This window comes from Salvelinus fontinalis, unplaced genomic scaffold, assembly GCF_029448725.1.
Source record: "Salvelinus fontinalis isolate EN_2023a unplaced genomic scaffold, ASM2944872v1 scaffold_1207, whole genome shotgun sequence".
NCBI lineage: Eukaryota > Metazoa > Chordata > Actinopteri > Salmoniformes > Salmonidae > Salvelinus > Salvelinus fontinalis.
Window position 1 is genome coordinate 1 of NW_026601416.1, and position 52696 is coordinate 52696.

General features: G+C 40.2%; 2 protein-coding genes and 1 long non-coding RNA gene across 5 annotated transcripts; 2 read left to right on the plus strand and 1 right to left on the minus strand.

Annotated features, from left to right (window-relative positions):
• Nucleotides 1-13: 13 nt before the first annotated feature.
• LOC129848823 (zinc finger protein OZF-like) lies at nucleotides 14-14381 on the minus strand. The gene is made up of 2 exons (XM_055915914.1): nucleotides 13667-14381; nucleotides 14-2679 (listed from the first exon to the last, which is right to left on the minus strand). Exons 1-2 carry the CDS (start codon nucleotides 14043-14045, stop codon nucleotides 1469-1471), a joined length of 1590 nt encoding a protein of 529 aa, XP_055771889.1. The 5' UTR covers nucleotides 14046-14381; the 3' UTR covers nucleotides 14-1468.
• An 8220-nt stretch (nucleotides 14382-22601) lies between these two features.
• LOC129848822 (uncharacterized) lies at nucleotides 22602-26409 on the plus strand. 2 transcript variants are annotated; one of them, XR_008758571.1, is made up of 4 exons: nucleotides 22602-23199; nucleotides 24327-24491; nucleotides 24692-25688; nucleotides 26081-26409. It is a non-coding gene; the product is annotated as an uncharacterized LOC129848822 (long non-coding RNA). The 2 variants fall into 2 exon arrangements; XR_008758570.1 differs by lacking the exon at nucleotides 22602-23199 and having other exon boundaries at nucleotides 23211-24491.
• A 4932-nt stretch (nucleotides 26410-31341) lies between these two features.
• LOC129848824 (zinc finger protein OZF-like) lies at nucleotides 31342-43834 on the plus strand. 2 transcript variants are annotated; one of them, XR_008758572.1, is made up of 3 exons: nucleotides 31342-31929; nucleotides 39587-42057; nucleotides 43472-43834. XR_008758572.1 is itself a non-coding variant. In XM_055915915.1 (2 exons), exons 1-2 carry the CDS (start codon nucleotides 31584-31586, stop codon nucleotides 40792-40794), a joined length of 1554 nt encoding a protein of 517 aa, XP_055771890.1. In that variant the 5' UTR covers nucleotides 31342-31583; the 3' UTR covers nucleotides 40795-43834. The 2 variants fall into 2 exon arrangements, 1 of the variants encoding a protein (XP_055771890.1); XM_055915915.1 differs by having other exon boundaries at nucleotides 39587-43834.
• Nucleotides 43835-52696: the final 8862 nt, after the last annotated feature.

Here is a 52696-nt window from a genome sequence, read left to right on the forward strand (position 1 = left end):
GCATTGCAAAGGAAATGCCATTGATTCAAATATTAACAATATGATGCTACATCCAACCCAAAACATAACTTGTTTTTTAGGAGGGGTTCTGAAAGACACTACGGGGGCATCGATTGAAAATTGACTGGTAACAACTGGGACCTAAAAGACACCCACTATGACACCCACTAAATCTGCCCAAGAAGAGGCAAACAAAAGAAAAACCCACAACAAACTTTAAGACAGGAAGCAAACCAAAAAGGTGGAGCAACTAAAGGTGTTGACTCTCCACATCTATCAAGACAACTGGCGCACTGGGCCAGACACTCTTAAATAGAACCTGGACCAGCTCAGGTGAAACACCTTCCCACAAACGAGATGGACAAGCCAGCACAGGTGTAAAACATACTGACTAACGAGGTGACACCAATCAGTGCGTCCTACGTGCTAACGAGCTATACGCGCTAAAGTCCAACCTCAAAACATAAATGGAAAAACCAAATACTGTAACACCTTAAGAGAATGCTCACCACCAACAGAAAACAACTTCCATTTCACAATATAATCAACTACAATTCTTCACCAATATAAACATGGTGTCTACTGGCTATCAACAATTAAAAACAAGAAAAAGTGTATTTTTCCCCCACTAGCTTCTAGGACTCTCCTCCCCTTGGAACGAGCCCAAACATAACTCATCTCTAATACGGAAATTCAAAATAATTTGTGATCCATGGAACGCACTGGCTAAACACAAAACACAAATATTTTTGACTGCCCAACCTTGAGACAATCAGAAACCAAGTTGTCGTCACCATGGACACAAGCACCAAAAACCCTGTTGTTTTGACAAGTAGCAATAAATCACTGATATCGATTAGGGGGGAGATCAGGTTGTTCGTGCTGTTGAAACTAACATCTAAAAAACACATGGAAATGGGAGATATCTTTTACCTCACTGGTTAGAGGACAACCTGCAGAAGACAGTCAGCTACATTTTGGAGTGATGCATGTAAATGTAGGGGTCGCTAAACAAAGGAACGCAACACTTATTTGTCATCACTCATCGATATGTTGAAATCAATTGTGCGAGAGGAGGGAGATGAGGTTGCACGTCCTGTTAAAACTAACAGCTCAAAAAACACAAGGAATCTGGGAATAATGTGTACATCACTGGTGAGAGGACAATTTGTAGAAAACAGATCGCTACATTCTGAAGTGCTGCATTTTGATTCAAGTGGGTCACCAATGTGGTAAGTGTAACACAACTCTTTTGTGTTAGTCACTTTTTGTTAAATCACATAAATAGTACTCTTTCAATTCAGAGCCTGTATTTTTCCCAAGTATAATATCCATATCACGCTGAAATCAATTGAATGGGGCAAAGGTTTAGGGTTCAACATTGTGAAATTCCTTAAAATACTCCTACTACAATGTTAAAACATTCTACATTGTGACATTAATTCATTGATATCACGAAATAACTCCTTCATGTATGTATTGTCTGATGTTTGATCAGAGATCTTTTATCAGAGTATCTCTTGTCACACTGATCACAGCTATAAGGTTTCTCTCCTGTGTGCGTTCTCTTATGTAGAGACAGAGAACCAGATGTAGTAAAACTCATCCCACATTGATCACAGCTATAAGGTTTCTCTCCTGTATGTATTCTCTGGTGTTGAGTCAGCTGTCCAGATTGACTAAAACTCTTCCCACATTGAACACAGCTATAAGGTTTCTCTCCTGTGTGTGTTCTCTGGTGTAAAGACAGATGGCCAGATGTAGTAAAACTCTTCCCACATTGACCACAGATATAAGGTTTCTCTCCTGTGTGTGTTCTCTGGTGCACTGTTAGTTCTCCAGATCGACCAAAACCCTTGCCACATTGATCACAGCTATAAGATTTCTCTCCTGAGTGTATTCTCTGGTGTAGAGTCAGATGGCCAGATCGACCAAAACTCTTCCCACATTGACCACAGCTATAAGGTTTCTCTCCTGTGTGTATTCTCTGGTGTAGAGTCAGATGGCCAGATGTAGTAAAACTCTTCCCACATTGACCACAGCTATAAGGTTTCTCTCCTGTGTGTATTCTCTGGTGTTTTGTCAGATGGCCAGATGTAGTAAAACTCTTCCCACATCGACCACAGCTGTAAGGTTTCTCTCCTGTGTGTGTTCTCTGGTGCACTGTCAGCGCTCCAGATTGACCAAAACTCTTCCCACATTGATCACAGCTATAAGGTTTCTCTCCTGTGTGTATTCTCTGGTGCAGAGTCAGATGGCCAGACTTAGTAAAACTCTTCCCACATTGACCACAGCTAAAAGATTTCTCTCCTGTGTGTCTTCTCTGGTGCACTGTCAGCTCTCCAGATTGACCAAAACTCTTCCCACATTGATCACAGCTATAAGGTTTCTCTCCTGTGTGTGTTCTCTGGTGTTTAGTCAGATTGCTAGATGCAGTAAAACTCTTCCCACATTGATCACAGCTAAAAGGTTTCTCTCCTGTGTGTGTTCTCTGATGAATTTTAATGTCTGATGAGGTGAATCTCTTCCCACAGTCAGAGCAGCAGTGAGTTCTCTTCCCTGTGGATCTCTGCAGGTGTTTATTGATGTGTTCTGATCTGGAGAGACTCTTCTCTGCCTCGTCAGCATCATGAGGTTGTTGAGGCTCCCCAGAGGACCCACGGTAGTCCCGTCTCTCTCCTGTGTGAACAACAAAGTCAGATGATTAAAGGCCAACAACAGTGGAAATCCACTGTAAAAGGTGATGCCAACAGTGTAGCCATGATGTTGTACTACAATTGACGTCTGTAATGAATGTTAAAATTATTTGACAATTGTCTTAAATTGAGCAAGAATAGTCATATAATGTCTTGTTTTCACATTAGTAGTAACATCGATTATTGTAGGCTAGAAATAAGTTATTCATGTTGTTGAAACTCTAAGCAGTGTGCCTGACAACTTTTGGTCTCCAATATAGGGCCCTTTCTGTGTTTCCTAAAACTGAGGAACGAGGGCGATGAACATACAATTTGATTGTAGAAACTCCTCCCCGCTAATGAGGAAACCGATAGTTATGGATGTAGTATATCTGGTAATGAGGAAACCACTAGTTATGGATGTAGTATATCTGGTAATGAGGAAACCACTAGTTATGGATGTAGTATATCTGGTAATGAGGAAACCGATAGTTATGGATGTACTATATCTGATTAGAGCAAAAATGTTGAGCAAAGATTTTAGTTTTTCAGTTTTTTCTGAATGTGAATGGGGGAAAACTCAGGGGAGTAACCTCCATTTACAGGTTGCTTATGAGTGCATTTCACACTACTTTGGATTATAATTGTAAGGCTCGTTTGAATGTCCTGTGTAATATAATGTTTGCTACAGTATTAAGAAATATGTTTAATTATTGAAGAATCGCATTAATGACAGTATCTATTTGGGTGTTGTCAATAAAGTTATGATTTTTTAAATGTATTTTTAATTACATTTTTCCCCCACCTTTATTTAACCAGGTGTCCAGATGAGAACAAGTTCTCATTCACAACTGCCACCTGACCAAGATAAAGCAAAGCAGTGCGACAAAAAAACAAGCACAGAGTTACACATGGGATAAACAAAAGTACAGTCAATAACACAATATAAAAATCTATATACAGTGTGATGGAGTAAGGAGGTAAGGCAATAAACAGGCCATGCTATGGGTGGGTGTTGCTATGGTGACCAGTGAGCTGAGTTAAGGCGGAGCGTTACCTAGCAAAGACTTATAGATGACCTGGAGCCAGTGGGTTTAGCGATGAATATGTAGCGAGGACCAGCCAACGAGAGCATACAGGTCACAGTGGTGGGTGGTATATGGGGCTTTGGTGACAAAATGGATGACACTGTGATGGACTGCATCCAGTTCGCTGAGTAGAGTGTTGGAGGCTATTTTGTAAATGACATCACCGAAGTCAAGGATCGGTAGGATAGTCAGTTTTACAAGGGTATGTTTGGCAGCGTGAGTGTAGGAGGTTTTGTTGTGAAATAGGAAGCATATTCTAGATTTAATTTGGGATTGGAGATGTTTAATGTGAGTCTGGAAGGAGAGTTTACAGTCTAACCAGACACCTAGGTATTTGTAGTTGTCCACATATTCTAAGTCAGAACCGTCCAGAGTAGTGATGCTAGTCGGGCGGATGAGGGCAGCGATAGGTTGAAGAGCATTTAGTTTTACTAGCATATAAGAGCAGTTGGAGGCCACGGAAGGAGAGTTGTATGACATTGAAGCTCATTTGGAGGTTTGTTAACACAGTGTCCAAAGAAGGGCCAGGTGTATACAGAATGGTGTCGTCTGCGTAGAGGTGGATCAGAGAATCACCCGCAGCAAGAGCGACATCATTGATATATACAGAGAAAAGAGTCGGCCAGAGAATTGAACCCTGCGGTACCCCATAGAGACTGCCAGAGGTCTGGACAACAGGCCCTCCGATTTGACACACTGAACTCTGTCTGCAAAGTAGTTGGTGAAGCTGGGGAGGCAGTCATTTGAGAAACAAAGGTTGTTGAGTCTGCCGATAAGAATGTGGAGATTGACAGAGTCGAAAGCCTTGCCTTAACCTTTATCACTAGACACCTCATAGTGAGTTACAGGTAGGAATCAGCAATGAATCCCAATAATGAGACACCTCTGGGGAGGGGTGTCAACAACATTTAAAAAAAAATATATATACAGTGGGGAGAACAAGTATTTGATACACTGCCGATATTGCAGGTTTTCCTACTTATAAAGCATGTAGAGGTCTGTAATTTTTTATCATAGGTACACTTCAACTGTGAGTGAAGGAATCTGAAACAAAAATCCAGAAAATCACGTTGTATGATTTTTAAGTAATTAATTTGCATTTTATTGCATGACATAAGTATTCGATCACCTACCAACCAGTAAGAATTCTGGCTCTCACAGACCTGTTAGTTTTTCTTTAAGAAGCACTCCTGTTCTCCACTCATTACCTGTATTAACTGCACCTGTTTGAACTCGTTACCTGTACAAAAAGACACCTGTCCACACACACAATCAAACAGACTCCAACCTCTCCACAATGGCCAGGACCAGAGAGCTGTGTAAGGACATCAGTGATAAAATTGTAGACCTGCACAAGGCTGGGATGGGCTACAGGACAATAGGCAAGCAGCTTGGTGAGAAGGCAACAACTGTTGACGCAGAAGTTCAAGATGATGGTCAATCACCCTCTGTCTGGGGCTCCATGCAAGATCTCACCTCGTGGGGCATCAATGATCATGAGGAAGGTGAGGGATCAGCCCAGAACTACAAGGCAGGACCTGGTCAATGACCTGAAGAGAGCTGGGACCACAGTCTCAATGAAAACCATTAGTAACACACTATGCAGTCATGGATTAAAATCCTGCAGCGCACGCAAGGTCCCCCTGCTCAAGCCAGCGCATGTCCAGGCCCGTCTGAAGTTTGCCAATGACCATCTGGATGATCCAGAGGAGGAATGGGAGAAGGTCATGTGGTCTGATGAGACAAAAATAAAGCTTTTTGGTCTAAACTCCACTCGCCGTGTTTGGAGGAAGAAGAAGGATGAGTACAACCCCAAGAACACCATCCCAACCGTGAAGCACGGAGGTGGAAACATCATTTTTGGGGATGCTTTTCTGCAAAGGGGACATGACGACTGCACCGTATTGACGGGAGGATGGATGAGCCCATGTATTGCGAGATCTTGGCCGACAACCTCCTTCCCTCAGTAAGAGCATTGAAGATGGGTCATGGCTGGGTCTTCCAGCATGACAACGTCCCGAAACACACAGCCAGGGCAACTAAGGAGTGGCTCCGTAAGAAGCATCTCAAGGTCCTGGAGTGGCCTAGCCAGTCCCTAGACCTGAACCCAATAGAAAATCTTTGGATGGAGCGGAAAGTCCGTATTGCCCAGCGACAGCCCCAAAACCTGACAGATCTGGAGAAGGTCTATATGGGCCAAAATCCCTGCTGCAGTGTGTGCAAACCTGGTCAAGAACTACAGGAAACGTATCTCTGTAATTGCAAACAAAGGTTTCTGTACCAAATATTAAGTTCTGCTTTTCTGATGTTTCAAATACTTATGTCATGCAATAAAATGCAAATTAATTACTTAAAAATCATACAATGTGATTTTCTGGATTTTTGTTTTAGATTCCGTCTCTCACAGTTGAAGTGTACCTATGATACAAATTACAGACCTCTACATGCTTTATAAGTAGGAAAACCTGCAAAATCGTCAGTGTATCAAATACTTCTTCTCCCCACTGTATAGTGTTTTATGATAAACCGTTTTTTTACAAATCCGTCAAGACACCAACTTAGACTTTACAGTGAAATGCTTTACTTACAAGCCCTTAACCAACAGTGCAGTTCAAGAAGAAGAAAACGTTTACCAAGTAGACTAAAATAAAAAGTAATAATAAAAAGTAACACAATGAGAATAACGAGGCTATATACAGGGGGCACTGGTACCGAGTCAGTGTGGAGGCTATATACAGGGGGCACCGGTACTGAGTCAGTGTGCGGGGGTACAGGCTAGTTGAGGTAATCTGTACATGGTGGGGGCGTAGTGACTATGCATAGGTAACAAACAACCAGCGAGTAGCAGCAGTGCACAAAATGGAGGGGGGTGGGGGGGGGGGGGGTCAATGTAAATTGTCTGGTGGCGATTTCATGAATTGTTCAGCAGTCTTATGTCTTGGGGGAAGAAGCTGTTGAGGAGGCTTTTGGTCCTAGACTTGGTGCTCCGGTACCACTTGCCGTGCAGTAGCAGAGAAAACAGTTTATAACTTGAGTGACTGGAGTCTCTGACAATGTTGTGGGCTTTCCTCTGACACCGCCTATTATATAGGTCCTGGATGGCAGGAAGCTTGGCCACAGTGATGTACTGGGCCGTTCGCACTACCCTCTGTAGCGCCGAGCAGTTGCCATACCAGGTGGTGATGCAACCGGTCAGGATGCTCTCGATGGTGCAGCTGTATTACCTTTTGAGGATCTGGGGACCCATGCCAAATCTTTTCAGTCTCCTGAGGGGGAAAAGGTTTTGTTGTGCTCTCTTCATGACTGTCTTGGTATATTCCCACCTGGGTGATTGAAAGATGAACTGAGGTCCACACTCCAGTCCAGATGATGGTGGTAATGCACCTTAAAGTTGGTTTCCAACCGCCATATTTAGTCCAAAGAAAAAGAAGCCGAAAGGAAGGTGAAATTACGAGAAACGAATTTGGTTTACCGTTTGGGGTATTGCAACTGGTTACTTATTTTGATGTGATATGAAAGTATTGTGTGAAATTATTCTCAATTGATATGAAAGTGCAGCGATTTATGTTTCTAGAAATGTATCGCAATTGAGAATGGATTCACATTTAGATGGAATATGTGACTATTTTAGCTGCAGAGCCAGTCTACCTCTGAAAATAACATACAGTCCTTGGACCTTGAGGAGTAACGGGGGCAGCAATCAGCAGTAGAAACAATAACAAAGCGTACTCCCTGCCTGTTTCGGTAAAAAGCATATTGGGCTAAGCTAATAGGAGATATTGAGGACTACAGTATTTCAGGCATTGTCATTGGATGCATTTGATCAATTGTTAACGTTTTGTTGATGGTCCACTCTTGATGTTCTACACGTTACAGTGTAGCTTCAGCCATTCCTACAGAACAACATTAAAGTGTAGAACCCCTTTACTGCATATTGGTTCAACGACTGCAGAGACGGTACTTACTGGTGTTAAACAGATCTCCAACCTCCTCTTCTTTCACACCAAAAACTGCATCCTCCTCTTTCTCATCCTCCTCTTCTTTCACTGTAACATCCTCCTCCTCTTTCACTCTGAACGCATCTTCCTCTTCCTTCACTGAAACGTCTTTCTCTTCTTCTTTCACTGTAACAGCCTCACCCTCTACTTCTTGTTTTACTGTGACCTCCTCCTCTTTCACAAGAGCTTCTTTCTCCGTCCAGCAGACCGCCTCTTCTTTAACAGGAGGTGGGATGTTTAGGGAGCTCATGGTCGGGGATGTTAGCTAGCTAGCTATCTAGCTATCATTAGCGACTAGGCTAGTGCTAACTAAACCAGCCAGCTACTATAGCTGACTAATACAAAATAACGTAATATTAAATTAAATAGGTTAACAAGTTGATACGACAGAAGTGTGTCGAAAACACAGTAGCTAATATACACCGAAAGCGTATAAATTGCTTGAATCTTTCGGCTGTGTTGGCTAGCAAGCTACCGAGGTGGTTGACGAGCTGTTTATGAAGAACCGTCCACTAGATTATACGTCACGCTGGCAGCATCGCCTGAAAGACGCACATCGCCGTCTGCTGACTGGAGGGGAAATGCAGTTGAGGATCATATTTTATTTTTCGACAAAAGATTATTTTAAATGGATTTAATTAAATAATACTATTATATTGAGACATACAAAGACAGGAATGTGTTGATTGATTAGTGAGAATAAAAAATGTTTACCACAGCATATTTAAGGCAGTTTCATTAAGTTATACTACATCTAAATAAGTAGCTAGCTACTGTAGGTCTATACTGCTCCTACACGGTGTAACAATACATCATGTAGATGTATATAATGAACAGACTAGGTCTATACTGCTCCTACATGGTGTAACAATACATCATGTAGATGTATATAATGAACAGACTAGGTCTATACTGCTCCTACATGGTGTAACAATACATCATGTAGATGTATATAATGAACAGACTAGGTCTATACTGCTCCTACATGGTGTAACAATACATCATGTAGATGTATATAATGAACAGACTAGGTCTATACTAGTCTGGTCTAGGTCTATACTGCTCCTACATGGTGTAACAATACATCATGTATATAATGAACAGACTAGGTCTATACTAGTCTGGTCTAGGTCTATACTGCTCCTACATGGTGTAACAATACATCATGTATGTAATGAACAGACTAGGTCTATACTGCTGCTACATTTTTAGTATTATAATTTTATATTTACTTAACCTTTATTTAACCAGGTCGGCCAGTTGAGAACAAGTTCTCATTTACAACTTAATTTGGGAACGAAAGTTTTACAAAGTGAAAACAGCACCCCCTATTGAGAAAAAGTTAATGAACAGTCCAGCAGGCATCAGCTATGTAGCCCAGTGATCATAGGGTCCAGTGAACAGCAATATATGAACCAGGGAAGCCGTTAGGTAGTCGTTACTATGCTAGCCGGGAGCCGCGCCTGGGTCGAGGCTAACTAGTGCTAGCTTCGCGACAAGGGTGTCACCGACGTCTGGCAAAGGCCGGTTGAGGGCACATCTGACGGAATTGCGTTGGCAGACCAGTCGTGATGGATCGGCGGTGCTCCGTGTCGACAAAGGGTCCAGGCCAACTGGCAAAAGAGATATTGTAGCTGGAGTAATTTTGTTTGCTAGCCGGGAGATGCACCTGGCTCGAGGCTAACTGGTGCTAGCTTCGGGACAAGGGTGTTAGCCACTGTAGCCAATCCGGTGCAAAGGTCCAGAACTTACGGCAGGAATCCGGTGATGTAGAGGCTTCTAGTCGTCTTAGTGAAGAGTCTGGGAGGCATCAGCTGTGTAGCCGAGTGATCATAGGGTCCACTAAGCAGGCCGGGAGATGGGCCTGGCTCAAGGCTAGCTTCGGGGCTGGGCCATTCGGTAGCAGCTAGCCAGCTGCGATTATCCGGTGTAATGGTCCAGAGCTTACGGCAGGAATACGGTGATGTAGTGGAGAAAAACAGTCCGATATGCTCAGGGTTGATATCGCGCTGTGCAGACTGGCAGGTGTTATCCAGGCTAAAAGCGGCTGGTGTCTGAGCTAAAAAGGTAAAGGCCGCTAGCAGTGGCTAACAATGACTAAATAGCTAGTAGCTAATTAGCTGGTTAGCTTCTGATGGCTAGCTGCTGATGGAGGTTCTAGCTATAAGGTCAAAAAAAAAAAAAAATGCTGATCCGTATCATAATGGGTGAGGCGGGTTGCCGGAAGGTATATTTAATTTAAAAATGGAAAAAGATTTAAATATATTGCAATATATACAAAAAAAGACGAAAAATACATACCATTTACAACAAACAGGTCTTAATGCTACACCACCTTGGATTACAAGATGACTCAGTTAAAAACCATTGGATTTAGCAAACTCTGAAATGATTTAGTATTTCTGTGCCCATGAAAACTGTTGCATTTCAGAATACAAAAAAACTGTCCCACAGCAAGATCCAGTATTTAAGTTGAAGTTCATCATATGACAAGTGTAACGTTATGACTATAACTACTGTTCCCTGAAGGAGGGAAACTAGGTACAACATACTATTAAATCCACGCCTCGCTGGAAGCACCACCGTCCACAGGTGATGAGAGTGAGGCTTGGATTTATTCCTTAAAATGTAATGCCGCTCTTCACCAGCCCAGGAAAGGGCAGGGCCAAACAGGTGTTGAACCACGATTCCCTCCTTAAGGGAAGAGTAATTATAATCAAAGTTACACTCCCTTTCAGTTGGTCAACTTCGGAACAACATACTATGGGGAAATACAATCATTCCCCATGCCGACCCAAACGGATACTAAATGAAACGTCCCCTGGCAGACCACCCAGACCTGACCCCGCAAGATGCGTCAGTTGTCAATTTATTCATTGTCTTTTGTTTGAAACACTCCTGTCAATGTTGAGTAAGGATGCACACCTGATTACCCATATAGTAGTAGGACTAGTCTACCTGGTTACACATATAGGAAGTAGGACTAGTCTACCTTGTTACACATATAGGAAGTAGGACTAGTCTACCTGGTTACACATATAGAAGTAGGACTAGTCTACCTGGTTACACATATAGGAAGTAGGACTAGTCTACCTGGTGACACATATAGAAGTAGGACTAGTCTACCTGGTTACCCATATAGTAGTAGGACTAGTCTACCTGGTTACACATATAGAAGTAGGACTAGTCTACCTGGCCGGCACACAAATGTAGGCCTATAAATGTGCCCATTTGGGGATGTCTGATAGTATTTCTGATTGTCTTAACGCTGAACCACTAATGAGTTGTGGAGCTTCTCAAAGGAATTTCTTCTTCACATCCAAACAGCAAGTAAACAAAGTCTAATCACAATCAATTGCGAATGACAATAGTTCCTTAAAGTATTTTTGTAAAATATTTCCAGCTCTCGCCATTTCGATAAACACACGGCATAAAAGGGAAAATGTAATGCTCTGATCCAGTGGAAATGTCATAAAATACCTGATTACTGTCAAGAACTGTCAAGAACTCACTGGAGCATGAACCTGAGGGCCTAGAATATTTTATACAATGTTGCAAGCTTGCTATCCGAGTTTCCTGACCCAGTTGATAGTTGATACAATGTTTCAAGTTTGTAGTAGACAGGCCATTTGCAGCCAATGTGATTTCTAGGATATTTATTTTTATCAGGATATTTTCTACCTGCAGAATGCAATGTTTTCATTTGTTGGCTTTATGTAGGCTATTTTTTTACATAGTTGGCAATGGCAATAAAAGTTATTTAGATTTGTATAATTTTCATTTAGATAGATTGTAGATTAATCACAGACAATAATTTTGAGATACTATTATAAATTAAATGAAACTGTTCCAGTAAAATGTGCATATGAAAATCATAACTGGCACGCAGATTGGTAGAAATGGTCAGATAAATTGGCACTCCAACTGGAAAAGGTTGCAGACTGATGGTGTAGTCAATTACTAGTCTATTAGTCTATCTATCTGTAGTCTATTAGTCTATTACTGAAAACTTCAGGAGCAAAACGGCAGAATTTACGAAGTCCAGCAACGGAGGGGGGACTCCCTCTGGTCGGGTTGTGTTGACGACCGGCTCCCTCTGGTCGGGTTGTGTTGACGACCGGCTCCCTCTGGTCGGGTTGTGTTGACGACCGGCTCCCTCTGGTCGGGTTGTGTTGACGACCGGCTCCCTCTGGTCGGGTTGTGTTGACGACCGGCTCCCTCTGGTCGGGTTGTGTTGACGACCGGCTCCCTCTGGTCGGGTTGTGTTGACGACCGGCTCCCTCTGGTCGGGTTGTGTTGACGACCGGCTCCCTCTGGTCGGGTTGTGTTGACGACCGGCTCCCTCTGGTCGGGTTGTGTTGACGAGCGGCTCCCTCTGGTTATGACTTCGAGTCATTTGTGTGTCTTAATTATTTGATCCAACAGAATGCTTAAAGCATCAGACAAGTTCAGTACGTATATTTGATTTTATAAAAACACATGGGGCGATTGGTAGAAAGAACAGATGACTCTTGGTTGACCAAGATGTATTTTAGTTGGGGACAGCACTAGAACATGATTTTGGGGCTCCCGAGTGGCGCAGCGGACACTGCATCTCAGTGCTTGAGGCGCCACTACAGACACCCTGGATCAAATCCAGGCTGTATCACAACCGGCCGTGATTGGGAGTCCCATAGGGCGGCGCACAATTGGCCCAGCATCGTCCGGTGTAGGCAGTCATTGTAAATAAGAATTTGTTCTTAACTGACTTAACTGACTTAACTGAAATAAGGGTTACATTTAAATAAATTTAAAAAACAGTGTTTCATGATAAACCATTTTTTACAAATCCGTCAAGGCACCAACTTTGAGAAGGATTTAAAACAAAGGTTTCAAACCAATTCATGAAGGTAATTGCTTCTAGGTATGTCTTGCCTTTAATGTAAAGGCATGACAAAAAATTGGCTGAATATTATACAATGACTTATCAACAGCTCTAATAATTTGCCTTCACAGGAATTCTTCACTGGCAATTCTAGAATATACTATATAGCCTAGAAACCTGGTTAAACTATCACTATGACATAATGGATGAATTCTAGAATATACTATATATCCTAGAAACCTGGTTAAACTATCACTATGACATCATGGATGAATTCTAGAATATACTATATATCCTAGAAATCTGGTTAAACTATCATTATGACATCATGGATGGCCAGTCCTTGTATTCATAGTGTAGTGAATTCAGGGGGTTGCCCTGAGCTGGACTCAAACCTGGGTCCAGCGACTGTCAAGCCAACACCTTATAACTGTTACACCAAGATGTCTGAACTTCTTGACGTGTTCGCTAGGTGTTGAGTTAGGGTTGCTACAATAGCTTTCTCTATGAATTTGAGAGTGGTTACATTTCTCCAGCCCCATCCCTCAGCTGTTTACCAAACCAAGACTCTTGGCAGCCATTTTGTTGCTGTTTAAATACTAGGTTGTCCCTTTAAAAAAGCCACACATCAATCAACCAATCTGAAGTTGAAACAATAACAAAGCAGTCATTCCACAACTGTTTTGGTAATAAGATGATGATGGGCCTGGAGACATTTAACTACTCTCAAATTCATAGACAGACCTATGGATGAAAGGACTGACCATCCATGATATCAACATTATAGTTAACCATGTTGAGGCTGTTGATTTACATTGTTTCTAAACATTGGAGTAAAAAAAGCTTATTTGGGGTTCTGATGGGGTACAACAGTTTAACTAAGCTCATGAGGCATGTGTTATATTCATCAAAAATCAATGGCTATAAATAATCATTTAAAAGTCAAAATATGGATGTAGCAATTGCCGATTTCCCCTTTAACACCAAAAATCAGTTCAACAACTGCAGAGTTTGTACCTCTGTTTTTAAGACAGTACTTACCAGTGGTAATCACGGCCCGGTTTCTCAAAACCATCTTATGGCTAAGTTCATCTTTAGAACCACTGGATGCCTTAAATTGCGTTTGGGAAATCGGGCCCAGATATCCAGTTTCCTCCTCCTCTTCTTCCGATGAGACCGTAATCTCCCCATCCTCCGCTTTCACTTCAAAAACTGAATCCTCCTCATCTTTTACTGTCACACCCTCCTCCTCTTTCACTGTAACGTCTTCCTCTTCTTCTTTCCCTGTAACAGCCTCACCCTCTACTTGTTTTTGTATTGTAACATCCTTCTCTTCCTCCTCCTCTTTGATGAGAGCTTCTTTCTCCGTCCAACAGACCGTCTCTTCTTCAGCAGGAAGAGAGTCATTTAGTGAACTCATGGTCGGAGATGTTAGCTAGCTAGGCTAATGCTAACTTAACCAGTCCGCTAGCTGAATAATAACAACAGCACCGTAAATATGAAATTAAATAGGATAACTAACTAACTAGACGACAGACAAGGGTTTAAAATACAGTGGCTAATATACACTAAAGCGTCTAAAGAGCTTTATGGGTTCGGCTATTTTGGCTAGCAAGCTACCGAGGTGGCGGACTAACTGTTGCTGCTGCTGAAAGAAGCGTTCCGTCCACTAGATTATACGTCACACTAACAGCATTGCGTTCCGTCCACTAGATTATACGTCACACTAACAGCATTGCCTTAAAATCGCCCACCGCCATCAGCTGACTGCAGTGGGTAACGCTCAGTCTGAACCTCTGACTGCGATGGAGATGTGCGACTTTAAGACAATGACGCTAGTGTGACGTAAAATATATATTATAATGTTCAGACAAAAAGTTAGTGTAGGAAGCATGAGTTTTTACTCACCAGTGTAACAATACAGTGTGGTTAAAGACTTAGTAACTTAGTTATGTTCACGATCTGGTTCCCTATAAGCACAACCAGTTGTGTTTTTGAATGATCACATATGTATTAATTTATTTCGGGAATCTGGGTAATCCTCAGCAGATTTATGGAGAATTGCTGTGGGTGAGTTCAAAATGGAATAGTCCCGGGATAGAAATATAAAAAGTTGACATTACATCATAAAATCCACGTTTTAAATCATACATTAGCAATTTATGTTTTAGTAACTACTGTTGTTGGTTTGGTGTCAAGTAAGCCTCTCTTTATATGTTATTTGCCAAATCTCAGTTTTCCATGTGGGTTTTATGCTAAAGTTCCCTCTTTCAAATTGGTATCTAACTGGAAAATGCATCTTCTTTAGGAGTGCTATTTATATCCTGTCGACTACTGATCATTCATCCACACTGTGTGTCTCATCAATGCAGGTCATTTATGACAAATGTATAGAGTATATGTTTTATAAATTCATGAACACCAGCCAGTTCATCAGCCCGGTTTTGTTAGTTTAGGTGTGTTATACTTCTTAACCACCAGAGGGGGACATTTAGTCATTTTCCAGGTTAATTTGATATATTTTGATACTAAAATGGATGACAGTTTATTCTGATGTAGTGAATATGAGACACATGGAAACAATTGATTCATTTATAATAGTAAATTATGAATTAGTAGGAATTGTTAAATCCACTATACGATCACAATGACTTTGATAGACATTTCAATTGTTTTTTTGTTAGTATATTATAGGGCAGATTAATGGAGAATTGCTGTGGGAGTGCTATTTATATCCCGTCACTACTGATCATTCATCCATACTGTGTGTGTCCCATCATTGCAGCTTTGGAAATAAATGAACTATCCATCCATTGCTCCTTCCTGTGTTGACTCACTGACTTGAGAGACCAGGAAGGTCACACTAGCTCGATAGGTTGATATCTAGCTCAAGCGTCACCTCATGCTTTTCATTAACTGTGTGGTTGTGTTATCTAGTGGGAACCTGTTAGCACGGTGGGCTCTGGTGCATTCTTGCCGTGGGCTCAAGACGACAGAGGAAATCAACCTGCTTGCTCCTTTTTGTTTTGTCAACTTTTCGATATGGATGTTAATCAGCTCACTGGTCAAGATAACAACACAACAACGGTAGCACGCGCTGTAACGTGTTACATTTGATACCGGAGCTACGAGGCATGCGCTGAAATCGCTTAGCAGTAAACTTCAAAGCAGTGTGTCACTTTATCAGCAGTGATCAATGAAGTTTGAAGCTTCATTTCGTCCCTAATCTTTTGATATGCAAACACGTTCAACACACATCATGTTTTAGTTGGGTTCTAACTGGTCTCCGGTAGTTGGGCTCCAGCTCACTGACCATAGTCACTACTTTTCAGCATGTTTTCTGTGAATTAGACTACGGGAGTTTTGTAACATTTTCCACCTTGGCTTATTGCTAGCACGCTGACTGACTTCTGGAATCTATCTATTTTGGATGTGGGGGATTTTCCCTCATTCTGTATGTTGCTGCTCTTTTGACCTGCAGTTAATGTTAGCTGGCTGGCTAAGATAACTGCATATAGCTAATGTTAGCTGGCTAAGATAACTGCATATAGCTAATGTTAGCTGGCTGGCTAAGATAACTGCATATAGCTAACGTTAGCTGGCTGGCTAAGATAACTGCATATAGCTAATGTTAGCTGGCTGGCTAAGATAACTGCATATAGCTAATGTTAGCTGGCTAAGATAACTGCATATAGCTAATGTTAGCTGGCTGGCTAAGATAACTGCATATAGCTAACGTTAGCTGGTTGGCGTGCATATAGCTAATGTTAGCTGGCTGGCTAAGATAACTGCATATAGTTAACATTCTTTGATTGGTTAGATGGCGTTATGTATTTCCAAAACTGTGGTTTACTTTAATCACTCAAATCATGAGTTCAAATTATTGGTTTAATTTAAAGTTATACATTTTAAGTTATTTCTGTTGTAGTTTACATCATAGGGAATAGGCTGGTCCTCCATATTACATCACACCTTACTTTGGCATTCTTCTGATTTCTGATTGGTTTAAGACAGACAGACAGACAGACAGACAGACAGACAGTGTGTTATAACAGAGTGATCTCACTAGGTGACAAGGTGAGTCTCTTCTCCCTGACCTGGTGGTTATAATGACCTGGTGGTAATAATGACCTGGTGGTAATAATGACCTGGTGGTTATAATGACCTGGTGGTTATAATGACCTGGTGGTAATAATGACCTGGTGGTTATAATGACCTGGTGGTTATAATGACCTGGTGGTAATAAAGACCTGGTGGGACTAATGACCTGGTGGTTATAATGACCTGGTGGTTATAATGACCTGGTGGTAATCATGACTTGGTGGTTATAATGACCTGGTGGTTCTAATGACCTGGTGGTTATAATGACCTGGTGGTAATAATGACTTGGTGGTTATAATGACCTGGTGGTTATAATGACCTGGTGCTTATAATGACCTGGTGCTTATAATGACCTGGTGGTTATAATTGTTACGCACGCCTCTATAAAGAAGGAACGCAACTCCCTGCTGCAACTCAACTCTCCGTGAAGCGAAAGAGGTATGGACATGAGCAATTGATAATGTGGGAAAAAAGCTGACACTTGTACATTATCAATTGCAATTTGTTCAAAGGAATAAGAAATTGCTTTAATGATGTGCACAAGTGACTAGATGATTTGGAATTTGTACAAGTAGTATCAAGAATTACACTTTTGATCTAAGAAATGCACCAAAGCGACTGAGGAAAACTGTAATCCCTTTCCCAGTGGAATACAACCTAACAGACAAGAAGCCATTCTTCACAAAACAGTATGAATACAAACAATGGCAGGGCTGATTTGTGATGAAGAGGGTATGGGCCATTAAAAAAGCCATCACCTACAGAGAGATGAACCTGGAGAAGAGTCCCCTAAGCAAGGTGGTCATTGTGCTCTGTTCACAAACATAAACACACCCCACAGAGCCCCTGGACAACAGCACAATTAGACCCAACCAAATCATGAGAAAACAAAAAGATAATTACTTGACACATTGGAAAGAATTAACAAAAAAACAGAGAAAACTAGAATGCTATTTGGCCCTAAACAGAGAGTACACAGTGGCAGAATACCTGACCACTGTGACTGACCCAAACTTAAGGAAAGCTTTGACTATGTACAGACTCAGTGAGCATAAATGTCAAATGTGTGATTTCATGAACTGGTACATACAAGAAAACCAGGTTTTAAAGTTCTGTTCAATAGCCATCCCATTATTACAAAACATTTGAAAGGCTAAGTCTATCATCTCCTGAGAAGTGGTAACTATTCACATGAACTTTTCAAAGAGGTTTGGTGCCCCCTGGTGGCTGAACCCGAGATCAATGAGAGATCTTGTCAGAAACAATGACAGAGTCCCACTTCTCTGTCATTGCACAAACTAGAGAGGGGGAAAAATGTGTGAAAATCAATACAGATAATCCTTTAAAATATGGGACATTTAGCCCACCGGGAAGTATTTTTAATCATCATTTGAATATTTCGGCAATTGGTCGAAAAAGTGACAGAGTGCCACCTCCGTGCACCTGGTATTATTTTGGGTTACCAGGCACGATTTTCAAAAGTGTCTTAAATGCTTTTTAGGGGGCATACAGACCTGCCCGCTATGGGAACACCATACTACGGCCCCAAGTCAATGGGGGCCGGCCTGAGGGATTTATGGAGGTTTTAAAAAGATTCTGGCCTGATCCATCCATGCACCTGGTATTATTTTGGGTTACCAGGCACAATTTTTTTAAATTAGCAAAACACTGTATTTAACCCACTGTAGCACTGTCCCCCTTAGCAAGCAATGGACCCCAGCAACCCAATGAAGCCATTAAGAACCATATTCAAAAATACACCTGGTAACCTGTTCAATCACCAGGCGCACGGCTCAACAAAGTTGAGTGTGAACTTCTGTGTGGACTTAGAAATTTTTTGTCTGGGAAAAAAATATATATAAATAAAATAAAATTGCAGCTGTCTTTGATATGCTCAAAACGAACTAACTGCTATCTTGAAATGTTGAAAAAGTGTTTTTAAATAATTATCCTATCATTTGAAAATTAGTTGAAAGGCTAAGGGAATCATCTCCTGAGAGGAGGTTGGAGATGATTCTCTTAGCCTTTCAACTAATTTGCAAATGCCTATTTTAAAAGGATGGCTATTTAAAAACACTTTTTCAACATTTCAAGATAGCAGTTAGTTCAGTTTGATGTAAATAAAGACAGCTGCAACTTTATTTTATTCATTTTCAGTTTTTGGTAAAAAAAATACTTTTGAAAATGAGTAAAATAAAGATGCAGCTATCATATTTTAGTCAGAATGTGGTACACCTGTGCTGGCTTGTCCATCTCGTTAGTCAGAATGTGTTACACCTGTGCTGGCTTGTCCATCTCGTTAGTCAGAATGTGTTACACCTGTGCTGGCTTGTCCATCTCGTTAGTCAGTATGTGTTACACCTGTGCTGGCTTGTCCATCTCGTTAGGGTTGGATGTTGCATCCAATTGTTAATATTTTAATCAATGGCATTTCCATAGGATGCTCATTAGTCGTTCAGTTGTTAGTCTTCTGTTTTTTATCCTCTTATGTTTGTGTACTAAATATATCTGTTTATTTTCATTGTTTTTTCCTGTGAAGCCATTGTGTTGCATCCATGTCTGAAATGTGCTGTATAAATAAAGCTTGATTTGATTTGAACATATTGAAAAACAAATGAACCCAATGACTGACCAATCAGACTCTTGCAAAACCAATTAACAAAATATGTGCAAAAGCAACACATATCTTGGTCCATCTTAGTATGAAAAACAGTATGAATTCAGTATATCTTCCACTATGTCAAAATAGTGCATGGTATGTACGTTTACTATCACTTTTCAACCAACCTAGTTAATTTGTTAAAAAATGCATTTAAAAAAAAATCAACAATACTTCAAAGGATTCAACTACTGAAAACTATAATGTGAAATGGAAGTTGTTTTCTGTTGTTAGTGAGCATTCTCTTAAGGTGTTAGTTAGTCTTTGGTTTTTCCATTTATGTTTTGAGGTTGGACTTTAGCACGTATAGCTAGTTAGTACGTAGGACGCACTGATTGGTGTCACCTCGTTAGTCAGTATGTGTTACACCTGTGTTGGCTTGTCCATCTCGTTTGTGGGAAGGTGTTTCACCTGAGCTGGTCCAGGTTCTATTTAAGAGTGTCTGGCCCAGTGCTCCAGTTGTCTTGATAGATGTGGAGAGTCAACACCTTTAGTTGCTCCACCTTTTTGGTTTGCTTCCTGTCTTTAAGTTTGCTGTGGGTTTTTCTTTTGTTTGCCTCTTCTTGGGCAGATTTAGTGGGTCTCATGGTTGGTGTCTTTTTGGTCCCAGTTGTTGTTACTAGTCAACTTTCAGTCGACACCCCCATAGTGTCTTTGAGAACCCCTCCTAAAAAACAAGCTTATATTTTGGGTTGGATATTGCATCCAATTAGTGTTTTAATCAATGGCATTTCCTTAGAATGCTCATTGGTCTTTCAGTTGTTAATCTTCTGTTTTTTTTATCCTGTTATTTTTGTGTAATAAGTATTTCTGTTTATTTTCATTGTTTTCTCCTGTGAAGCCATTGTGTTGCATCCATGTCTGAAATGTGCTGTATAAATAAAGCTTGATTTGATTTCAACAAATGAACCCAATGACTGACCAATCAACAGACCCTCCATCTTAGTATGAAACACAGTATCAATCCCACTTTTCCAGCCTGCTGAAGGCATGGTGGAGTGGTAAACACCACCCCCGGCTGTACCAGGGGCTTGAGGTGGTCTCCCACAGCTCTGCTTATGTCATGTTCTGTGGCCTTGCAGTTCCATTTCTTGACTGCCCCTGCAACACAGAAAGAAACATATTTAGTCATATTATATAAAACACTCAAAGTAATGGATATGGAGCATCTATGGCCTCAGTTACACCTGGCACCTAAATGTGACTTCTGTCATCTGATCACTCCAAGCTGAATTAGGTTCAGATCTACCAGGATGGGCCTTTGACAGTCTGGACGCAGTCAGGCCACTGAATATAAATAAGCAATGTAAAGAGATGGGGTGAATGAGTGGGGAAAAGTACATTCTATACAAATGACCTTCATAATAATAATCAACTAATGTGTGTGCCTGAGGGGAAATTAACTTTCCTACTACCAAAATGGGTGACAAATTACACCAAAACCAGTGGACAATTTGCACTGCTACTGAAAAACATCACAGCATGATGTTGCCATGACCACCGCTTCACCGGGATGGTACCGATTTTCTCCAGACATGACACATGACATTCAGGCCAAAGAGTTGGTTTAATCAGACCAGAGAATCTTGTTTCTCATGGTTAGAGTCCTTTAGGTGCCTTTTGGGGGCTAAGCGGGCTGTCATGTGCCTTTTACTGAGGAGTAGCTTCCGTCTGGTCTCTACCATAAAGGCCGGATTTGTTGGAGTACTGCAGAGAAGATTGTCCTTCTGGAAGGTTTTCCCATCTCCACAGAGGAACTCTGGAGCTCTGTCAGAGTGACCATCGAGTTTTTGGTCACCTCCTTGACCAAGGCCCTTCTCCCCCGACAGCTCTAGGAAGAGTAATGGTGGTTCCTAACTTATTCCATTTAAGAATGAGGGCGGACACTGTGTTCTTGGGGACCTTCAATGCTGCATACATTTTTTGGTACCTTTTCTCCAGATCTGTGCCTCAACACATTCTTGTCTCAGAGCTCTACGGACAATTCCTTTGACCTCATGGCTTGGTTTTGCTCTGACATGCACTGTAAACTGTGGGACTTTATATAGACAGGTGTGTGCCTCTCCAAATCATGTCTAATCAATTGAATTTACCACAAGCGGACTCCAATCAAGCTGGAGAAACATCTGAAGGATGATCAATGGAATCAGGATGCATCTGAGCTCAATTTCGAGTCTCATAGCAAAGGGTCTGAATACTTAAGTAAATACATTTGCAACAATGTTTACAAACCTGTTTTTGGTTTGTCATTACGGGGTATTGTGATGTCATTATGGGGTATTGTGATGTCATTATGGGGTATTGTGTGTAGATTGATGAGCAGGAAAATATTCAATTTTAGAATAAGGCTGTAAAGTAATTGAATGTGGAAAAAGTGAAGGGGTCTGAATACTTAACGAATGCACTGTATACAGCTGGCAGAGTTTTCTACCATTGGCAGTTTTGTACACAGTCACGTGATACGTGGTATAGAAAAGTCCAATCATAGGAGAGTACATGGGAGGCACTATACTGTGTGTCTGCAGGTGTCTATCTGGTCAAAACCACTGATACAGGTGCCCCTCCACCCTCTGGTGGGATGGATCATGTCTACAGAGAAACCTAGATTCAAATACTTAGATTTGTGTGTATTGGGTTGTGAAATTGTTAGATATTACTTGTTAGATATTACTGCACTGTCGGAGCTAGAACCACAAGCATTTCACTACACCCTCAATAACATCTGCTAAATACGTGTATGTGACCAATAAAATGTGATTTGATTTTGATTTTCAATAAACGTCCTATTTATCAAAGGTGCTTTTGGCTGGGGTCAAAATGACTCCAAAGGATTTGAATTTGTTAAAAGTCCATATTGATACAGAAACACTAAACCATGATTTAGATTTAATAAGAACAAGTTGATTGACAAAGTCATGAAAAATTGGAGGAATTGAATAACCCACATTTGGGCTATGATCAAAGATATGCCTCTGGGGTCAAAATGATCCATGTCAGAAGTATGGTTCAATGCAAATATGTAGTGGGTGTAAAGTTTGTTTTAAACTCTCACTCATTAAACACGAATCAATCAACACATGCTTCTCTTTGAACGACTTTATATAATATTAAATTTTTATGAAATACATTTTTAAAAACCGTTTGGTTCCTCAACTGCGTTTCCCACTCCAGTCAGCAGATAGCGATGTGCGTCTTTTAGGTTCAGGCGATGCTGCCAGTGTGACGTATAATCTAGTGACGGGACGCTCCTTCAACAACAACAGCTAGTCAGACACCTCGGTAGCTTTCTAGCAAACACAGCTACAACATTCACGCTCTTTACACTGTTTTGGTGTATATTAGTCGCTGTGTATTAAACACACTTCTGTCGTATGTACTTGTTGGCCCATTTAATTATATATTTACGTTGTTTGTCAGCTAGCTGGTTTGCTAAGTTAGCTTAGAACTAAGCTAGTCGCTAATGCTACCTAGCTAACATCTCCGACCATGAGTTCACTAAGCTACTCTCCTCCTGCTACAGAAGAGGGGGTGTGCTGGACGGAGAAAGAAGCTTTCGTCAAAGAGGAGGAGGAAGAGAAGGATGTTACAATACAAAAACAAGTAGAGGGTGAGGCTGTTAAGGTGAAAGAAGAAGAGAAAGACGTTACAATGAAAGAAGAGGAAGACGCGTTCAGAGTGAAAGATGAGGAAGATGTTACAGTAAAAGAAGAGGAAGAGAAAGAGGAGGATGCAGTTTTTGGAGTGAAAGAGGAGGAGGGGGAGATGACTGTCACATTGGAGGAAGAAGAGGAGGTTGGAGATCTGTTTAACCCCAGTAAGTACAGTCTCTGCAGTCGTTGAATCAATATGCAGTAAAGGGGTTCTACACTTTAATGTTGTTCTGTAGAAATGGCTGAAACTTCACTGTAACGTGTAGAACATCAAGAGTGGACCATCAACAAAACGTTAACAATTGATCAAATGCATCCAATGACAATGCCTGAAATACTGTAGTCCTCAATATCTCCTATTAGATTAGCCCAATATGTAGTCTTAAAGGGGCAATCAGCAGTTGTTGCATCCATCTGGGGACTTATACATTAATGATATGTACCCATCTGTTTCTTGAAGAATTCCCTTATAAATGCCTCATGAGCTTAGTTCAACTGTCGTACCCTATCAGAACCCAAAATATAAGCTTATATTATCTCCAATGTTTATCAGTAAATATAAACGAACACTGTATATCCTCAAAACATGGTTAAAACTATAATGTTGGTATCATGGATGGTTGCATTTCTCCAGCCCCATCCCTCAGCTTTTTACCGAAACGGGCACGGAGTACGCTTTGTTATTGTTTCTACTGCTGATTGCTGTCCCCGTTACTCCTCAAGGTCCAAGGACTGTATGTTATTTTCAGGGGTAGACTGGCTCTGACAGCTAAAATAGTCAAATATTCCATCTAAATGTGAATCGATTCTCAACGGGCAGGGAGTACGCTTTGTTATTGTTTCTACTGCTGATTCTCTGCCCCCGTTACTCCTCAAAATAATTTCACATAATACTTTCATATCACATAACAATTATTTCACACAATACTTTCATATCACATCAAAATAATTTCACACAATACTTTCATATCACATCTAAATAGGTAACCAGTCTGTATAGATAGATAGCTAAGTGAATTAAATATCACCAGCTACCTAACTTCATATTAGCTATCTTGATGTATTTATCACTGTAAAAAACTAACTCCAAATGCATTTGTAGGTAGCTAGCTAACAGCCATGGAGGAGGGTGAAAGGATAGCAGCCCCAACTGTCAGTGAGAGAGGAGGCTATTCTGGATAGGGCAGGTACTTTTGTGTAGTTCCTGTCCCTAGAAGTGAGGACGGAGATAATAGTAACATAATATTCAGTGTGGTGTAATTTGACTATAATGAAGTGTGTTTCTTGTGAGGTTTTCTGTCCTCAGATAAAGAGCGCTATGAAAGCCAGTCTACATATGAAGAGGTCCCAATGAAGAGCAGTGGTTCTCAGTCCTGGGGACTCAAAGAGGGGCATGTTTTTGCCTCAGCACTGCACAGCTGATTCAAATGATCAACTCATCATCAAGCTTCAAGTGGTATTTATGTATTCATTTGTGATGCCATCCTTGATATGATCCTGTTATTGTCACATGCTACACATGCACATATGTGTGCCCATGCATCTATCAATCCAATGTTATCATGATTTGTTATCAGGGATATTATACTTTAGTAATCCACAATGACCTGGTGATGTAACAGTCTAATAATTACATTGTCTTCCATATTCCTACAGATACCTTGTAACTGGAGATTCCTTCAAAACGATTGCCTACAGTTGCCGTGTAGGGCACTGCAAGGTTGGGTGACCAGGGTCATCTGGGACTGCCTTCTGGAGGAATTCAGATGTGTGAAGGCTACCTGTGTCCTGCGTAACTTCATGAGGATGGACACGAGGACCAGGAGGGGATCTGCAGCTCGCCGCCGTGTCCCAGAGGAGGAGTCTGCTGCTCTGCAGGATGTTTCAAGGATGGGGTCCAACAACGCAGCAAGAGAGGCAATCCGTGTTCAGGAGATCTTCACCTCCTACTTCTTCAAAGAGGGTACTGTTCCCTGGCAACACCATAGACTACACTATGCACAACCAAAGGCTCTTTTAAGAGCCATCCACATTGCAATAAGAGTATTCTTCCATTTACTTAGCTATGTCAACTGAAGTTATTCAATTCCCAGTTTCTCTCCCTTTGATTTCTACTTCTCAGGTGAGGGTGCTGTTTAGGTAAGGGTGTGATGTCTGTGCAAAAACAAAACAGGCTATTTTAAATCACCCATATTGAAGAAATGTAGAGCAATTAGACACCCTATAACCCACACCTACACACTCATGTATCAATCTGATTGATGGATTGTGTTGTGCAGTAAGCAGGCTCAGGTGTATTACTGTGGCTCCTTCCACCTTCAAAGAATAGGCAAGAGGGCCAAACATGGAGAATAGTAAGACACTTCATTATTTCTATAACTACGCTATATTGTTTGTCCTTGTGTGTCCGTTCATGTTTTTCAGCATAAAGTACTCTGCAGCCACTTAGTGTGGTGTGGACACCAGGTGAGGCCACACACAGATTCCTGTTGAACACTGTCACTTTAACTACCTTATTTTCTCAACAACAGTCTCTCTCCTTCACTTCATCCCTCTCTCCCCTTCTCCCTAAATCCTCTAGGTTATATCAGCTGTGTCGGTGAACCCCTCCTGCATCTGGACTGGCTACATAGAGGGCACAGCATGATCAGAGGTGAGAGGTCACTTGGTCAGGTCAACAGGAAGTATTATTAAAGAGATGCTTTACATTGAAATACAGATAGATGCAGTAGTCCCAGAGTTAATGATCCCAGGTCAGTTTATATTATACAGGAAGTATTATTAAAGAGATGCTTTACATTGAAATACAGACATAGATGCAGTAGTCCCAGAGTTAATGATCCCAGGTCAGTTTATATTATACAGGAAGTATTATTAAAGAGATGCTTTACATTGAAATACAGATAGATGCAGTAGTCCCAGAGTTAATGATCCCAGGTCAGTTTTGCATTTCACCTCCTGATTGATGACTAACAATGTTAGAATAAAAAATAAAAACACAAGGCTTAAACATGCTCTCTCTCTCCACCTGTCTTTCGTCTGCAGATATGTTTTGATGTGAGAGGATGCCAACCCCTAGTCCCATCATCGCCACCTCACCTGCTTTTAAGATAACCTTTGGGCCGACTAGAGACACTGCTATATAATTGTGATGAACTGAGAGAATATTTAGGTAGCACTGTGATTCATTAATCATGTGCTGCCTTCCCTGGTCCTATGTGCTTACCTCTTTCCCTTTCTGTCTTTTACACCTCTCTCTCCACCTCTTTCTTTCTCTGTTTTTATAATTCACAACAGATGTGCATTGAAGTACAGATTGAACTTGTATTTATAACACTTGGATAATGAGCTTTTCAATAAAGCGTTTCACATTCTCTACTGGTTGAAATGAAGTGTAATGTGATGAAATACTCCACCTATCCTGTGTTTATCAGATCAATGCAGATGAAGGGCATTAGATGTTGAGATGAACCGGTGTTGGAGTATTTACATGATGCATAGGAAGTGTAGTGTTCTGGTTTTTAACATTATATTTCTGTATATATGAATTAACTAGTTAAATCCTGTTTCTAGTCTATTAGTTACAATGTGTAACCATTGATGTCCCAGGACCAAGATTGGTAAACACTGTTGAAGTGTAGAATTGTAATACATACATGCAGACACAGCGTCATTCAAAGACTGGAATTTGATACTCCTGGTATTGGATATGACTGAATAATCATCTCAAAGACATTCATACCTAAACTGCACCTTTATTTGCCAAGGTAGAGTACATGATTAGTGAACATATTAAATGTACAGGCTACAATGTGGGGATCTCATGCATGGTAATAACTACATGTATATACGACTTGCATCCTTGGCACAACATGATATTATATTCTACTCAATCCATAGGCTTCATTAATGTCATTCAGGCTGTTTTGAAGTTGATACAACTGGCTATGATAGCTGAGGTTCATAGCTAGGTTCTGAACTAATATGTATACCAAACGTTTGGGTCCATACATACATACATAGGCAAATATGTAAGTAATGTAAAGTGATGGGGTGTTTCTAACTAAATGTTTTGTGTTCATAGCTCCAACAGTGCAGTAATATCACACTAAATGCTTGTGTTCCTAGCTCCAACAGTGCAGTAATATCTAACTAAATGCTTGTGTTCCTAGCTCCAACCGTGCAGTAGTATCTAACTAAATGCTTGTGTTCATAGCTCCAACAGTAATATCTAACTAAATGCTTGTGTTCCGAGCTCCAACAGTGCCATAATATCTAACTAAATGCTTGTGTTCCTAGCTCCAACACAACAGTGCAGGAGTATCTAACTAAATGCTTGTGTTCATAGCTCCAACAGTGCAGTAGTACCTAACTAAATGCTTGTGTTCCCAGCTCCAACAGTGCAGTAGTATCTAACTAAATGCTTGTGTTCATAGCTCCAACAGTAATATCTAACTAAATGCTTGTGTTCCTAGCTCCAACAGTGCAGTAATATCTAACTAAATGCTTGTGTTCCTAGCTCCAACAGTGCAGTAATATCTAACTAAATGCTTGTGTTCCTAGCTCCAACAGTGCAGGAGTATCTAACTAAATGCATGCTTGTGTTCATAGCTCCAACAGTGCAGTAGTATCTAACTAAATGCTTGTGTTCCCAGCTCCAACAGTGCAGTAGTATCTAACTAAATGCTTGTGTTCATAGCTCCAACAGTAATATCTAACTAAATGCTTGTGTTTCTAGCTCCAACAGTGCAGTAATATCTACCTAAATGCTTGTGTTCCTAGCTCCAACAGTGCAGTAATATCTAACTAAATGCTTGTGTTCCTAGCTCCAACAGTGCAGGAGTATCTAACTAAATGCTTGTGTTCCCAGCTCCAACAGTGCAGTAGTATCTAACTAAATGCTTGTGTTCCTAGCTCCAACAGTGCAGGAGTATCTAACTAAATGCTTGTGTTCCCAGCTCCAACAGTGCAGTAATATTTACCTAAATGCTTGTGTTTCTAGCTCCAACAGTGCAGTAATATCTACCTAAATGCTTGTGTTCCTAGCTCCAACAGTGCGGTAATATCTAACTAAATGCTTGTGTTCATAGCTCCAACAGTAGTATCTAACTAAATGCTTGTGTTCCTAGCTCCAACAGTGCAGTAATATCTAACTAAATGCTTGTGTTCCTAGCTCCAACAGTGCAGGAGTATCTAACTAAATGCTTGTGTTCCTAGCTCCAACAGTGCAGTAATATCTAACTAAATGCTTGTGTTCCTAGCTCCAACAGTGCAGTAGTATCTAACTAAATGCTTGTGTTCCTAGCTCCAACAGTGCAGTAATATCTAACAATTTCACAACAAATACCTAATACACACAAATCTAACTAATGGAATAAGAATATATAAATATATGGACGAGCGATATCAGAGCAGCATAGACAGATACAGTAGAATAGGATAGAATACAGTATATAAATATGAGATGAGTAATACATAGACAGATACAGTAGAATAGGATAGAATACAGTATATACACATGAGATGAGTAATACATAGACTAAGATACAGTAGAATAGGATAGAATACAGTATATACATATGAGATGAGTAATACATAGACTAAGATACAGTAGAATAGGATAGAATACAGTATATACATATGAGATGAGTAATACATAGACTAAGATACAGTAGAATAGGATAGAATACAGTATATACATATGAGATGAGTAATGCATAGACTAAGATACAGTAGAATAGGATAGAATACAGTATATACATATGAGATGAGTAATGCATAGACTAAGATACAGTAGGATAGAATACAGTATATACATATGAGATGAGTAATACATAGACTAAGATACAGTAGAATAGGATAGAATACAGTATATACATATGAGATGAGTAATACATAGACTAAGATACAGTAGAATAGGATAGAATACAGTATATACATATGAGATGAGTAATGCCAGATATGTAAACATGCAGGAGATCCATGAAGGAAAGACAGTGATGGTGCTCAGTGATGTTGTAAATGGTGGGGGAACAACCAATTTCGGTATTTTTTAAATAATTTTACCCCCGTTTTTTCTCCACAATTTCGATATTGTGATGTCTCCAGTGCTGTTGGCTGGTCGTCATTGACCTTGCGTAGGCTTAAACACTGGTATACACTGATATTTAAGGCCATTTTGGGTAAAATGCCATTTTATCTCTGTTCTTTTTTAGTCATGTCGGTAAATAAATATCAATTACGGCCCCCTTCTCATTTGCTTCTAACAAAAATTAGAACAGGTCGAATTGTTACTCAGCTCCGTGGTCCTGGAATTCTCTCCTGAACATTTAAAATGTGATGATCTGGTTTCGTTGTTGGAGCTTATTAAACACTTGATCGATGTATAGAAGAGTGTAATTGTTTTTAGGGCAGCTGTTTTTAGTCAAGACTTTCGTGTTTTTAACGTAACATGTTATTGTTGTACTGTGTGTGTGTGTGTGTGTTTATAGCTTTGTTTAATGTTGTGTACGTAAGTTGTTTTGTCTGAAACGTTGTTCCCCCTGCTGCTATTGGACCAGGTCTCTTTTGGAAAAGAGATGTTATCTCAATGAGAAAAACCTGTATAAATAAAGGTAAAATAAAAAATACAAATATTGAATATATCTATATATTATACAATAATAATATAATATATATCGAAGGTCGAGTCATGCGTCCTCTGACCAGCCAAACATGACCAGCCAAACCGAGCTTCTTAACAGCTACCCGCTTAACCCGGAAGATGCACCAATATGTCGGAGGAAACACTGTTCACCTGACGGCCGAGGTCAGCCTGCAGGCGCCATAAGGATCCTCCCCCCCCCCCCCCCCCCCCCCCCCCCCGGCCAAACCCTCCCCTAACCTGGGCAACGCTTGGCCTATAGTGTGCTGCCCTACGGGACTCCCGATCACAGCAGGTTGTGGTACAGCCCGGGATCGAACCTGGGTCTGTAGTGATGCCTCTAGCCCTTCGATGCAGTACTGTCGACCGCTGCACTACTCGGGTATAACTTTTTTTTAACCAATTCTGATGGTTGTTAAAAGTGGGATTTTGACATTATTACCATTATATCAACACACTGGACACTCCCAACACTCCCAACTATCAATCTCTTTGGCACCGTAGACATCAAGTCAGTTGACAATATTGTTTCATACAACGTTGCATTCCATGTTTGAAAGGTTATTTTCATTGAAGACAATCAAAGTTAACATTCCATAAAATGTAAATTCAAGGCTGAGTCTCAAATAGTCGCCTGTCCATTTTAATAGCCGGGCAATGGCACACATTATAGCAAATACATTTTGGGTCTAAATTAAAGGAGCTACAATTATAGTTTAATTACATGTTTTAAACAAAATGTCCATAATATCTGCATTAATAGTGGAATGATCGTGTTTCACGATATTTCTAAACATAAAAATATATTCTCGATCTTCTATTGTGTTGTTGACTGAATGTTTGTTCCATGTGTAACTCTGTGTTGTTGTTTTTGTCTCACTGCTTTGCTTTATCTTGGCCAGGTTGCAGTTGTAAATGAGAACTTGTTCTCAACTGGCCGACCTGGTTAAATAAAGGAGAAATAAATAACACATAATAATACATAAACATGTAGGAGCAGTATGGACCTAGTCTGTTCATTATATACATCTACATGATGTATTGTTACACCATGTAGGAGCAGTATAGACCTAGTCTGTTCATTATATACATCTACATGATGTATTGTTACACCATGTAGGGGCAGTATAGACCTAGTCTGTTCATTATATACATCTACATGATGTATTGTTACACCATGTAGGAGCAGTATAGACCTAGTCAGTTCATTATATACATCTACATGATGTATTGTTACACCATGTAGGAGCAGTATAGACCTAGTCTGTTCATTATATACATCTACATGATGTATTGTTACACCATGTAGGAGCAGTATGGACCTAGTCAGTTCATTATATACATCTACATGATGTATTGTTACACCATGTAGGAGCAGTATAGACCTACAGTAGCTAGCTACTTATTTAGATTTAGTTTGACTTAATGAAACTGCCTTAAATGTGCTGCAATAAACATTTTTTATTCGCACTAATCGATTAACACATTCCTGTCTTTGTATCTCTCAATATAATAGTATTATTTAATTAAATCCATTTAAAATAATCTTTGTCTGAAAATAAAATATGATCCTCAACTGCGTTTCCTCTCCAGTCAGCAGACGGCGATGTCCGTCTTTCAGGCGATGCTGCTGCCGTGACGTATAATCTAGTGGACGGTTCTTCCTAAACAGCTCGTCAACCACCTCGGTAGCTTGCTAGCCAACATAGCCGAAAGATTCAAGCTATTTATACGCTTTCGGTGTATATTAGCTACTGTGTGTTAGACACACTTAGGTCGTATCTACTTGTTAACCTATTTAATTTAATATTACGTTATTTTGTATTAGTCAACTATAGTAGCTGGCTGGTTAAATTAGCACTAGCCTAGTCGCTAATGATAGCTAGCTAGCTAACATCCCCGACCATGAGTTCAATAAACTACTCCACTCTCGTTAAAGAAGAGGAGGTCTGCTGGACGGAGAAAGAAGCTCTTGGGCTGAACATTGTCGTGAAAGAGGAGAAGGAAGAAGAGGATGTTACAGTAAAACAAAAAGTAGAGGGTGAGGCTGTTACCCTGAAAGAAGACGAGAAAGACGTTTCAGTGAAAGAAGAGGAAGACGCGTTCAGAGTGAAAGAAGAGAAAGACGTTTCAGTAAAAGAAGAGGATGAAGAGAAAGAGGAGGATGCAGTTTTTGTAGTGAAGAAGGAAGGAGAGATTACTGTCACATTGAAAGATGAAGAGGTGGAGATAGGAGATCTGAGTAACACCAGTAAGTACCGCCTTAAATGTGTTTTTAACTTTGGATATTCGGAGTTGGCTCGTCAATACCTCTTCAACGGAGGGCCCAGGATGATGACTGATATGTCTAGAATCAGATGACTAGAGAGCAAGCTACCCCTTATTTTCTCCGTTCCGTTTCCAAAAAGTGACTTAACATATAGATTTGAGAAGGGTCTATCTGCTGACCGCAGACTGGGGGGCACTGCATGTAGTGATTTTCATGTAGTGATGTTTTACTACACACCGTGCCCCCCAATAGTGCCATGTGAGAGTTGGGTTGGCTACACCAAAGATAATGGATATACTGACAAGACGTCTCTCCGCCCTAACAAGGGGAGTTGTTGTCCACAAAGCTTCACTGCGGGTTGTCTAGCTCCCGCCTATCCTTTCTTTGGATTGGTGGATTCATCTTATTATTGTAATCTATTGTTTATATTCTATGAGGGTTGTTGACTGCAACCGCCTGTATTCAATGGAGAGAGATGCTAAGCTACTAGCATGAATGTGCACCGCCTGTATTCAATGTAGAGAGATGCTAAGCTACTAGCATGAATATGCACCGCCTGTATTCAATGGAGAGAGATGCTAAGCTACTAGCATGAATATGCACCGCCTGTATTCAATGGAGAGAGATGCTAAGCTACTAGCATGAATATGCACCGCCTGTATTCAATGGAGAGAGATGCTAAGCTACTAGCATGAATATGCACCGCCTATATTCAATGGAGAGGGATGCTAAGCTACTAGCATGAATATGCACCGCCTGTATTCAATGGAGAGAGATGCTAAGCTACTAGCATGAATATGCACCGCCTGTATTCAATGGAGAGAGATGCTAAGCTATTAGCATGAATATGCACCGCCTGTATTCAATGGAGAGAGATGCTAAGCTACTAGCATGAATATGCATAGCGATCTGGAGACAACTCCTATAGTGTTTTTTATCAGTTGTCGGTATGTCACGTGTCCACATAACAACTTAAGCATTATGAAACATCTGTTTGATCAAGTAAACCTAACTAAGCCTTTCATTTTGTTGTTGACCAAATTCGACACTTTCCACATTGGGTTGATAATTGTTTCCACTTGGATACAACCTACTGTAACATACTGGCATGACCTAGAGAGATACAACCTACAGTAGCCTACTGGCATGACCTAGAGAGATACAACCTACTGTAGCCTACTGGCATGACCTAGAGAGATACAACCTACTGTAACCTACTGGCATGACCTAGAGAGATACAACCTACTGTAGCCTACTGGCATGACCTAGAGAGTTACAACCTACTGTAACCTACTGGCATGACCTAGAGAGATACAACCTACTGTAACCTACTGGCATGACCTAGAGAGATACAACCTACTGTAACCTACTGGCATGACCTAGAGAGATACAACCTACTGTAACCTACTGGCATGACCTAGAGAGATACAACCTACTGTAACCTACTGGCATGACCTAGAGAGATACAACCTACTGTAGCCTACTGGCATGACCTAGAGAGATACAACCTACTGTAGCCTACTGGCATGACCTAGAGAGATACAACCTACTGTAGCCTACTGGCATGACCTAGAGAGATACAACCTACTGTAACCTACTGGCATGACCTCGAGAGATACAACCTACTGTAACCTACTGGCATGACCTAGAAAGTTACAACCTACTGTAGCCTACTGGCATGACCTAGAGAGTTACAACCTACTGTAACCTACTGGCATGACCTAGAGAGTTACAACCTACTGTAACCTACTGGCATGACCTAGAGAGATACAACATACTGTAGCCTACTGGCATGACCTAGAGAGATACAACCTACTGGCATGACCTAGAGAGTTACAACCTACTGTAGCCTACTGGCATGACCTAGAGATGTACAACCTACTGTAGCCTACTGGCATGACCTAGAGAGATACAACCTACTGTAGCCTACTGGCATGACCTAGAGAGATACAACCTACTGTAGCCTACTGGCATGACCTAGAGAGATACAACCTACTGTAGCCTACTGGCATGACCTAGAGAGATACAACCTACTGTAACCTACTGGCATGACCTAGAGAGTTACTACCTACTGTAACCTACTGGCATGACCTAGAGAGATACAACCTACTGTAGCCTACTGGCATGACCTAGAGAGATACAACCTACTGTAGCCTACTGGCATGACCTAGAGCGATACAACCTACTGTAGCCTACTGGCATGACCTAGAGAGATACAACCTACTGTAACCTACTTGCATGACCTAGAGAGATACAACCTACTGTATCCTACTGGCTTGACCAAGAGAGCTGAAGTTGTAAAAATCCTGGATTTTAAATGAATATTTTCCATAATAATGATAATTTCTATCTTCCTATCCATATGTGGGTTCCCTCTCTTTTGTCTTCCCCTCTACACCAATAACAGACAACTACTGTGGGACTCCCAATCACGGCCGGATGTGATACAGCCTGGATTCGAACCAGGGACTGTAGTGACACCTCTTGCACTGAGATGCAGTGATTTAGACCGCTGCATCCGTGTGTGTGTTAACTATTAGAGTGCTGTACTAGAATGCTTAAAAGGCCTCTAAAATTTTAAATACTGGTTATCTGTATCGTTTTTTGGGGCAAGGAAAATATTAGATATTGTTATTAGCCAAAAATGTAATATCGGTGCATCCCTTTATTCTAAAATCTTTCACAATACCCCATAATGACATCACAATACCCCATAATGCCATCACAATACCCCATAATGCCATCACAATACCCCATAATGACATCACAATACCCCATAATGACATCACAATACCCCATAATGACATCACAATACCCCATAATGCCAAAGCAAAAACAGGTTTAGGTTTTTTGCAAATGTATTGAAACTATTCCCCAGGATAACTAGTCTCAGAGTAATGTAAGATCCCAGGATAACTAGTCTCAGAGTAATGTAAGATGCTTGGAAAAAGAAGCTGAAAAGAATAACAGAACGGCACCATTAGAACTAAAATGTGTCGCCTGGATGTCAGAACCCCAACCCTCCAAACTGTAAATAAATAATAAAATGTGTCTCCTGGATGTCAGACCCCCAACCCTCCAAACTGTAAATAAATAATAAAATGTGTCTCCTGGATGTCAGACCCCCAACCCTCCAAACTGTAAATAAATAAATAAAATGTGTCTCCTTGATGTCAGACCCCCAACCCTCCAAACTGTAAATAAATAATAAAATGTGTCTCCTGGATGTCAGACCCCCAACCCTCCAAACTAAATAAATAAATAAAATGTGTCTCCTTGGCAACATTAGAACCTCAGCACGTTTACTGTATATGTCGAGACAAAGGAATGATGTAAACAAATAATCCAAAATATTTTTGTCAATGAGACAGTATATAAACAAAGGAATGACCAACCCCCCTTTGGTGACTGAATGCTTGTAAGGAAAACTAGATGATCAAAACATTAGATCACATCAAATAAGCCTGAGTGGTTTCACCTCCTCCCAGACTATACTGGATACTACAGTTATAACTACATAGTTATACAGGATACTACAGTTATAGAGGATACTACAGTTATAACTATACATAGTTATACAGGATACTACAGTTATACCGGATACTACAGTTATACAGGATACTACAGTTATAACTATACATAGTTATACAGGATACTACAGTTATACAGGATACTACAGTTATACAGGATACTACAGTTATAACTATACATAGTTATTCCAAAGGTGGGCTACTTACTATCCACTGTTTGCAAGCCACCGTTGCTGATCTATTTTATTTATTTATTTCACCTTTATTTAACCAGGTAGGCAAGTTGAGAACAAGTTCTCATTTACAACTGCGACCTGGCCAAGATAAAGCAAAGCAGTTCGACACATACAACAACACAGAGTTACACATGGAGTAAAACAAACATACAGTCAATAATACAGTAGAAAAATAAGTCTATATACGATGTGAGCAAATGAGGTGAGATAAGGGAGGTGAAGGCAAAAAAAGGCCATGGTGGCGAAGTAAAAACAATATACCAAGTCAAACACTGGAATGGTAGATTTGCAGTGGAATAATGTGCAAAGTAGAAATAGAAATAATGGGGTGCAAAGGAGCAAAAGAAATAAATACAGTAGGGGAAGAGGTAGTTGTTTGGGCTACATTATAGATGGGCTATGTACAGGTGCAGTAATCTGTGAGCTGCTCTGACAGCTGGTGTTTAAAGCTAGTGAGGGAGATGTGTTTCCAGTTTCAGAGATTTTTGTAGTTCGTTCCAGTCATTGGCAGCAGAGAACTGGAAGGAGAGGCGGCCAAAGGAGGAATTGGTTTTGGGGGTGACCAGAGAGATATACCTGCTGGTGGTATCCAATCCACCTACCAATGCCATTCAACTCTCCTTCCGTGGCCTCCAACTGCTCTTAAACGCAAGTAAAACTAAATGCATGCTATTCAACCGATCACTGCCTGCACCTGCTCGCCCGTCCAGCATCACTACTCTGTACGGCTCTGACTTAGAATACGTGGACAACTACAAATACCTAGGTGTCTGGTTAGACTGTAAATTCTCCTTCCAGACTCACATTAAGCATCTCCCATCCAAAACTAAATCTAGAATCGGCTTCCTATTTCGCAACAAAGCATCCTTCACTTTTGCTGCCAAACATACCCTCGTAAAACTGACCATCCTACCGATCCTCGACTTCGATGATGTCACCTATAAAATAGCCACCAACACTCTACTCAGTAAACTGGATGCAGTCTATCACAGTGCCATCCGTTTTGTCACCAAAGCCCCATATACCACTGCTCTCGTCGGCTGGCCCTCGCTACATATTCGTCGCCAAACCAACTGGCTCCAGGTCATCTATAAGTCTTTGCTAGGCTGCCTTAACTCAGATCACTGGTCACCATAGCCACACACACCCATAGGACGCGCTCCAGGAAGTATATCTCACTGGTCATCCCCAAAGCCAACACCTCTTTCCTTCCAGTTCTCTGCTGCCAGTGACTGGATCGAATTGCAAAAATCGCTGAAGTTGGAGACTCATATCTCCCTCACTAACTTTAAGCATCAGCTATCTGAGCAGCTTACCGATCGCTGCAGCTGTACATAGCCCATCTGTAAATAGCCCATCCAACTGCATACCTCATCCCCGTGTTTTTATTTACTTTTTTTGCTCTTTTGCACACCAGTAATTCTACTTGCACATCATCATCTGCACATCTATCACTCCAGTGTTAATATGCTAAATTGTAATTACTTTGCTACTACGGCCTATTTATTGCCTTATTGCCTTTACTGCCTCTGTACTCCATTTGCACACACTGTATTGTTCATGACGTCCTCCAGTGATTTTTAACTTAACATATATATATACATATATATATATACATACATATATACATATATATATAGATTTTTCTATTGTGTTATTGACTGTACTTTTGTTTATCCCACGTGTAACTCTGTGTTGTTTTTGTTGCACTGCTTTGCTTTATCTTGACCAGGTCGCAGTTGTAAATGAGAACTTGTTCTCAACTGGCCTACCTGGTTAAATAAAGGTGAAAAACGAAAAAGAAAAAATGTAGGAATTGTTCATGACGTCCTCCAGTGATTTTTAACTTTTTCTGTTGAAAAGTGACATATAAACACAGTAAAGTATAAACACACTAAAGGGAAACAAATAAATTGTTTTGAGCAAAATAGTGTTTTTTTAGACAACTGCAAACCAGAAGGAGTGAGTGATGTCATAGTAAGGCCTTCAAGGAGTTGGCTTGATGGGAAGTCGTGATGTCATCCAATAGGAGACTGATCTTCATGTGAATATTCATTATTCTTTTTTAAATCCTTCCTGTTCTGTCAAGTTGGTTGTTGATCATTACTAGAAAGCCATTTTCAAGTCTTTCCATAGATTTTAAAGACGATTTAAGTCCAAACTGTAACTAGGCCACTCAGGAACATTCAATGTCATCTTGTTAAGCTCCTCCAGTGTAGATTTGGCCTTGTGGTTTAGGTTATTGTCCTGTTAATACAGTTCTTTGTATTCAGATCTCTGAAATGCACTCTACCTACGTTACATTCAGTGGCTCCTTATGTTACGCTGGGAAAACAGTTTTCATGGGCACAGAAATCCGAAATAATTTCAGAGTTTGCTAAATCCATTGGTTCTAACCGAAAGTCCCCTTAACTTTATTGACAACACCCAAATGGATAACGCCATTAATGTCATTAACACGTTTCTTCAATAATTACACATCATTCTTAATACTGTGGCAATTTAGTTAGTCACATGTTCAACTATCATCAGCTAATCCAGGAAATCATTTTCTGAAAGACAGTCACATGACAAACATCACGACATGCAACAACAACCAAAGTGCTTCTTCATTCATTACTCTGGTAAAGACAGTTATGACGTGCTCCACGTTGGATCCAACATCCCTAACAAATTGGTGTTTATAATGTTATTGTCTGCTTGATTTACTGTAGGGTCTCGTTAGTCTGTTTGTACACAGAGATACTTAGCTCATAATGTGTAGAGAACTGTTCCTTGATGGATAGACTATTGTACAACACACAGAGCTATTTTCCTTTATTTGTTGTTAGGTGAAATTATGGATCCTACAGTAGGTCTATGTTGTTGTTAGGTGAAGTTATGGGTCCTACAGTAGGTCTATGTTGTTGTTAGGTGAAGTTATGGGTCCTACAGTAGGTCTGTGTTGTTGTTAGGTGAAGTTATGGGTCCTACAGTAGGTCTATGTTGTTGTTAGGTGAAGTTATGGGTCCTACAGTAGGTCTATGTTGTTGTTAGGTGAAGTTATGGGTCCTACAGTAGGTCTGTGTTGTTGTTAGGTGAAGTTATGGGTCCTACAGTAGGTCTATGTTGTTGTTAGGTGAAGTTATGGCTGATGTTAAAGCTAGCCAAAGAGCATTTTCCTGGTTAAGTGTTTTTTAAGTATATAGCAGTTGATTTTCGACAATAACACAAACATTTTAAGCAGGTGATTCAAGCGAGCCTTACAATTTATAATCCAAAAGTAATGTGAAATGCACTCATAATCAACCTGTAAATGGAGGCTGTTTTTGCTGTCAGCCTATGAGAACTCCCCTGAGTTTTCCCCCACGGTGGTGAATTAGTGAATAGACACAGAACTTAATGTGAGTTTCCTTGAGTAGCACTCCTGATCTTGCCCTGTAATGTTCAGAATACATTGTGAAAATCTTCGATCCCCATTTTTGCTCCAGGCAGATATACTACATCCATAACTAGCGGTTTCCTCATTAGCATGGAGGAGTTTCTGCAACCAAATTGTGTGTGCTATGACCTCGTGCCGCAATTTTATCAAACACAGAAAGGGGCCTATATTGGAGACCAAAAGTCATCTGGCACACTGCTTAGAGTTTCAACAACTTGAAAAACGTGTTTCTAGCCTGCAATCATCAATGTTACTACTAATGTGAAAACAAGACTAAATATGACTATTGTTGCTGTCTTGACCGGCTTAATTTTCAAATTGAACAGACGTCAATTGTTGTACAACTTCACGGGTACGTTCTGGGCATCACCTTTTACCTAAAATTAACAGTGGATTTCTGCTGTTGTGGGCCTTTAACCATCTTTAATCATCTGACTTTGTCGTTCACACAGGAGAGAGGCGTGACTATCGTGGATCCTCTGGGGAGCCTCAACATGATGCTGACAAGGCAGAGAAGAGTCTCTCCAGATCAGAACTCCTCAAGAAACACCAGCAGAGACCCACAGGAAAGAAATCTCACTGCTGCTCTGACTGTGGGAAAAGATTCAACTACTCATCACACCTTAAAATACATCAAAGAATTCACACTGGAGAGAAACCTTATAGCTGTGATCAATGTGGGAAGAGTTTTACTACATCTAGCAATCTAACTGAACACCAGAGAATTCACACAGGAGAGAAACCTTACGGCTGTGATCAATGTGGGAAGAGATTTATTCTACTACAAACCCTGAAATCACACCAAAGAATACACACTGGAGAGAAACCTTTTGGCTGTTATCAATGTGGGACGAGTTTTTCTCACTTAAGCAGCCTGATAGGACACCAGCGGGGACACACAGGAGAGAAACCTTATAGCTGTGATCAATGTGGGAAGAGTTTTACTACATCTAGCAATCTAACTATACACCAGAGAATTCACACAGGAGAGAAACCTTATAGCTGTGATCAATGTGGGAAGAGTTTTACTATATCTAGCTCTCTGACTATACACCAGAGAACACACACAGGAGAGAAATCTTATAGCTGTGATCAATGTGGGAAGAGATTTATTCTACTACAAACCCTGAAATCACACCAAAGAATACACACTGGAGAGAAACCTTTTGGCTGTTATCAATGTGGGACGAGTTTTTCTCACTTAAGCAGCCTGAAAGGACACCAGCGGGGACACACAGGAGAGAAACCTTATAGCTGTGATCAATGTGGGAAGAGTTTTACTACATCTGGCAATCTAACTATACACCAGAGGATTCACACAGGAGAGAAAGCTTATGGCTGTGATCAATGTGGGAAGAGTTTTACTACATCTAGCAATCTAACTGAACACCAGAGAACACACACAGGAGAGAAACCTTATGGCTGTGATCAATGTGGGAAGAGTTTTACTACATCTAGCAATCTGACTAGACACCAGCAAGTACACACAGGAGTGAAACCTCATAGCTGTGATCAATGTGGGAAGAGTTTTATTAGATCTAGCCAGCTGACAGTACACCAGAGAACACACACAGGAGTGAAACCTAATAGCTGTGATCGATGTGGGAAGAGATACTCTGATAAAATATCTCTGATTAAACATCAGAAAATACATACATGAAGGAGTTGTTTCATGATATCAATGAAATAATGTCACAATGTAGAATGTTTTAACATTGTAGTAGGAGATTTTTATTAAGTTTTGATCTATTTGAATGAATGTCAGAATGTAGAACCATAAACGTTTGTCCCCTGTTCAGTTGATATTATCTATCTATATTATCTATCTATTGGTTTTAGCCTCAGCGGAAAAACCCAGGCCCTGAATTGAAAGAGTACTATTTATTTAACAAAAAGTGACAAAAAAAATTGTGTTACACTTACCACGTTGGTGACCCACTTGAATCAAAATGCAACACTTCAACATGTTTAGGTTTTCAATATTCAATATATCACAAACTGTTTCTGCATATTGGGTATTGATTTGGGCACGTTAAAACTGTGTTTTAACATTGCGCTATTCCCATTTAGCCAAATGTCATTGAAAAGATGTTGAAAATAAGACTTAAGCCCAACGTCAAATATATGTTCGGTTGCAGTTGTAGTTTTTTTCCCCAATGAAAAACAACTTAATTTCAACATACTTGCAGCCTAAACACATGGACGTAGTATAATAAATTGGTCTATAATCAATTGTATTAACAATCTTACATCTTACAATTCGCACGTATAGCTCGTTAGCACGTATAGCACGTATAGCTCGTTAGCACGTATAGCTCGGTAGCACGTATAGCTCGGTAGCACGTATAGCTCGGTAGCACGTATAGCTCGGTAGCACGTATAGCTCGTTAGCACGTATAGCTCGTTAGCACGTATAGCTCGGTAGCACGTATAGCTCGTTAGCACGTATAGCTCGGTAGCACGTATAGCTCGGTAGCACGTATAGCTCGTTAGCACGTATAGCTCGGTAGCACGTATAGCTCGTTAGCACGTATAGCTCGGTAGCACGTATAGCTCGGTAGCACGTCCAGTGCTCCAGTTGTCTTGATAGATGTGGAGAGTCAACACCTTTTGTTGCGCTACCGTTTTGGTTTGCTTCCTGTCTGTAAGTTTGGTGTGGGTTTTTCTTTTGTTTGCCTCTTCTTGGGCAGATTTAGTGGGTGACTTTTATGTCCCAGTTGTTGTTACTTGTCAACTTTCAGTGGACACTGAGAAAACTTTTATTGCATCAAATGGTTGTTTTATGCAACAGAATAGAGGGTTCTTTGAACTATTGTGTCTGTGTGTTCTACTGAGGATGGGCCTCTGGGAGAAAACACTGACAGGAGATTTACAATGTCTTTTGGGTGATAAAAACCTAAAGAGACCACATTCCAGAGCATGAGTTAACTTCTTTGGGCTGCAAGCCTTAAGTCGGGCTCAATATGACAACAGCCCGTCCAAGTGCAGGGCGCGAAATTCAAAAGATATTTTTTAGAAATATTTAACTTTCACACATTAACAAGTCCAATACAGCAAATGAAAGACAAACATCTTGTGAATGCAGCCAATATTTCCGATTCTTTAAGTGTTTTACAGCGAAAACACAATATAGCATTATATTAGCTTACTACAATAGCCAACCACACAGCTACATTGATTCAAGGCAACAGTAGCGATAGCGACAAAACCAGCAAAAGATATTAATTATTTCACTAACATTCATAAACTTCATCAGATGACAGTCCTATAACATATTACACAATACATATATGGTTTGTTCGAAAATGTGCATATTGAGAGCGGAAATCCGTGGTTATACATTGTGAAAACTTAGCATCTTTTTCCCAGAATGTCCGCATATATTTCTGACACTCACCTATTCTGATCAAATAACTATTCATAAACTTTACTAAAAAATACATGTTGTACAGGAAATGATAGATACACTAGTTCTTAATGCAATCGCCGTGTTAGAATTCTAAAAATAACTTCAGTACGACATACAGCTTACGTTATAGCTAGAGAGCGCCCAAAATCTCGGCGGAAAACACAACTACACATTTTCGACAGAAATAGGAAATAACATCATAAATGGGTCCTACCTTTGTTGAGCTTCCATCAGAATCTTGCACAAGGGGTTCTTTGTCCAGAATAATCGTTGTTTGGATTTAGAATGTCCTTTTTCCCTCTCGAATTAGCAAGCAAAACTAGCAAAGTGGCACTAAGCTGTCCATCGTCACCAAACGCAGAGAACAGAACACGCCAAAACTCCCGAAAAAATGTTGATAATCTGATGAAACTATATTGAAAAAAACATACTTTACGATGATATTGTCACATTTATCAAATAAAATCAAAGCCGGAGATAGTAGCCGTCTATAACGAAAGCTTTTCAAAAGCCAATGCTGATGTACTTCCTGCGCCATCCTGAACAGAGGAAATTGGGGTCCTGTCATTCCATGATCTCTCTTTTGACCATAGAAATACCTATACACTCCATTTCTTCTCTCACTGCCTATTGACAACTAGTGGAAGGTGTATGAAGTGCATGTATACTAATAGATTTCAAGCAGATTAATAGGGAGGCCCTGGAACAGAGCCTCGATTTCAGATTTTTCACTTTCTGACAGGAAGTTTGCTGCAAAATGAGTTGTTTTACTCACAGATATAATTCAAACGGTTTTAGAAACTTGAGTGTTTTCTATCCAATAGTAATAATAATATGCATATTGTACGAGCAAGAATTGAGTACTAGGCCGTTTGAAATGGGCACCTTTCATCCAAGCTACTCAATACTGCCCCTGCAGCCAGAAGAGGTTAATGTTTCTGTTCTATATGGTACCAGGGAGAGATGACCCCAGGGCCAGACCCTGGTCTCTACACAAAGAGTACTGTTTTTACAGCAGATACTGTCTGCTGAGAATTATAGGTATCTTTCATACAAATATTAATCTTGTGACCCGTTCTATACATCTGTTGTTCGTCATGTAGATTGAAAGGGTGTATCTTGGCTGTAAAATACCTTTGTACTTTTGTCTCGTGGCTCTCAACAAATCATCTGGGGGTGATTTGTCGACCAGCCATTATCGTAGAACACTCAATTGATTCACTTTATATGTGTGCGTTGTCTTGACCTACTCCCTTATTATTAAGTGAATAAAGATTTAGTTTAAGAATAACTCTGACTTGTGTGATAAGTTTGTCTCCTCATTTGATATTAAAGAAATTAACCACATTTGGGGATGTTAATCTTGATGGGGGTGTGAGTCTTCCCTTTGTGACCGCTCCTGATGACCTGGGTAAATCGTGCACGAGCGATCCCTCAAACTTGGGATCTCAGAGACCACACTTTGGGAACGGAGCAGATGGACCCACCTTTGATCTGAGAGGCAGCGAGCCGAGTGGATACCACATCTCGAAAGTAGTTTTTTTTTTAATTAAGAGGAAACTCGCAAAGTGGAGTTAAGCCTCGTAGGCTCTGAGTGTGTATTCCTGTGTGGAGGTGTATACAGGGCCCAGTCAGTAGGCTCTGAGTGTGTATTCCTGTGTGGAGGTGTATACAGGGCCCAGTCAGTAGGCTCTGAGTGTGTATTCCTGTGTGGAGGTGTATACAGGGCCCAGTCAGTAGGCTCTGAGTGTGTATTCCTGTGTGGAGGTGTAAACAGGGCCCAGTCAGGAGGCTCTGAGTGTGTATTCCTGTGTGTAAACAGGGCCCAGTCAGGAGGCTCTGAGTGTGTATTCCTGTGTGTAAACAGGGCCCAGTCAGGAGGCTCTGAGTGTGTATTCCTGTGTGTAAACAGGGCCCAGTCAGGAGGCTCTGAGTGTGTATTCCTGTGTGTAAACAGGGCCCAGTCAGGAGGCTCTGAGTGTGTATTCCTGTGTGTAAACAGGGCCCAGTCAGGAGGCTCTGAGTGTGTATTCCTGTGTGGAGGTGTAAACAGGACCCAGACAGGAGGCTCTGAGTGTGTATTCCTGTGTGTAAACAGGGCCCAGTCAGGAGGCTCTGAGTGTGTATTCCTGTGTGGAGGTGTAAACAGGGCCCAGGCAGGAGGCTCTGAGTGTTCCAGTGTGAGGGGGGTCACCTTGGAGGTGTAAACAGGACCCAGTCAGTAGGTTCTGAGTGTGTATTCCTGTGTGGAGGTGTAAACAGGGCCCAGTCAGGAGGCTCTGAGTGTGTATTCCTGTGTGGAGGTGTAGACAGGACCCAGTCAGGAGGCTCTGAGTGTGTATTCCAGTGTGAGGGGGGGCACCTTGGAGGTGTAAACAGGGCCCAGTCAGGAGGCTCTGAGTGTGTATTCCTGTGTGGAGGTGTAAACAGGGCCCAGTCAGGAGGCTCTGAGTGTGTATTCCTTTGTGAGGGGCTCCTTGGAGGTGTAAACAGTCAGCTATCTGTGTGAACTGGATGAAAACTAGAATCTGTGTTTACTAGTTAAGACCATGTATGATGATGTATGATATGATATGTATGATATAGTGTAAGGTGATAGTGAAAATTCACAAATGTGAATAAATATTTACGGAACAATTTACCAAACAAAACACATTACAATATTGCAACATTTCTGCAGACATGCCAGACCATAATAAATAATACATTTACTTTGTATAGTGCTTTTCATGACATTTAAAAAAATATAAAAATAATGATGTACAATAAAAACAACATACATTAAAAATGAATCATAGGTAAACTAACAATATTGTAGACTTGATGCTAAATACAGATTTTTCAGCTTTAGTGTGTATATCGTATCCATTTACATTTACATTTACATACAGACCATGTATGATATATATATATGTATAAACTCTAGTAAGGTGCACCTGTAAATATTCCCAGTATGAAAGGAATTGCTAGATTTATTAATTAAACCTTTTTCCATAAAGTTAGAGTGAAACAAGGTGGCTGACTAGCTGTTGATGTTGAAGAAGAGTCCCGTCCACTAGATTATACGTCACAGTGGCAGAATCACCTGAAAGACGCACATCGCCATCTGCTGTATGATATAGTATAAGCTAGTAAGGTACACCTGTAATTATTTTAAACCTGGACCCCATTTTAGAAGTATTGAAAAATGTAAATGTATTAGTTACATTTAAAAAGTTAGTTACAGTTAAATTATCCTAGGAACTAACCATGAGACAGAAATGAGGAAAATATTCCTGTAGGTTAAAATATTGTTGAAAAACAACTAATTGATTAGCTATGTTTGGGAAGAGCATTGTCTGACTGCAATATGAGAGTTGTGATTGTGTAAGATTATACGTCACAGTGGCAGAATCACCTGAAAGACACACATCGCCATCTGCTGACTGGAGTTGGTATCGCAGTTGAGAAAATACTTTCAGACAAAAAGCTAAAAAGCGACTGCCCCTAAAAACCAACGACTCCCTTTGAAAACAGGCGATGTGGAGTCAGAAACAGTTATTATAGTGTAAAAATGTACTACAAAGTGCAGCTAAATAAAATAACTTTGGTCATACCCAGTCAGCGCGTAACGTCCAAGGACGTTGAATTATGGGCCATATCAGGTCTGTCTGTTGTAGCCGCTATTTCGCCCCAAAATAGTCATCCCAAATTGGGCTGTGTATAACTATGTAAATGTCTCTCGGACAAGGTGACTTCATCAATATACACTCTAAAAAGTAAAGGTTCCTGGAGTATCCTTTAGGGGTTCTTCAACTTAAATATTAATTGTTTATTTAGTGGCACCACAAATGTGAATTAATATTTACAAAACAATTTACCAAACAAAACACATTACAAAATAGCAACATTTCTGCAGACATGTCAGACCATAATAAATAATACATTACTTTGTATAGTGCTTTTCATGACATTTAAAAAAATATAAATAATGATGTACAATAAAAACAACATACATTAAAAATGAATCATAGGTAAACTAACAATATTGTAGACTTGATGCTAAATACAGTTTTTTTCAGCTTTAGTGTGTATATCGTATCCACTTAGTTATGTTAGGAAGTTTGCCATCTTTATGACCGGCCCTGGTAACTTCACCCCAACTTCTCTTATCCCCAGAACACAGTACAACATAAGTGTTTTTCTGACATTTTTGGGAAATTTAAGGGAAAACAGAAAATACAGCCGTAGCAGAGCCCCAAGTCCCATGGGGACGTCCTCGAGGGCGTGGATGTTCTCCCCATCAAAGGCCAGCGGGATTTCACTCTCATGGTGAAATGGATTTCCACCGATGTGCAGTAAAGGAGTGAAGAGCGGTGAAATCTGTGTCAACAAAAGTAAGAAAAGATTAATACACATACAATTAACAAGAACATAACAAATGTTCAGCTGTAGTTTTATATCAGCATGCACACCTATGTTTATGAAGAAACAGATGATTGGTGCATAGGCATACCTTGTCAAGGACATAAAGGCCACTCGGGTCCTCATTGAAGAGGTTGGGAAAGAGCAGAATCACTGCTGTGGTCTCCAGTCCTAGTAAAGTAAAGCAATGACATTACTACACTTGCTAATTTTATTACAAAATACATTAGAGAAAGGGAAGGAATAAGTGCAAATCCCTCTTCTGTATTTCCTTCAGGGACTGTCAAAATAGCAGGATGATGTCCTCACCCCTGCCTCGCCTCTCTACCTCTGATAGTCCTTGAATTATCTTTTTGTCTATATCCATTCCATGGACTTGATTCATTTCTGAGAAGATCTGAAAAGATAATTTGCACACATTTGTATGCCAATAGATTTCAGTTTGTATTGACTGCTATGTAGGTTAAATGTACACTTCAAATGCAGCTGTCCTACAACAGATCTGTACCTTCTTCTTGATCCCAATTGCATTGTGTCCATGTTCTGTCCTATAAGAATTTCAAAGGAAGAGAAAATGTGTCAAAGAATAGTCTTACAAGCATTTTAAACATATATATATATATATATATATATATATATATATTAAATACATATTGAAAGATAAATGGCATCGACATACAATGTAATGTAAAATAGAAGAACATATTGGAGAAAGCACTAGCCAATATAGTACTGCCATACAGTAACAGTACTGCCATACAGGCCAATTATCACATTTTAAGATATCTTTGTACACAAATTGTTCAATATTTTATCAGGCTGACGTGAAAGATTATACACAACATTTTGCTGCGTGGCAATACTGTGTTTGGATTCTGAAGGGCATTTATACAAAAGAGGTAGTCTAGACACTGTATTAATACCATTATGCATTTGAATCCCATCTACAGCTACCATCTAAGATATTCATTTCCCTCCACAAGGGGGCGGACATGTAACATTTCCAAAATGGGATAGTATTGTCCATGTAACGTTTCCAAAATGGGATAGTATTGTCCATTTAACCTTTCCAAAATGGGATAGTATTGTCCATGTAACGTTTCCAAAATGGGATAGTATTGTCCATGTAACGTTTCCAAAATGGGATAGTATTGTCCATGTAACTTCCAAAATGGGATAGTATTGGTCATGTAACGTTTCCAAAATGGGATAGTATTGTACATGTAACGTTTCCAAAATGGGACAGTATTGTCCATGTAACGTTTCCAAAATGGGATAGTATTGTCCATGTAACGTTTCCAAAATGGGATAGTATTGTACATGTAACGTTTCCAAAATGAGATAGTATTGTACATGTAACGTTATGCCCCCTTGTGAGTTAATAGTATTGCATGCTGTAACAGGCTATATAAAGAGGAAGACCTCCATTGACGATTCAGTTCGTTGTAACATCTCGTCTGGACAGGTCACCGTCCTTAGTTAGTTAGTTAGTTAACGTTAGCTAGTTCATTCTCACAAAAGTGAGAACTGCTCTAGATTGGAAACTTACGTTAATGAGTGTAAAGCCATGTTGGCTTCATGGAAACGGTATACAATATATGGGAAAGAATATAGTTGAGGGAAATAATCCAAACCTAGTTGTGCCTAGTTAGGACATAACGTTAGCTAGCTAGATAACGGTACTGTACTGTAGCTCATACAACGCCGACGGTCAAAAACGGCTTTCTAATATTTACGGTAATTAACTATAGTAACGTTATGGAAGATATTCACAGAAAACCATCATTGTCTTCGTTATTCATTATTAGTATGTTATATTATTATTATATAAATTATTTCGAGACATATTCAGAGCCAAACATCAACCCAACTTAACCTTTTTAACTGTTGTCGCATTCAAACTTGTCACCATCGTTTTCAGTTGTAATTGCGAAGTTCCCGGAAGAAGTCCCGCAACAACGGAGGTTCCTCGATGAACCCACCTTCTAACAAGTTCTTTGAAGAACCTTTTGGGGCTGTTTTTCATTGACCAATAACCCTACGGTTCTTAGGGGATCTGAGAACAACTCCAGTTGAACCCTTCATTTTTAGAGTTGTAGTCGGATCTATTTACTCTCAGATTCAAAACATGATGATTAGCATCAACGATCAAGTCAGCTGCTGCTGCTCAAATACAGTATGAGGTGAGACGTTGAATTGATGTTAAACCGGGCAGTCAGCTGCTGCTGCTCCAATACAGTATGAGGTGAGACGGTGAACTGATGTTGAACCGGGCAGTCAGCTGCTGCTGCTCCAATACAGTATGAGGTGAGACGGTGAACTGACGTTGAACCGGGCAGTCAGCTGCTGCTGCTCCAATACAGTATGAGGTGAGACGGTGAACTGACGTTGAATCATAATAATTAAGTTAATAAAAATGTATTAGTGAAACTTTAAATTAAATATATTATGCTATTGTTATCATATAGAAACATCATGGAATATTGTACATCATATTAAATATATTACTCTATTGTTATCATATAGAAACATCATGGAATATTGTACATCATATTAAATATATTATGCTATTGTTATCATATAGAAACATCATGGAATATTGTACATCATATTAAATATATTACTCTATTGTTATCGTATAGAAACATCATGGAATATTGTACATCATATTAAATATTACTCTATTATCATATAGAAACATCATGGAATATTGTACATCATATTAGCATCAACATACATTATTGTTTTATTAAATTTCACATAATAAGGATATTTCATATTTAAAAGTTCAGAAGTCAGAACCCATCACCTGCTATGTAAAAGAGACAGAAGAATGTACAATGGTCAATGCTATCCGGGATCCTTGGGACATCCCTACCCTAAACCCTAACCTTAACCCTTTTAAATGCCAACTTCAATGGGCTAGGGACGTCCCAAGGATGTGTAATTTCTCACCCCTTTTGGCTGTAGGAAAGTTAATTTCTCCTCAGGCACACACATTTGTTCTTTGATATTATGAAGGTAATTTGTGTCAAATGTCCTTTTCCCCACTCATTCACCCCATCTCTTTACAATGCTGATTTATATTCAGTGGCCTGACTGCATCCAGACTGTCAAAGGCCCATCCTGGTAGATCTGAACCTAATGCAGCTTGGAGTGATCAGACGACAGAAGTCACATTTAGGTGCCAGGTGTAACTGAGGCTGTAGATGCTCCATATCCATTACTTTGAGTGTTTTATATAATATGACTAAATGTGTTTATTTCTGTGTTGCAGGGGCAGTCAAGAAATGGAACAGCAAGGCCACAGAACATGACATGAGCAGAGCTGTGGGAGACCACCTCAAGCCCCTGGTAGAGCCGGGGGTGGTGTCTACCACTCCACCAGCAGAGCTGTGGGAGACCACCTCAAGCCCCTGGTAGATCCTTTGACGTATTGTTGATTTCAACAAATGGACTGGGTTGGTTGAAAAGTGATACTAAAACGTACATACCAGCACTATTTTGACATAGTGGGAGATATACAGACTTTATATTGTTTTTCATACTAAAGATGGACCAAGATATGTGTTGCTTTTGCACATATTTATTCTTTGGTTTAGCAAGAGTCTGATTGGTCAGTCATTGGGTTAATTTGTTTTGCAATATGTTCAAATCAAATCAAGCTTTATTTATACAGCACATTTCAGACATAGATGCAACACAATGGCTTCACAGGAAAAACTATGAATGTAAACAGAAATATTTAGAACACAAACATAAGAGGATAAAAAACAACTTAAAGACTAATGAGCATCCTAAGGAAATGCCATCGATTAAATTGTTACAATGTCCAACCCAAAATATAAGCTTGTTTTTTAGGAGGGGTTCTGAAAGACACTATGGGGGTGTCCAATGAAAATTGACTAGTAACAACAACTGGGACCTAAAAGACACCCACCACGAGACCCACTAAATCTGCCCAAGAAGAGGTAAACGAAATAAAAACTCACAAACTTACAGACAGGAAGCAAACCAAAAAGGTGGAGCAACTAAAGGTGTTGATTCTCCACATCTATCCAGACAACTGGAGCACTGGGTCAGACACTCTTAAACAGAACCTGGACCAGCTCAGGTGAAACACCTTCCCACTAACGAGATGGACAAGCCAGCACAGGTGTAACACATACTGACTAACGAGGTGACACCAATCAGTGCGTCCTACATGCTAACGAGCTAAACGTGCTAACGAGCTAGAAACCAAAGTCTGTAACACTTCCCCCTTAAGACAACAAATATATCCTACATTTATGACTCAATTTATTAGGATTGTTAATAAAATTGATTATAGACCGATTTATTATACTGCGTCAATGTGTATAGGCTGCAAGTATGTTGAAATTCAATGTTTTTTCCCCCAACTTTCACTTTCAACTAAAACCAAACTTATATTGTAAGTTGGGCATAGTCTTATTTTCAAGAACATTTTACTAGGTGGCATAGCCCCAATGTCACAGTTTAAACGTGTCCAAATGCAGAAACACTTTGTGATAAATTGAAAACATAAACATAAAATGTACTATATACACAAACATCGGCCACAATAATCATATTACTTAAACAAGCTCCTTATAAACTGCACAAGCACCAAAAACGCTGTTGTTCTGACAAGTAGCAATAAATCACTGATATCAATTAGGGGGGAAATCAGGTTGTACGTGCTGTTGAAACTAACACAACTAAAAAAACACATGGAAATGGGAGATATCTTTCACCTCACTGGTTAGAGGACAACCTGCAGAAGACAGTCAGCTACATTTTAGAGTGATGCATTTAAATTTATGGGTTGCAAAACAAAGGAACGCAACACTTATTTGTCATAACTAATCTATATCATGCTAAAATCATTTGTGCGACAGGAGGGAGATGAGGTTGCACTTCCTGTTAAAACGAACACCTGAAAAACCACACGGAATCTGGGAGTAATGTGTACATCACTGGTTAGAGGACAACTTGTAGAAAACAGCTCGCTACATTTTGAGGTGTTGCATTTTGATTCAAGTGGGTCACCAACGTGGGAAGTGTAACACAGCTCTTTTTGTGTTAGTCACTTTTTGTTAAATCACATAAATAGTACTCTTTCAATTCAGAGCCTGGATTTTCCCCCTGAGGCTAATATCCATATCATGTTGAAATCAATAGAACAGGGGACAAACATTTAGGGTTCTACATTGTGACATCATTAAAATACTCCTACTACAATGTTAAAACATTCTACATTGTGACATTATTTCATTGATATCATGAAACAACTCCTTCATGTATGTATTTTCTAATATTTGATCAGAGATCTTTTATCAGATTATCTCTGGTCACAGCTATGAGATTTCTCTCCTATGTGTGTTCTCTGGTGTTGAGTCAGCTGGCCAGATTGAGCAAAACTTTTCCCACATTTACCACAGATATAAGATTTCTCTTCTGTGTGTGTGCTCTGGTGTTGAGTCAGATGGCTAGCTTGAACAAAACTCTTCCCACATTGATCACAGCTATAATATTTCTCTCCTGTGTGTATTCTCTGGTGTACTGTCAGATAGCTAGATGTAGTAAAACCTCTCCCACATTGAGCACAGCTATAAGGTTTCTCTCCTGTGTGTTATTTGGTGTTGAGTCAGATTGCCAGATATAGTAAAACTCTTCCCACATTTATCACAGCTAAAAGATTTCTCTCCTGTGTGTGTTCTCTGGTGTTGAGTCAGATGGCCAGCTTGAA

What these genes read in the sequence shown, in the direction of transcription:
- LOC129848823 (XM_055915914.1), bottom strand. Translation starts at nt 14,045, where the DNA reads ATGAGTTCACTAAATGACTCTCTTCCTGCTGAAGAAGAGACGGTCTGT. An exon ending in CCGGGCCGTGATTACCACTG is followed by an intron (nt 2,680 to 13,666) that starts GTAAGTACTGTC and finishes TTGTTCACACAG; the next exon opens with GAGAGAGACGGGACTACCGT.
- LOC129848824 (XM_055915915.1), top strand. Translation starts at nt 31,584, where the DNA reads ATGAGTTCAATAAACTACTCCACTCTCGTTAAAGAAGAGGAGGTCTGC. An exon ending in AGGAGATCTGAGTAACACCA is followed by an intron (nt 31,930 to 39,586) that starts GTAAGTACCGCC and finishes TCGTTCACACAG; the next exon opens with GAGAGAGGCGTGACTATCGT.